At 36.4% G+C, this 60,077-nt stretch overlaps 3 protein-coding genes, 1 long non-coding RNA gene and 1 other non-coding gene across 5 annotated transcripts; 3 read left to right on the forward strand and 2 right to left on the reverse strand.

Annotated features, from left to right (window-relative positions):
- Window positions 1-39,271: 39,271 nt before the first annotated feature.
- On the reverse strand, window positions 39,272-40,199 carry LOC113329287. Its single transcript, XR_003349807.1, has 3 exons — window positions 40,131-40,199; window positions 39,826-39,918; window positions 39,272-39,332 (listed from the first exon to the last, which is right to left on the reverse strand). It is a non-coding gene; the product is annotated as an uncharacterized LOC113329287 (long non-coding RNA).
- Window positions 40,200-40,648: 449 nt separating this feature from the next.
- On the forward strand, window positions 40,649-40,722 carry TRNAN-GUU. Its single transcript has one exon. It is a non-coding gene; the product is annotated as a tRNA-Asn (tRNA).
- Window positions 40,723-40,756: 34 nt separating this feature from the next.
- LOC113329298 (anaphase-promoting complex subunit 10-like) lies at window positions 40,757-43,291 on the forward strand. The gene is made up of 6 exons (XM_026576244.1): window positions 40,757-41,059; window positions 41,206-41,266; window positions 41,372-41,464; window positions 41,567-41,637; window positions 42,698-42,802; window positions 42,932-43,291. The coding sequence occupies exons 1-6, from the start codon at window positions 40,884-40,886 to the stop codon at window positions 42,999-43,001; spliced, it is 576 nt and encodes a 191-aa protein (XP_026432029.1). The 5' UTR covers window positions 40,757-40,883; the 3' UTR covers window positions 43,002-43,291.
- Window positions 43,292-44,101: 810 nt separating this feature from the next.
- LOC113288102 (proteoglycan 4-like) lies at window positions 44,102-47,118 on the forward strand. The gene has a single exon (XM_026537049.1). The coding sequence runs from the start codon at window positions 44,466-44,468 to the stop codon at window positions 46,929-46,931; it is 2,466 nt and encodes an 821-aa protein (XP_026392834.1). The 5' UTR covers window positions 44,102-44,465; the 3' UTR covers window positions 46,932-47,118.
- An 82-nt stretch (window positions 47,119-47,200) lies between these two features.
- LOC113288110 (tubby-like F-box protein 5) lies at window positions 47,201-50,012 on the reverse strand. Its single transcript, XM_026537062.1, has 4 exons — window positions 48,702-50,012; window positions 48,510-48,597; window positions 48,191-48,323; window positions 47,201-48,080 (listed from the first exon to the last, which is right to left on the reverse strand). Exons 1-4 carry the CDS (start codon window positions 49,101-49,103, stop codon window positions 47,411-47,413), a joined length of 1,293 nt encoding a protein of 430 aa, XP_026392847.1. The 5' UTR covers window positions 49,104-50,012; the 3' UTR covers window positions 47,201-47,410.
- Between the last annotated feature and the right edge of the window lie 10,065 nt (window positions 50,013-60,077).

Here is a 60,077-nt window from a genome sequence, read left to right on the forward strand (position 1 = left end):
TGAAAGGGGAAGAGACTCAGGTAGAGAACTGTCAATGATAGAAGGTTGAGAAACGTTCTCAATAGGAAGAGAAGAAGTTTCATTCATTGAAGGATCAACAAGGGGGGTTTTAATCATTGAAAGATCAGTTGAAGAAATGAAGTTTGAGGTAGCTTTTTCGCGAATTGGAGATAATGGTTTATCTTGCGAAGATGTCGCAGGAGATTTATAAGAGATAAGTAAGTGGAATGTAACAAAAGTTTGAACAGTTTTAAGGTGGCGAGATTTCTTGAGAGGTTTATTGACATCCTTATCACCCTGCGAATTACAATCCAGATAAGAAACAGAGGCAACAATATTGTTATTAGAAAAGGATAGTGTTTCTTACTACCTTCTCATTCGCAGACTTTCTTTTATAAGCAACAACCTTATGCTGCGGTTTGGGAATATTAGGGTTCTGAACTGTAAATTTAGTGTTGGAGGCGCTTTTGCTGAAATAATAAGAGTATGGGAATCACATAAACAACATCAAATAAGGCAATAAACAAGATCAATTTCAGCAAAACCCATAAAGAAGAAAAAAGAAAACTAACCTTGATGAATCCATGGAAAACAGTAGCAGGAAGATTATTTCGAAGAAAATTACGAATGATGAAGATCTGCAGAAGAAATAGTATGAAGATGAAGAAGAACTTAAAAAGATTGAAGAAGAAAGAAGAAAGGTTGCAATAACGGAATTTGCAGAAGAACGATGAAGTTGCAGAGAAAATAAAAAGAAAGAAAAAGAGAGTGAGAAAGAATATATATAGAGGGAATTTTTCCTCGAGAAGATAAACACGATTAATACGGAAAAATATAAACGGTTAAAAAGCAGCGGTTGCAAAAGACGTGTCAAGAAACGGATGGGAAAAGGATACGTATGATAAATGCAGAATATGAAACGATGGATAACTGCGACATTTCTCACATCATTCTCTACTTCGCAGAAAAGATATGATAAGAGGCAAGATGTAGGATCAGAATCTCGTAACAATAATATCTTAGCGAAATCATGAGATAAACGACATCAGCTAAAATCAACACAACAACATCGTAGAACAATTTTAGAAATGATGTAATAAACGACATCAGCTAAAATCATGAGAAAGATATGATGATTCTGCGAAAATTAGAGAGTTTGCGAGATTAAGATTTGTAAGGTTGCGAGAATGTCGCAAGCCATATCCGAAAATAAAGGACATATTAGCTGTCATCCACTATGTATTTCCTTATAAATAGTCGTTCAACTGTGAGGAAAGAGAGAGATATTTTTGAGTAAGAAACAAGTAAATAGGAGAGAGAAATTCTAGAGCAGAGGTCATTCTTTATTCTTTTATCTTTTCTTGTAAGAATATTCAAATATTGATCAATAAAATTAAGAGTGTAAATCTAAAAATGAGTTGAGTAATAATGAAATCATACGAGGGGTATAGTGTAGGATTTCCTGCAACTACATGTTGTCGAACGAAAAAGTTGTTGGTGTACTCGGTACCTCCTTCATTTCAATAGTCATTATCTCCTAATGACTGAACCAATTATCTATGTTGATATTATCCCAATCCCCATTGTCAGGGATAAGATGCTTTACTGGGATAAGATCGGTTCAGTAGTTTATTGGTTTTGTAAGATAAATATTATGATTATTAATCCAATTATCCTCCCAGATATTAACATGGTGATCATTTTCAATCTTCCACATATTGCTCTCCTAAATATTGCCAATCCCTCCCAAAATTCCTTTCCAAATCCATCAATCACTTTTAATTTAGTGTTCATTCTCTGATAATATTTTTTGTATCCTTGATGTATTTTTTTTTTATGATGTCAAACCAAATAGAGTTTTTGTCCTACACAAGCCTCCAATATTTGTGATAATAGCCATATTGAACAAATCCATGTTCATGAACCCAAGTTCCCTTCCTTGGGTAAATTCCCCTAGGATTCTACATATTCTTTCCCTCAAAAAAATTCATTTAAATATTATTTAAATTCTGATGGTTTTTTTAGGTAGTTCGAAGCAGTTCATCCGATAAATGCTACAAGTATAAATAACAATACCAATATGAGAGTGACTCTATCTACAGGGGAAATATTTTATATCTTCCAACCAGCAAGCCATGTTTCAGTTTTTCCACATAATGCTTGAAAAAGTTTATCTTGCTTATGTTCGTGAAGAGAGAGGAACTTATATATTTATCATCAGTTGCAATCATTAAGAATCCCATGAAGTTGCTGATGCTAATTCCCAAATTTTCATCAGTATTTATTTTGAAGAAAATACCTGAATTGTTGAGGTTAATTAATTGTCCAGAATAGAGCTGGCAAACGGGCGGGTCGGGGCTGGCTTGTTACGAGTTATACGGGTTCGGGTTAACATGGTCTAAAACCTGCGGGTTGATATTCTTCATGGGTGGTCATTTCTTCAACCAGCGCCCGTAACGGGTAAAGCTTGCGGGTTCACGGGTTGGCTGGTTTCTGGTGAGTCAAATCGCCAGAAACCGATTTGACAGAGTTTCCTCTGAATTCTGGTATATATCCTGCCACATTCAGGCCATCTAAATCTCCTTCTATGCAACCTAACATCCATCTAATTCATTTGATATTTCGATTCAATTCAACCAACAAATTTAACGGTCACCGTGTCACTGTCACACCAAAATTTAAAAATATAATGAAAGGGTCAAGAAAATTGCAAAACTTAACAATAAATTGAAGATGATATCCATTTATCCACCATACACATTATTATCTTGAATACATGAAACTAGCTTGAAGCATGCAGTACATCAACATTTTATGCTCCATTGTTGAATTTAATATACACAATTTAAATCTTAACAACCGGATTCCCAGAACTCAGTCATGGATAGTACTCAACAAAGAAACAGCAAGCAAGGAATTTCACTAAATAAACCCCCACTTTGTTCTTTCAAGGTAACACTAGTCACTCGGTGTTGCCAAACAAAGCATACAATCAGTAAAGATGAATGGAAATGTAAAGAACCAACTGTAGCCAAGCGCAAATTAAAATAAAACCTAACATTTTCATGGAATCATGGCTACTGGCTTTGAGACAATTGCTTGCAATAAACACAATCACATAAATAAACAAATCCCTAGTTAAAACTACATAGTTTGAGCCTGCTGCGTATAATCTCAACACAATCACATAAATCAGTCAAGTGCTAATCAAAACATCCATCCAAATCAAAACCCATCCTTTAATTCCTTTATTCATAATCAATTTTACAATAATTAGTTATGAAATCAAAGAACCCTAAATTACTTTTTTCTTTGCGTCTGAACTCTGAATCACCTCGTTGATCAGCTTGTGAAGGAAACTTAGCAGCAGCAGCAATAAAAACTTAATCAACAACAGGAGTGATAGAGGTGGTGAGGACTGAGAACTGAGAAGGGAGGCGCAGCCGCGGCCGCAGGAGAAGACGGTGGGGAGAAAAAAGAAAAGAAAGAGGAAGAAGAAGAAGGAGAATGAAACGATCTGTCTAGGGTTTTAGTGTTTTATAGGTTTAACGTAGGGATAGGATTAAGTATTAACCCATTCCTACATAATCCAACGGTGAAAATTAAATGTAATTTATTAATTATTATTGTAATGGGTTTACGGGTTTACCTGCGGGTTTACAGGTCGGGCACGGGTTAGCCTGTTTACTAACAAGCTGCCATTTCTCTAACCCTAACCCGGCTTGTTTATAACACAGCCAAGCCGTGTTAGGGTTTTCACGGGCCGGGTACGGTTTTATCCGCGGCTTTCGGCTTGTTTGCCAGCTCTAGTCCAGAAGTACTACTAAAGATTTTGAATATGTGTCAGATATGCAGAAGATCATGCAATCATCATCCAATAGCAAATGGCTGGTAGAAGGTGCCTCCTTGCAGATTTTGATGCCAGAAATTAAGTCAATCATTTCAGCATGAATTTTAGTCCTGGAAAGAGCCTCCATGCATAAGAGGAAGATATAGTGTGATAGAGGGTCACATTGTCTCAAACCTCTAGAAGGGTGAAAGTAATCTCCAAGAACTCTATGTACAAGCACTGTCAGGTTGATCGTGGAGATGTATTGGTGAATCATATTGCACTTTTTGTCGTTGAATCTCGGTCTCATAATACTACTTTTTTATTACCTCATTTGTTTTTCATGTTGTGGATTATCTCATGAGCAGTAGCCAAATTATCAATATTAATCTTCTGGGAGTAAAGGCATACTGATAAGGAGATATTAGTTCAGCTAATAAAGACTTCATCCTTTGAGTATATAAATTTGGAAATGATTTTGTAAGCGGTATTGCACAGATTGATGGGTCTATAATGAGCAGGAGAAGTTGGACTATCAATTATTGAGAGTATAGATATTAGAGTTGAGTTTATTTTCTTGAGAATGAAGCCATAGTTGAAGAAATTTTGGACCATCTTGACAATATCCTCTCAAAAAATATTGTCTCAATTAGATTGAATGAAATATGGGGGGAGGACGTTAGGACCAGGAGTTTTATCACCAACCATATTGAAGAGATTATTCTTGATTTTTAGGGTTTCAGGTGTAATAATGAGGTTGTTGTTGTTGTGATGTTGATTGATAGTGATTGGAGTCGGGTTTATAATTTCATGTTTTAGGTGATTGGTTACAACGGTGGCTATGATTAAAGCGTTTGGTGTCAATTAGACAGACACCCTCGGGATTCTAATAGTTTCAATTTTATTTCTTCCAGTTTTATTTTGGTTGGTTCGTAAATAACTTAGCGTTTCCATCACCCAGTTGGATTTTCAAATCATGCTTCTAATTTTCCAGAATAGTTTTTTCAATATCATGCCAATACTTGACTTATCTTCTTACATTCTTGATGACTTGACCTCTATTTACATTTAAATAATATTTGTATAACTGAAAAAATGGGGGTCTAATAACCACACCAAATATTTAGTTCAGAAATCTATATAGACTAACTCCAATATAATTCCAAGAGAATCAACTAGACAGTCAGACTCAATCAAGGAAAAACATCCAAGAGTTATATCTTTGTTTCTCAATGTAATTAGCAAATAAAACAGATAGAATCCGTGAGCCTGATTATTATGAGAAACAACTTGAACAGTACCAAAGACCAATGTTTAAGAGTCAATCAATTTTAATCAACAACCAAAGGTTGGATTTACCAATTGATTGAACTACGCACAACCTGTGATATTTCAATTATATAAACAAATATAATGCGAAAAGAATTAACACAGACACCAGAAATTTTGTTAACGAGGAAGCCGCAAATGCATAAAAACCCGGGACCTAGTCCAGATTTGAAAACTACACTGTATTAAGCTGCTACAGACACTAGCCTACTACAAGTTAACTTCAGACTGGAATGTAGTTGAGGCCTAACCAAGTATCACACTGATTAAGGTACAGTCGCATTCCTTACGTCTTTGAATCCCATAAGGACTCTACGCACTTGAGTCCCTTAGCTGATCTCACCCACAAGTGAGAGTTGCTACGACCTAAAGTCTAAGACTTGATAAACAAATTTGTCTTCCACAGAAAAGTCTATTCTGATAGACAAATCTGTCTCCCACATAAATACCTATGAAGTTTTTGTTCTGTCTTTGGATAAATCAAGGTGAAAATGAACCAATTGATAATGCGGTCATATATTCCCGAAGAACAACCTAGAAATATCAATCACCTCACAATCACTTAACTATATGGTAGTAGAACAAGTTATTGCGGAATCACAAAGAATGAGAGGAAGAGCTTTGTGATTACTTTTTATATCTTACCTATCGGAGATAAATCTCGAGCCAATCTTAAAGAAGATAGTACTCAATACGATAGAACAAGTAAGATCAGATCATGCAACTACAGAGAAAATAGTTGGGTCTGGCTTCAGAATCCCAATGAAGTCTTTAATTCGTTAACTTATAATGGTTTTAGGAAAAACCTAGGTTAAAGAAGAATCGACTCTAGTACGCAACTAGTATCACACAGGAGGTGTGGGGATTAGGTTTACCAGTTTCTAGAGTTATCCCTTATATAATCTTCAAATCAGGGTTTGATAACTTTGAAACAAAGCAATCAATATTCACCGTTAGGTTTCCCAGTCGATTTAATTTTCAAGCTAAGTTTGCTTAAAACCAAAGCAATATCTCTCCACCGTTATATGTCTTAGCTTGTTACACACAAATAAAATATACCTTTATTTAGATATGGGTAGTCGTACCTAAACGTGTATATCGAGTTGGCTCAACAATAGTTAACCGAAGTTAGCCATATGAATATTTTCTACTAACCATATTCATCTTAACACTTCTGGATCAAATGATAATCAAATGAATCTAATTTTGTTACTCATAGAGTTGTTCAATTGTTTATATTCTCGCAGAAGTATACAAGACACAATCGAAACAAAACCGGATTGATTCAAGAGAATCAATTCGTGAAACTTTAGCCACGGTTTGCAAAGATTGCATTCCTTAATATATAAATGTATTTGTTCATGAGTATTAAATCATACTTAACCGATTTTAGAACATAAACCAACTTAGTTTGCAAACAGGCACGCAAACTTAAGTTTCGGACATTGATCTTGTCCGACAGTTCGCAAACGGGTATGCATACTGTCGTACTGGACCGCAACTCAGGTGAAAACGATTGCAAACGGGTATGCAAACTTGGTTCCCGTACTTTGACAGTAAAAACCGTTCGTATACTGGTATGCATACTTGGTTCCCGGACTTGGATCTCACTACAACAATTTGCATACTGGTATGCATACTGTGCTATATCCAGACAATGGTTATTTGTTCTAAACTCCCATTTCAATCATTAAAACATCCTTAGAAGACGACAATAGCTGTCTCACACAAATTATTAGCTTATAAGTAATTTTCAAGTGATTGAATAATCAATACGAATACTCCGAGTCTACATCAAATGATTGTCTCGCACAAATCGTGTAAGATATTTCAAGGGAATTTTCACATGATCATCTTTTGCTCATTGTTTAGTTTCCAACAAATAAATCGTTTCCAACTAAACTCTCCAATGATAATGATGAACGTAGTTAAATCAAAAAGCTTTCCAACACATATTTCGAGAAAGATATAAGCGAGTTAAACTCAGCTCGAAATATCAAATGTGTATAATGTAAAGTCTATATAGATATATAACTTAGTCTCAATATGGGATAGGATATAATAGAATAGACTTCTGAGTGATAGATAAGTTTTAGTCTCCATATACCTTTTGTTGATGAAGTTCCTCCAAGCTCTCCTCATTAGATCTTCGTCTTCAATCGATGAACGTCGTGAAGTCTAAATCTCAACTACACATCATATCCTAGTCCGAGACATAGCTATAAGTAGACTAGAAATCAAGACTTATAGTTTTGATCACCTAAACTTGACAAACATGCTTGAGATAGCAACCCTTGCGAGTTCGACCGAGTGCTCTAACAATAACTAATCCAATTATTTATTGCACTCCTCAAGATTAGTCTTGACGTTTCCATAGATTTCTTTGTTCCATACTTGTTAGAGCATTGCTCGCTCGAACTCGCATGCGTTTCTATCTCAAGCATGTTTGTCAAGTTTAGTTGTCAAAACTATATGTCTTGATTTCTAGACTACTTATAGCTAAGTCTCGGTTTAGGACAGTTTAGTGTAGTTGAGTTCCAGACTCCATGGAGATCATCTTACCAAGATGAAGAACTACTCAAGGAACCATACTAAAAAGTATGTGGAGACTTTAACTTATCTATCACTCAAAAGTCTATCTACTCTATCTCCTACTCTTGAGACAAATTCGTATAAGTATGATAGTTTTCATACATAAGCATTTGCTATTTCGAGCCGAGTTTACTCGCCTATCTTTTTCTCGAAATATGTGTTGGTAAGCTTTCGCTTTAACCACTTTTCATCTTAACCCGTGACGAAAGTCATGATGACGTTTCAATCTTGAAAATAGCTTTGATGACGATAATTGTGAATAACGAATGTTATAACATTATCGAAGAATGTTTCAATGATTGAAATGTAGAGTTGAGATTACGTAACCAACTATGGATATAAGCATATATAGTGTGTTCGCACATTTGTGTATAAATCCATGTGCCGGAAACCAAGTGTGTGCATACGGTATTGGTAAAGGAGACAGGTTGGGTACGCGTACCAGCGGAAGTTTTCGAACCGAAAATTTCTGCTGAGTTTGTAAGTTTGCAAACTGTTAAACCAATCACCTTAGGTACGCATACCCGTACGCGTACCCACAGAAGTTCTCGAACCGAAAATTTCTGGTGAGTTTCTAAACTCAAATCCGGTAGTTGTGGTACACGTACCCGTACGCGTACCCAAGCTGGTTATATTTCTCAAATCGGAACATCATGAACTTAAAAAATAAATCAATAAGGAATGCAATCTTTGCAAACCGTGGCTATATTTTTCATGAATAGATTCAAGTGAATCAAACCGATTTTGTTTCAATTGTGTCTATTCATAAAGACCTAAGCAATTGAACAACTCTTCAACTAATTCTTATGAGTCATTTGAACTAGTTATGTGAAGAAGATGAATACGGTTAATATGGAAGTGCTCATCTGGCTAACCATTGGTTAACTATTTGTGAACCAACTAAGTGTACATGTTTAGGTACGGTTACTCAAACCTAAATGAAATACATTTCACTTTTGCGTGACAAGCTAAGTTTCGATCTAACGGTTGAAAGATATTAGCTTGGTTAAATCAGGTATTTCATCTAACGGTGAATATTGAATGCTTTGTTACCAAGGTAACTTGGATTGCAAACCCTGATTTGAAAACTATATAAACAAGACATCTAGCAACTGGAAAAACTAATCCCCACACCTCCTGTGTGATACTAGTTGGTTTTGCTAGAGTCGATTCTCCTTTAACCTTAGGTTTCTTCTCGAGACCCTGTAGGTTAATGACTGAAAGACTTCGTTGGGATTGTGAAGCCAAGCGAAACTAATTCTCTTGTAGTTGAGCAATCTGATCTTGCCATTTTCAATCGTACGAGTTCAATTGAATAATTGACTTGAGATTATATCTCCGATAGGGCAAGATAAAAAGAAATCACAAACATCTTCGTCTCATCGTTTGTGATTCAACAATATCTAGTTTCGCTACCATGCGATTTAGATTATTGTGAGGTGATTGATAATTCTAGGCTGTTATTCGGGAACATAAGTCTGGTTTATCAATTGATTTCTGTTCACCTTGATTTTATCAAAAGACGGAATAAAACTCTTAGGTTTATCTGTGGGAGACAAATTTATCTATCATCGTAGACTTTTCTGTGTGATACAAATTTGCTTATTAAAGTCTTCGACTTTGGGTCGTAGCAACTATTGGTTGTGGGTGAGATCAGCTAAGGGAATCTAGTGCGTAGTATCCTGCTGGGATCAAAGACGTAAGGAGCGCAACTGTACCTTGAATCAGTGTGATATTGATTAGGGTTCAACTACAGTCCAGACCGAAGTTAGTTTGTAGTAGGCTAGTGTCTGTAGCGGCTTAATACAGTGTGGTGTTCAATCTGGACTAGGTCCCGGGGTTTATCTGCATTTGCGGTTTCCTCGTTAACAAAATTTCTGGTGTATGTGTTATTTCTATTACGCATTATATTTTGTTATATAATTGAAATATCACAGGTTGTGCGTTAAGATCAATCAATTAGAATATCCAACCTTTGGTTGTTGATTTAAATTGATTGACACTTGGATATTGGTCTTAGGTACCATCCAAGTTTATCTCTCTAGTATTTGATAATGACTCGCAAATTTCCATTTGCTTGAGTAAAGATCAAATCGAGAGACTAAGATATTAACTCTTTGATATACTTTTATCTAGATTGAGTCTGACTGTCTAGTTGATTCTCTAGAAAGTATATTGGAGTTAGTCCATACAGATTTCTAATCGAAATATTGGGTGAGGTTGTTAGACCCCCGTTTTTCAATTGGTATCATAGCAGGAAAACACGTTTAAGACCTCAAAAGTCTGTGTTTGTAGCGATTTGACTCTATGGACAGAGGTGCTATCTCTATTAACATACCACCAGTCTTTGATGGCTCGAACTACTTATGGTGGAAAATTGTTATGCGAGCTTTTCTTCAAGCACGTGATTTTCAATCATGGGTATATGTAGTTAATGGCTATGATGCTCCCGTTGTCGCAATAGGTAACGCTACTGTTCCAAAGAATATTGGCGGATACGATGCTTCCGAGATACTTGCTGCAAAGCAAAACTTCAACAGTTTGAATTCCATCATACATGCCATTACCCCAAATCTTCAGCACCATGTGTCAAATTGCACTAGGTCTAAAGATGTGTGGGATATCTTAGAAACCATATTCGAAGGAAATACTAGTGAAAAGGAAGACATGCTTTAAAACCTAAATTCCGATTGGGAAAACCTTCGTATGGAAGATGAAGATTCATTTGATGATTTTAATCACAAAGTGTCTGAAATTGTTAATGCATCTTTTGCATTGGGTAAGACTATTCCTGAAAAGGACATTGTGATGAAAATAACCTTGATAATCTTTCCAAAAATACTCTGGTTGGAAAGTTAAAGATTTTTGATCTTGAAATGCAACAGCGAGAGAAAAATCATTTGGTAGTAAACGTTGTTACCATATCTGATAAGAAATCTCGCTGCCCAAAAGTGATTGAAAAAAATGAGAATAGCTTTAATTCATCTCTTTCATTGTTCATAGAACAGTTGAAAAAGATACTCAGACAGAGTAAAAGAAAGTCTCAAAAGAAAAATATTTCAATCAAAAAGGGGAATAATAAAGATCAAAAGAATCATGAAAATAAGTCTTGTTTAAAGTGCTACAGAAGTTTTGATACTTCAAAAAACTCTGATAAGCAGGTTAATGAGTTAACAAAGGCTTGGGTGGCTACTCTTGACTACTGTCCGGAGGAAGAAATCTGCGTAAGTTCTTTTAACTTCTTTGCTGACAATCACATGTGTCCTCCAAACAGCCCAGTCCACTCCGAATTACTCGATCATGTCCCTTCAAAAGAAGAAAGTCTAATAAAAAGGATTGAATATTTGGAAGATCAACTGGATGTTATGAGACATGAAATTGCAAGCATTCGCAATAGTGATTCCCATAAGAAATACCATCCCTCGATTATTTTTTCTTCTCAGCAAATCATGCCAGAATCTATATCTAATGAAAAGGATAATATAGAAAATCACAAGATTGTCTCAATTGATTCAAATTCTGATATCTTGTGTGTTGATCAGGATCATCAAGATAATATAAGCACAAAAAATCAAGAGATTATCTCCTCATTCAAAAAATGCTTGCAAAAGAGGAGAAAGAAATCTTCCATATGTACTATTAAAAGTTCGAAAGAGATTTCTAAGGCCACTCATAGCGTTCAAAGACCAACAAACAGATTTCTCAATACTGGTCTAAGACAAATAAGCAAAACTCTCAATTTTGTTCACACAAGGGGAGAACGGGATCAAGAGATCAGTACACCCTTAAGATGGAGACCTCCCAATCCTGTTCTAGATTGGGATAAACTTATTCTGTAGTAAGAATATAAGATTGTTCTTGTGCCCTCTGTTTTCTACAAGAACCATATCCTAATAAGAGGGTTTTATTTCTGTACTTAGTCTGGTTCTTATCTGTTTGGTTTGGTTAATAGCATTCACAAACGGTTTCTCCCAAAAAATCGTTTCCTTGCACCTACCCTTGACTTAGGGTTTTAGTCGAAAGATCTTCTTAGAATATCTTCTTTCTTTTAAAAAGAAGTCTCTTCCCTTGAAGGATGAGCATTTCATTTCTCTCTTCCGCCATGTCTTCTTCCAGTCTCTCAAGCAAAGAGAGTGATGTGTGGACTGTTTTGTTTCCATCTAAGAAGATTCGTTTCGACTCATCAGATAATGAGTTATGCTCAGACAAGCGTGATGTATCTTTTGATGGAAATCCATTTGTATCCCAGTTTGAGAACCTCTCCTTAACCATGAATCTCGTTTTGGAACAAGTGAGTACTCTGAAGAACGAATTGGTTTTATCATCCAAGAAACTGGAAGAAAAGATTGAAAATCTTGAATCAAGGATTGATCTAATTGAAGATGATCTTGATGAATATAGGGAATACGAGAAGAATTCTGAAAGTAAGTGAAATATTCTTGTCTAGTAAAACTTCTTAAGAGAATTTTTATTCTTGTTTTTGTTTAAGAAGGATAACTAGGGTTTGGAATAGCCATTATTGTGAGTACAAATAGTTATGTCCAACATTTTCATCTTGCAATGTTTTTAGATTTATTTATTTAAATTCTAAAGTGATTTGGAAGATGATGTTTGCAGTATTAATCTTTATGGTTTTATATATTTCAATATGTTATGAGATATGTGTGTTTGCGTCCGTAAACTATTATTGTCCCATACGATGTCAAAAGTTATCTCTTTCATATGTCGATATGCATGTATTGATACAAGATCGATGAACTTTTGACAAACAAAAGTTAAGCCTATTATGTCAATTATTTGATGGAAGATAGGTTAAAATCTTTTGTTTACAAAGATTATGTCTATATATGTCGTTATGCAAATAATGATGAAGATAGAATGAATCTTCGTATATTCCGCAGTATTGATCTTCCCTGATCCATAGTTTATGTATATACTGTGCGGCTCCATAAGTTCTCTTATGTGAGCATTTCTAACTAAACAAATCATAGATTCTTTTGTGATTAATTTGGTTGTGTATTCCGATTAAATTAATCATGGGTTCTCTTGTGATTAGTTTAATTGAGAATTTTTGGATACAAAATCATTTCCTTATGGTTTTTGGTGTCCAAAGAAATCCTTCTTTTCTCATAAAAGTAAGGTCGCTCTTGTTTTTCTTTCGGGAATGACATAAAATGGGGGAGAGTTCTTTTGAACTTGCGCTTAATTTCCATATCTTTGTGGGGAGTGCGGCTGTGGAATATTTTAGGTGTTATCTTTATAATTAAACTCCTTGATGAAAGCATTTAGCTTCGGCTTTATGATTGCATCTAAACAAGTTGATATGTAATTTTCTTTGGTCTTGAAGCATCTCCGTGAAAATTTCATTAGGATCCGTCTTTGTACCTTTTCCAATTTTATTGACAAAAAAGGGGGGGAATTAATATGTAGTCCACACTACAAATACATATGGTTTACGTGTTTTACGGATCATTATGTAAGGGGGAGTGGTTTTCATGTTGAGATGAAAGTATTGACTAAGTGGGAGTCATACATATCACCATAGTATTGTTGTCGAAGTTGTGATATAAGAACTTTGATACTGTGTAATAATACTATGACATTGTATAACAATGATCGAGAGTTTTTGTTTTCTCATTGTTATGGCTACGGATCTTCAATAACTATGATGTTGAATTGAACATCTATGGAATCATGGGAGTACTTGGAAAAGACGAAGTTTTTGGGTAATGTTGAAGCACCAAGGAGATCAAGCATGTGGACGAGAAGCTACAATGTTTTATTTATTTTGTAATCCTTATGTATTGATAGTTTTGCCACTAAAATTGAAAAAGGGAGAGATTGTTAGAGCACTGCTCGGTCGAACTCGCATGCTGTTGCTAGCTTAAGCATGTTTGTCAAGTTTAGTTGTCAAAACTCTATGTCTTGATTTCTAGACTACTTATAGCTAAGTCTCGGTTTAGGACAGTTTAGTGTAGTTGAGCTCCAGACTCCATGGCGATCATCTTACGAAGATGAAGAACTACTCAAGGAACCAGTGGAACTTCATTCGACTAAAAGGTATGTGGAGACTTGAACTTATCTATCACTCAAAAGTCTATCTACTCTATGTCCTACTCTTGAGACAAAGTCGTATAAGTATGATAGTTTTCATACATACACATTTGCTATTTCGAGCCGAGTTTACTCGCCTATCTTTTCTCGAAATATGTGTTGGTAAGCTTTCGCTTTAACCACTTTTCATTTAACCCGTGACGAAATTCATGATGACGTTTCAATCTTGAAAATAGCTTTGATGACAATAGTTGTGAATAACGACTGTTATAACATTATAGAAGAATGTTTCAATGATTGAAATGTAGAGTTGAGATTACGTAACCAACTATGGATATAAGCATATATAGTGTGTTCGCACATTAGTGTATAAATCCATGTGCCGGAAACCAAGTGTTTACATATGTGTGCATACAGTATTGGTGAAGGAGACAGGTTGGGTACGCGTACCAGCGGAAGTTTTCGAACCAAAAATTTCTGCTGAGTTTGTAAGTTTGCAAAATGTTAAACCAGTCACCTTAGGTACGCATACCCGTACGCGTACCCACGGTATTTTTCGAACCAAAAAATTCTGCTGAGTTTCTAAACTCAAATCTGGTAGCTATGGTACACGTACCCGTACCCGTACCCGTACGCGTACCCAAGCTGGTTATATTTCTCAAATCGGAAAATCATGAACTTAAACAATAAATCAATAAGGAATGCAATCTTTGCAAACCGTGGTTATATTGTTCATGAATTGATTCAAGTGAATCAAACCGATTTTGTTTCAATTGTGTCTATTCATAAAGACCTAAGCAATTGAAAAACTCTTCTACTAGTTCTTATCAGTCATTTGAACTAGTTATGTGAAGAAGATGAATACGGTTAATATGGAAGTGCTCATATGGCTAACCATTGGTTAATTATTTGTGAACCAAATAAGTGTACATGTTTAGGTACAGTTACTCAAACCTAAATGAAATACATTTCATTTGTGTGTGACAAGCTAAGTTTCGATCTAACGGTTGAAAGATATTAGCTTGGTTAAATCAGTTTTTTCATATAACGGTGAATATTGAATGCTTTGTTACCAAGGTAACTTGGATTGCAAACCCTGATTTGAAAACTATACAAATGAGACATCTAGCAACTGGAAAAACTAATCCCCACACCTCCTGTGTGATACTAGTTGGTTTTGCTAGAGTAGATTCTCCTTTAACCTTAGGTTTCTTCTCGAGACCCTGTAGGTTAACGACTGAAAGACTTCATTGGGATTGTGAAGCCAGACGAAACTACTTCTCTTGTAGTTGAGCGATCTGATCTTGTCATTTTCTATCGTACGAGTTTAATTGAATAATTGACTTGAGATTATATCTCCGATAGGGCAAGATAAAAAGAAATCACAAACATCTTCGTCTCATTGTTTGTGATTCAACAATATCTAGTTTCGCTTTCATACGATTTAGATTATTGTGAGGTGATTGATAATTCTAGGTTGTTCTTCGGGAATATAAGTCCGGGTTATCAATTGGTTTCTGTTCACCTTGATTTTATCAAAAGACGGAATAAAACTCTTAGGTTTATCTGTGGGAGACAGATTTATATATCATCGTAGACTTTTCTGTGTGATACAAATTTGCTTATTAAAGTCTTCGACTTTGGGTCGTAGAAACTATTGGTTGTGGGTGAGATCAGCTAAGGGAATCCAGTGCGTAGTATCCTGCTGGGATCAAAGACGTAAGGAGCGTAACTGTACCTTGAATCAGTGTGATATTAATTAGGGTTCAACTACAGTCCAGACTGAAGATAGTTTGTAGTAGGCTAGTGTCTGTAGCGGCTTAATACAATGTGGTGTTCAATCTGGAGTAGGTCCCGGGGTTTTTCTGCATTTGTGGTTTCCTCGTTAACAAAATTTCTGGTGTCTCTGTTGCTTCTATTCCACATTATATTTTGTTATATAATTGAAATATCACAGGTTGTGCGTTAAGATCAATCAATTAGAATATCCAACCTTTGGTTGTTGATTTAAATTGATTGACACTTGGATATTGGTCTTAGGTACCATCCAAGTTTATCTCTCTAGTATTTGATAAAGACTCGTACATTTCCATTTTCTTGAGTAAAGATCAAATCGAGAGATTGAGATATTAACTCTTTGATATACTTTTATCTAGATTGAGTCTGACTGTCTAGTTTATTCTCTAGAAAGTATATTGGAGTTGGTCCATACAGATTGATAACCGAAATATTGGGTGAGGTTGTTAGACCCCCGCTTTTTCAATACTTTAAATTTTACATTCATATCTTTGAGTTTCAAGTCAACGATAAAAACAAATCTTGATAGATTTGTACTCCCGTATCCATTCATAATGGACTTGCAGTTGAAAAAGAGAGGGTACCAAGTACACCACCAACTATTTCGTTCGGCAACTTGTATGGACACAACCTCATACAATTGCAAGTAAACCGATTTAATGATCCTTGAAAATATGTATATAGAGTTCATATCTCCGTTTCTTCTCAATCAGAAAGTATATACTCAAGGGTCCATGAACATGATTATAAAGAATAGTACTTTAACGATCTCAAAAATCAATATCCAAGATCAATCTAGTCGTATCCAAATAATAAAATTGGAATTATTCCAAGTATTAAACTTGTTATCTATCTTTCAAGATACGAATTCTATAATAACGAGTATCGTAATTGATAACAATTAATATAGATTTATCTACTAGAATTGAATACATATTAATTGTGTTATTCCTATTATAAATATAAACTATATAATGCAGAAAAGGAATACACACAAGACACCATAATTTTTGTTATCGAGGAAACCGCAAATGATGAAAAACCTCGAGAACTCGTCCAAATTTGAACATCAAATTGTATTAAGAAGCTACAGATACTAGCCTACTATCAGACTTCGGATTGGAATGTAGTTAAGACCAAATTCACCATATAAGCAATTCAGCTTCTGTCGTGCTCCTGACGTCTCTCAAACCTCGCAACACTCAATGAAATTGATTCTCTTAGCTGACGTCCTATATATACAGACTAAGAGTTGCTTCAGCCTAAGTGAATAATTTTGATACAAATCCTCCTCTAGCATAAGCCTATTTCATTTCTCTTTGGATCGAATAGATCAAGGATTGAAAATCTATTTGCAATAGACAAAGTATTCAAACCTCACAAATCTGAAATACTTACACTCAGTTAATTGAGAAGCCTGGATTCTTAACCACCTCTCAAGAACAATCATGAATTAATTAATTAAGAATAAATTTCAGATATCTATCTTGACAAATCACAAAGTCTAAGAAGAAGAGAACTTTGCGATTTCTTTCTATCTCGTTCCTGAAATAGATTAAAGCCTAGTAGATAACATAAAGAACAAGATTATGATACACGAACTATCAAGGTAAAGATAGTCATACATGGATTTTGTATCCCTACATGATGTCTTTCAGTCATAGACCTAATTATGTTTCTCAGAGGAACCTAGGTCAATAAAGGACGACTGTAGCAATCAATTAAGACACAAAAATTTCAGGGATTGAATTTCCCAGTTGAATGAGTCTCTCTATTTATAGATTTTCCAAGACTAGGGTTGCTTAGAATTACAGCTAAGATAACTTGAGATTCAAGCAAGCACTTCCTCTGTTTAGATGAAACTCTTGTTAGGGGTCATGTAAGTATGTGAGAAACTTTTCTTGAAATCACATAAAAGAATATACACTATGGTCTAGGGTACTGGAACCGCGTATAATTATAGTTCTTGGCATATATGCCTTTTGAACTTGTGAGCAATATTGTGTTTATTTAAACACTTAAAACTTGAATCATGATGCACATACACAAGGTGATTTAGTGATCGTAGATGTCTTACAGGTGTTTATGATAGTCATAGAAATGCTAAACATTTCTATGAAAATGGCATTGAGCATCTACTAATACATAATGGCATTGTTTGTGAAACGGTTCGTGAACTGCATGTTAGCCAGTTCATGAATTTAGAGTGCTACAGTTCGTAAACTGTTCATCTATTCCCGAATTCAGATATTTATAGTTCGTGAACTGGATTCGTGAACCGTTGGCTAATTCACAAATTCAGATCACTACTGTACCACTCAAAACTCTATGGTTCGCGTATTGGGTTCGTGAACCTACTTAAATTCCGGAACTTCAGATTCTCATGGTTTGCGAGATGGTCCGCCAACCTAGCCCGAGTCCATATTTCAATAGTTCTGATACACTGTCTTTTGATGTCGAAACATTCCTAGTTTCCATAGATTTAAAATATCATTGCTTGACAATATTCAAATGATCCATATGATACAAAAATAGTTCTTGAACAATAAATTGTTCTGAACTAATATTGTTAAGGACCAATGAACATCCATTACTTAGATCATATTTCGATATGTTTAACAAGACAAGCTTTACTCGAAAAAAATTCTTTGCAACATTAAATCTACTAGAAGACCTACGACATAGTCTCATAAAAACATAATGGTAATGCATGTGAGTAAATCGAATGGTTCAATTTTCATATACCTCTTTGTTGATAAAGTTCTCCAAATATATTCGTCGATCTTCAGTCTTCGATTAACTGATGTCTGATACTCAACTACCAATCTATATACGTAGTATGAAACTTGACTTAAGTGGACTAAAAATCAAGATATAGTTTTGTTCATCTAATATTGACAATAAGATTGATATAGAAAAACTTCCGAGTTCGACCGAGCAGTGCTATAATAGCAATTCTTGTGATCCATCCAAGGCCAAAGAATTTAAAAGGAATATGACCACTTTTCCAGTTTGGAATGAAGTAGAGGAGAATTGGATTGTGATCAAAGCCATGTAACCAACATAGTTATGATAGTTGTATTCGAGAACATAATTAGCTAGAAGTCGAAGCAAGATATTTGTTAAGTCTATCAAGATAAAGCATTTTCACTGCTTCTATTTGACTAAATGAAGAATTCAATGTAAGGATATTTAAACATAAGTATTCTATAATTTTAACTGTCAAGCAAAGTATTCCGACTAATAAACAAGCGGTAAACATAGTTATCATGGAGCTTATTAGACTAATAAATTTCCAATAAGAATGTAAACCATGCATGAATTTTATAAAAAAATGGATAACAGTTACATCATTGTTTTTTGAAACCTTCTCCAAGATATTGTGAGAGTTGTAGATATGATCATCCTCTTCACCACCAACAGAAACAACATTTTTTTTACCATATTTGTGTGGACCATCTTTTTTGTTCTTATGGATTTCCAGTTCATTAGGATCGTGTTGCTTATATCTGGGGTCAAGATAACAAGATTGTCTATTTGGTTTAAAAGGTTCAGTTGGTGGAGAGTTAAGAGTATCAGAGTGTACATGAGAAATTATTGGGTCTTGGCTCCTCTAGCTTCAACTTTTGGATTAACACTTCTATGAAACTAAATCCTTGTGCATATTTTGGCGTGTCTTGTTTCTCAGTGGATAGATTTTCTAGAGCTAGTTTCATTCCATTCCGTATTGACTTCTCCATCTTAAAATTGAATTATATTTCCATCATTAGTTCATGGAGTTCTAAGTCTAATGGAAATGTTTTGTGTTATTTATATTTCCATAGAAACTTTCATCTCAGATGAAAATTCCATAAAAACATCTGTTTCAAAATAAGGTTTGTACATAAGATCTTTGTATTTAAAAATTTGGAGGTGGTTCTGGTGTAGTAGCAATAAAAGTTGATTAAAAGAGCTATAAGAAGAGGAAAAAAAGAGCCACGATGATTGTGGAGCCATTCTATATCTAACCTTTTTTTTATTAGACTACCTCATTCAAATTGAGGTTTGAAGAAATACAACTAGGAAGTGAGGAAACACTCTACCTCACCTGAATGTTATTATGTACATCATATTGACAAAGTGTTAGAGCATTGCTCGGTCGAACTCGCATGCATTGATATCTCAAGCATGTTTGTCAATGTTAGTGATAAAAACTATAAGTCTTGATTTCTAGTCTACTATAGCTAAGTCTTGGACTAGGATATATAGAAAGTGTAGTTGAGCTCAATAACTCCATGGCAATCATCATACAAGACGAAGGACTACTCAAGGAACTGGTGGATATTTATCGACTAAAAGGTATGTGGAGACTTGAACTTATCTATCACTCAAAAGTATATCTACTCTATCTCCTATCTTGAGACAAAAGTCGTTTTGCTATATAGACTTTGATTATACACATTTGCTATTTCGAGCCGAGTTTATCTCGCCTATCTATTTCTCAAAATATGTGTTGGTAAGCTTTTGCTTTGGCCAAGTTAATCTTTACTTTGACGAAATGTCCTCTAAGAATGTCTCAATGGTTAAAATGAGAGTTTAGATTAAATAACCAATGATGAATATAAGCATTGTGTGGCAACACATATATGTATAAGTCCTTTTTCCTTGAACCGATGTTTGCAAACTTTGTTGATCAAGAAAATCGGAACAAGAGCCGTGAACTCAGTCCGCGAACTGGCAGAAGTTATCGACCCGAGAAAATATGTTGGAGTTTGAGAACTCCTTCCGGGAACTTAAGTCCGCGAACTAAGTCTGCGAACTTAAGCTGGTTATATCTAAAGACGATTGTTTATGAACTTATTTATATTAACTAAGGAATGCTAAATGCACACCATGGCTATATAGTTCATGAACCGATTCGAGTGAATCAAATTGTTTTTGCTTCGATTATGTATTGTGTAGTACAAGATTTCCTTGCAATTGAACAACTCTCTAACTAGTTCATTTGAGTCATTTGAACTAGTTATGGTGAAGAAGAACATGGTTGATATGAAAGTCCTCATATGGCTAACCATTGGTTAACTATTTTTGAACCAACAAATGTTCATGTTTGGTTATGGTTACATAAACCCGAAATAGTACATTTCATTTGTGTATAACAAGTTAAGTTTTCGATCCAACGGTTGAAAGATATTAGCTTGAATCTAATCAGGTTTTCATCTAACGGTGAATATTGAATGCTTTGTTACCAAGCTAACATTGATTGCAAACCCTGATTCGAAAGACTATATAAGGGAGAACTCTAGCAACTGGGAAACCTAATCCCCACACCTCCTGTGTGATACTAGTTGTATTAGCTAGAGTCGATTCTCCTTTAACCTTAGGTTTCTTCTTGTAAACCAGGTTAACGACTTAAAGACTTCATTGGGATTGTGAAGCCATACCGATACTACTTTCTCGTAGTTGTGTGATCTGATCTTGCATCTTCTATCATTTTGAGTACAATCGTAACGAATGGCTTGAGATTTATATCTCTGATAGGCAAGATATAAAAGTAGTCACAAACATCTTCGTCTCATCGTTTGTAATTCCACAATATCTTCTTTCGCCGTGTCGATTAAGATTATTGTGAGGTGATTGATAATACTAGGTTGTTCTTCGGGAATATAAGTCCGGGTTATCAATTGGTTCCTGTTCACCTTGATTTATCAAAAGACGAAACAAAAATCGTATGTATTTCCGTGGGAGACAGATTTATCTATTATGTAGACTTTTCTGTGTGATACAAATTTGTTTATTAAAGTCTTCGACTTTGGGTCGTAGCAACTCTTAGTTGTGGGTGAGATCAGCTAAGGGAATCAAGTGCGTAGTATCCTGCTGGGATCAGAGATGTAAGGAGCGCAACTGTACCTTGAATCAGTGTGAGATTGATTGGGTTTTAACTACAGTCCAGGCCAAAGTTAGTTTGTAGTAGGCTAGTGTCTGTAGCGGCTTAATGCAGTGTGGTGTTCAATCTGGACTAGGTCCCGGGGGTATTCTGCATTTGCGGTTTCCTCATTAACAAAATTCTGGTGTCTGTGTTATTTCTTTTCCGCATTATATTGTTTATCTTTATAATTGAAATATCACAGGTTGTGCATTTGAATCAATCAATTGGGAAATCCAACCTTTGGTTGTTGATTGAAATTGATTGATACTTGAACATTGGTCTTTGGTACCGTTCAAGTGATTTCTCTTGTATTCAATTAGACTCGCAGATTTCTATTTGCTTGAGTAAATATTGAACCGAGAAAGAGAAATATAACTCTTTGATATATTTTATTAAGATTGAGTCTAGTTGATTCTCTTGAAAGTATATTGGAGTTAGTCCATACAGATTGCTAACCGAAATATTGGGTGTGGTTGTTTGACCCCCGCTTTTTCAATTGGTATCAGATCAGGAAAACACGTTTAAGACCTCATAAGTCTGTGTTTGTAGCGATCTGATTATGGACGAGTCTATATATAAAAACGTACCTGTTCATAAATTACCAGATGATTTTCAATGTTTGGATTCACCGGAGAGGACTGTCACATCTTGGTCAGTATCTAAACATTCTCTTAATGTAAAACCTGTTGAAGTCTGGGAAACACACCTAGAAGAACAGTTGGATGAACTTTCTGATGAAGGTGATTCAGATATTGATAGAGATGTTGATGAGGAAGTCTCTGAGTATGTGAAGTTTTTGAATTCGTTAGAAAAGAAGAAGATGACAACTTCTCATGTCACTCCTCTTCTGACTCCTCTTTGTAGAGAAAACAAAAAATTGAGAAGATGTTACGCAGGTGTTTATGTTTCGAATCGTTCTAGCAAATCGATCCTCAAGGATTCTGAGGAAAACCTACGTATGAAGTCACTTGAATGTGATAATCTCTCTCAAAAGTATTTTTTGTTGGAAGAGAAACTTGCAGAATCTGAAGCAAGGATTAACTCACAGCAAACAAGTTTTGATGACAGAGAAAACGCTTATCTCGCTCGAGAAAAATGCCTTGAGTCTAATTTAGCTGCTGCTCTTGATAAAATCAAGATGTTGGAAGATGACTTGAAAAAGTTCAATACTAGTTCAAGCAAATTAACCACAATGCTAGGAGCAAGTAAAAATCATCGTGATACACGAGGATTGGGCTATACGGGAATAGATGCTCCAAGTATTAGCAAAGAGGTAAAATTTGTCAAGGCTAGTGATTCTTCTCAACAAAAGGTTTCCACTGATGGCAAAAGTGAAATACCTTCACCGGCAGTTAAGGTTCGAAAGAGAAAAGAATATCAACCTCCAAAGTCAGCACACACAAATCGAAGCAAGAACATATTCCTTATGTTTGCCACTATTGCGGAAATAAAGGTCACCTGGAAAGGAGATGTCATTTCCGTATAAGGAATGATAAACTTAATGATGTTCTTGATTGGGCATCACAAGAATTTGTTAAACCAAGATCATATGTTAAGACTAATCCCCTTAACGTTACAGGTTGTAACTGTCCAACCTTTAGGCAAAGGAATCAGTGTTGTGTAGAGCTGTCAATTTCTAACCCGGCCCGCGGGTTGGACCTAGCTTGGCTTGTTTTAACCCGGCTCGGCTTGGCTTGTTGTCTAAACAAGCCGGGTTAGGGTTGTCATATCTAGCCCTAGTAAAAACAAGCCGGTCTAGGGGTTAACCCGCGGGTTACCCGCCAACCCGTCAATTTCATGTGAGTTACTAATTTAGGAATTTTAAGTTACTAATTTAAGAATTTTAGGGTTTTGTGCTAGAAATCAAAGTTCATATTTCCTTAAATGATTTAATACAATCCAAATTTCATTTGATTTAGGGTTACGGAGTAGTGATTCCTCTGCCCACTAAAGTTTTTATACATTTAAGTGATTTTACGTTTCAACCACCCCATTTAACAAGCCAACCCGCAACCCTTTAGAGCCAACCCGTCTAGGGATAGGGTTGGGGTTTTTGGCTTTTACATGAATAGTACTAGGTCTAGGGATGACCCTAACCCGTCCATGGCTTGTCAAGCTAGGGTCGGGTTGACCCTAGCTTGCCCCGTTGACAGCTTTAGTGTTGTGATAAACCAAGATTCGCCTATAAACGTTATAAGAAGCCTTTTCAAAATCGTAAAGATTATCAAAAAGATAACTTTGTAATGAAAAAGACAAGATCCGATGCTCCCAATTGGAGAAAGACTAACTTGCAAAATAATATAAATCCAATTCTCTTCCGGGAATTCTAGAAGAGAGTAATGGGAAGAAGGATCAGGTTGTTCCTAAACACACTTAGAAGTGGATACCAAAGAAAGGTAATAATGCTTTGAGTATGAAAATGAATGATCTCCCAGAGAATTCCATGACTATTGAGAAGGCAGTATCCATGATGTTGAAACTTAAAGAGTTCTTTGGAAAGATGGATTTGGATGTGAAAGGTTCTAAAAGCGATCTCTTTCATGATAATCCAAAAGTTACTTGTGGTGAGCAATACATTGTTCACCTCAACACAACTTGAGTGTGTTGTAAGTGCATCCTCACCAAGGAATGCCCTGTTATGTATACGGTGAGGGAAGCACGAAAATTGGGGCACACAGATTATGTTCGGTAAGGCTGTAGAATTCGATAGGATTCTTCTAAAAAGGTATGTCTATAAACTTGACCAATATTTGTGTTTTTATTTGCTTAGAGTACTTATAATGATCCATGTACCTTTCTTATCGTTCATTTCTACCTAACTTGATCCGTTTTCAAGGTTCTTAAATGTTTAGGTTTGAAAATAGTAGTCCAAGATGTTTGGACTTCATGGTACACATACCAGGTATGCTTACCATCATTTAAAATCAAAATCCAGGCATATAAGTACGCATACCCATTTGCATACTGCCCCAGGTCATGAAAATTCGTTTGCAAACCCGTATGCATACTTGCCTGTAGACGTCGATATTCGGTTAACATGTTTTGGCCGTAACTTCTTCGTCTGAACTCGGATGACCTCATTCTTTTTGCATTCTCTTCCTCTTTGAATTCTCTTCAAAATGGAGATGATAATCCTTGAATTTGGATGAGTTAAGATTGGTCCTTGTCATGTCTCTTGTTTTTGAGTGTTTTGCTCCGTCTCGTTGCACTTGTTTCACTTCTCTTGGAATTGGGCACTTGGATTCTTGGAGTACTACTCTTTTAAGCTCATTTGAAGCTTTTACAAGAATGTTGTTGGTGAATCACAAAGAAGGAAGTTCAAGAATGAGAAGTAACACGCATTACTATGGGATTCTTGAATGTTCACAATCATTTTATGTGAACTATGGTGCATGGTCGTTAATGACTTTGTATGTTCTTCTTTGTTAAGAAAATCTTTTTATACGCCTTTGGAAGCTATTCTTGGTGTAAATCCGGGCGGAAAAGATTGATTCTACCCTCTAAGGACAAATCATCTTATATGTGCATTACGAGTTTGTCTTGATGCCTAAGAAACTTCTTATGAGAATTTATTCTTGTTTTTGAGAAGGATTACTAGAGTTTGGAATATAAATTATTGTGTTTACACATAGCTATTGCCAACGTCTTCATCTTCATGTTTTTTTTGTTTGGAAGATGATTCTTGCAGTATTAATCTTTATGGTTTTATATATTGCAATTTGTTATGGGATAAGTGTGTTTGCGTCCGTGAACTATGATTGTCTTATACCTTGTCAAAAGTTAAGTCTTTCATATGTCGATATGCATGTATTGATAAAAGAGTGAATGAACTTTTGACAATACCAAAGTTAAGCCTATTATGTCAATTATTGATGGAAGATAGGTTAAAATCTTTTGTTTACAAGGATTATGTCTATTGTATGTCATTGTGCAAATGGTGATGGAAAATAGAATGAATCCTTGCTTATTCCACGTATAAGGTCGACCTCGGATCCACAATTTTTGTGTACATACTGTGTTGTTCCATAAGGTGTCTTATGTTGAGCACAATCGACTGAGTTATTCTTAGCTTAGTTATTGCTCCGTGAGGTACTTTATGTCGAGCATGTTCAACTAAATTAATCATCCTCGTTTGGTTATTTAGTTATTGCTCCATAAGTTCTCTTATGTCGAGCATGACCAATTAAATTGATTACTTTTTGTGGTTAATTTGATTGTGTATTTTAATTGGAGTAATTATGGGTTCTCTTGTGATTAATCTAATTGAGTATTTTTGAGTCTCCATAAGTTCACTTATGTTGAGCATTTCCGATTAAATTAATCATGGGTTCTCTTGTGGTTAATTTTATTGAGTATTTTGGATTTAAATTCATACTTGTATGTGATTTGTTATGTCCAAAGAAATCCTTCTTTTCTTTTGAAATTAAGGTCGCTCTTGTTGTTCCTTCGGGAATGACATATTATGGGGGAGAGTTCTTAATTGAATTTGTGCTTAATTGCCAAATCTTTGTGGGGAGTGCAGCTGTGGAATATTATAGGGGTTATCTTGTATCTTTATAAACTCCTTGATGAATGCATTTAGCTTCGGCTTTATGATTGCATCTAAACAAGTTGATATATGCTTTCTTTTGGTCATGAAATGTCTCTTTTGGAAATTTCATTAGGATCCCATCTTCGTACCTTTGCCAATTTTATTGACAAAAAGGGGGAGAATTAATATGTAGTTCACACTACAAATACATATGGTTTTCAGATCATTATGTAAGGGGGAGTGGTTTCCATGTGAGATGGAGTATTGACTAGGGGGAGTGATACATATCACCATAGTATTGTTGTCGAAGTTGTGATACAATTGAACTTTGATGTTATATAATGATACTATGACATTGTATAACAATGATTGAGAACTCTTGTTTTCTTGTTGTTATAGCTACGGATTTTCAACAACGATGATGTTGAACTTACAACCTTTGGGATCATTGGAGTACTTGGAAGTGACGAATATTTCGAGTAATGTTGAAGGTTAGGCATGTGGAATAGGATCTACACAAGTTAATTCATTTATTTTTGTATTCCATATGTAATGATAGTTTTGTCACTAAAATTGACAAAGGGGGAGATTGTTAGAGCATTGCTCGGTCGAACTCGCATGCGTTGCTATCTCAAGCATGTTTGTCAATGTTAGTGATCAAAACTATAAGTCTTTATTTCTAGTCTACAATAGCTAAGTCTTGGACTAGGATCGAAAGTGTAGTTGAGCTCAAGAACTCGATGGCAATCATCATACAAGACGAAGGACTACTCAAGGAACTGGTGGATATTTATCGACTAAAATGTATGTGGAGACTTGAACTTATCTATCACTCAAAAGTATATCTACTCTATCTCCTATCTTGAGACAAAAGTCGTTTTGCTATATAGACTTTGATTATACACATTTGCTATTTCGAGCCAAGTTTATCTCGCCTATCTATTTATCAAAATATGTGTTGGTAAGCTTTTGCTTTAGCCAAGTTCATCTTTACCTAATGACGAAAGTCATGACACGTTTCAATCACCTTGAAAATTGCTTACTTTGACGAAATGTCCTCTAAGAATGTTTCAATGGTTGAAATGAGAGTTTAGATTAAATAACCAATGATGGATATAAGCATTGTGTGGAAACACATATATGTATAAGTCCTTTTTCCTTGAACCGAATTTTGCGAACTTTGTTGATCAAGAGAACCGGAACAAGAGCCGCGAACCCAGTCCGCGAACTGGCGGAAGTTCTCGACCCGAGAAAATATGTTGGAGTTTGAGAACTCCTTCCGGGAACTTAAGTCCGTGAACTAAGTCTGCGAACTTAAGATGGTTATATCTAAAGACAATTGTTTGTGAACTTATTTATATTAACTAAGGAATGCTAAATGCAAACTGCGGTTATATAGTTCATGAACCGATTCGAGTTAATCAAATCGTTTTTTGCTTCGATTGTGTCTTGTGTAGTTACATAAGATTTCCTTGCAATTGAACAACTCTCTAACTAGTTCATTTGAGTCATTTGAACTAGTTATGGTGAAGAAGAACATGGTTGATATGAAAGTGCTCATATGGCTAACCATAATGTTCATGTTTGGGTACGGTACATAAACCCAAAATAGTACATTTTATTTGTGTATAACAAGCTAAGTTTTCGATCCAACGGTTGAAAGATATTAGCTTGAATATAATCAGGTTTTCATCTAATGGTGAATATTGAATGCTTTGTTACCAAGCTAACATTGATTGCAAACCCTGATTTGAAAGACCATATAAGGGAGAACTCTAGCAACTGGGAAACCAAATCCCACACCTCCTGTGATACTAGTTGTATTAGCTAGATTCGATTCTCCTTTAGCCTTAGGTTTCTTCTTGTAAACCAGGTTAACGACTTAAAGACTTCATTGGGATTGTGAAGCCAGACCGATACTACTTTCTCTTAGTTGTGTGATCTGATCTTGCATCTTCTATCGTTTTGAGTACAATCGTAACGATTAGCTTGAGATTTATATCTCCGATAGGCAAGATATAAAAGTAGTCACAAACATCTTCGTCTCATCGTTTGTAATTCCACAATATCTTCTTTCGCCGCGTCGATTAAGATTATTATGAGGTGATTGATAATACTAGGTTTCTCTTCGGGAATATAAGTCTGGGTTATCAATTGGTTCCTGTCCACCTTGATTTTTCAAAAGAAGGAACAAAACTCGTAGGTATTTCTGTGGGAGACAGATTTATCTATTTTGTAGACTTTTCTGTGTGATACAGATTTGTTTATTAAAGTCTTCGACTTGGGGTCGTAGCAACTCTTAGTTGTGGGTGATATCAGCTAAGGAAATCAAGTGCGTAGTATCCTGCTGGGATCAGAGATGTAAGAAGCGCAACTGTACCTTGAATCAGTGTGAGATTAATTGGGGTTTAACTACAGTTCAGGCCGAAGTTAGTTTGTAGTAGGCTAGTGTCTGTAACGGCTTAATGCAGTTTGGTGTTCAATCTGGACTAGGTCCCGGGGTTTTTCTGCATTTGCGGTTTCCTCGTTAACAAAATTCTGGTGTCTGTGTTATTTCTTTTCCGCATTATATTGTTTATCTTTATAATTGAAATATCACAGGTTGTACATTTTAATCAATCAATTGGGAAATCCAACCTTTGGTTGTTGATTGAAATTGATGGATACTTGAACATTGGTCTTTGGTACCGTTCAAGTGATTTCTCTTGTATTCAATTAGACTCGCAGATTTCTATTTGCTTGAGTAAATATTGAATCGAGAAAGAGAGATATAACTCTTTGATATAATTTATTAAGATTGAGCCTAGTTGATTCTCTTGAAAGTATATTGGAGTTAGTCCATACATATTGCTAATCGAAATATTGGGTGTGGTTGTTTGACCCCCGCTTTTTCACAAAGGGAATGCGATAAAGCATTTACAGTTTTCATAACAAAAAATTTTTAACATCTTCAAAGTAAATGAAGATTTATTTTATTTTGAAAACCAAAGACCTTATACTCCATAGAATGTCTCTGCTATCTGCTATCACTTATTATTGCTTTTGTCAACTAGAAACATCACCTTCAATTATAACTTTCAAAAAACTACGTATTCAACTAAATCATTACCTAATTAAGTAATTTTAATTTGTCTCTGCAATTAATGGAGAAATAGCATCAAAATTCATTGTTCCACAACACAAAATAGTTACAAAAATGACCTTGAGCAACAACCTAGCAATATCTTATTTGAGACAAATCCAACACCTACATTGATTTTGATAAAGTCAAGATCAGGGGGAATCCCATTGTTGAATCTTGGTACTTATAGTATCATACTAACAAAAATACAATGACTATATTTTATATTATATTTTTTTTCCGATGCATTAGAAAAACTATGTCATTTCTCATCTAAAAGGCTAAATAAACATGATTTATAAAGGGGATACTAGTACTATTGGGGCTGATACCATTTCATATAGGATAAAAAATATTAAGCGATCTTGATTGTTGGATCGATTAAATGGTATCCCCTGCTGGTATTATAAAGTGGAAACTACTACCACACCCATTTTTAAGATTTTCTTCACTGTAAAACCCACGGGCGGAAATCTGCACACGCACACCCATTTCTTCGGTCAATTTTTTCCCAAACCCAGAATTTTTAGAATTTTGTTTACGTTTTTTAACAGTCCAATCTCCTCTTATCTGTATCTCTCTTTGTGTCTCTCGAGATCCAGAGCAAGGAAGGAGTAAGAAACTAATCAGAAGAAGGAATCAAGAAGAATAAAATCTTAGTAATTTCTAGGGTTTAACTAATCTTTTTTAGGGTTTTTTCAAAATACACAGGATTGCAGCTTCACTCTTAACCCAATCAAGGTTAGTGTCAAAAATAACTTATTAATTTCTTTATAGATCGTTATCATATGGTTTCAAAATACACAGGATTGTAAACGATATTTCAATTTCAATTTTAGGATAAGAATCACAAGATCGACGAGAGGGGACCAAAATTTGATGCAAATAAATGAGGAATTGACACAAGGATTTATGGGATCAAGGTAGATGGATGATCGGGCCTTTGTGGGAAGTTAACCATTAGATCTTACCAAGCATCATTTTGGAATCCTACCTATGCTACAGTAAGCTAACCAAATTCTACAGTAAGTTTAGTTCTGTTGCAATTACCAGTTGTTGAGCAATTGAGAAGAAATAAAGCTTGGGTACGATTCCATTCATGGGATTTAGAACTGATATTTGTTGTTGTTGGGTCAGTTAGCTGATACTAGAGAAGGTGATTATGGAACTGACAATATTGAAGTTAAGATGGAATTGCAAGTCAGGATTGAAGGGAGTAGATGAGGCTGTTGAACCTGACTTGTAGGTGTTTGTTCTGCGAAATGATACAGTGACTTGAGAAAGTGAAGGACTGAGATTGTAATGGTGTTGGTGTTGCAGTGTCTAGGTCAAGAAGATGGAAGTGAAGAATTGAGCTGAGAAAGAGTTAGTGTTGCAAGACATAACATGTGTAGGGTTTGGTTGCTGCAATCAAGTGGTGGTTTATGGCTCAGATTGCGGTGATGTGTTTGTGACAGGAAAGTTAAGGTAATATTTGTGGTTGCAGGTAAATAGAAGCCAGAGGAAGTTATGTTGTAGTTGTAGAGAATGGGTGTGTGGTGTTGCTGAGTTGCTGTGTGGCGCAGTATTGGATTTGGTGGTTTGCAATGAAATTGGTTGTAATGATACAGGTGCATGAAATGAGATTGAATGATAGATGTATGATTAGGTTGTTACAGGAAAAATCGGCCTGGATTTGTCGGAGAAACAGAGGAGACTCTGTCAGATTTTTTTAGAGGGGGAGAATGAGTTTGAATGCTAGATGCATTTGGTCATATTGGTGTTGGTGTTTGGTCATAATGATTAAATAATCTTTGATGTAGCTATGAAAATGGTTGCGCAATTTTTGTTACATAACTTGTTATGCAATCCCGAATATAGGATCAGAATCTCGCAACAATTATGTCTCAGCGAAATTATCAATGGTACAACACAATAGCGTCGCAGAACAATTTCAGAAACGACGTCAGCAAAGATCATGAGAAAGATGTGATAGTCCTGCGAAAATATGAGAGCTTGCGAAATTAACATTTTTAAGGTTGCGAGAATGTCGCAAACCATATCCGAAAATAAAGGATAGATTAGTTGTCATCCACTATGTATTTCCTTATAAATAGTCATTCGAGTTGTAAAGGGGGGAGATCTTTTTGAGTAAGAAACAAGTAAATAGGAGAGAGAAAGTTCAGAGCAGAGATCATTCTTGACTTCTTTATCTTTCTTGTAAGAACATTCAAAAATTAATCAATAAAATTAAGAGTGTAAACCTAAAAATGAGTTGATCAACAATGAAATCATATGAGGGGTGTAGTGTAGGATTTCCTGCAACTACATAATTGCGCTAGAACGGAACCACCCCCAAACCACAGAAGTCATGAATTTTGTTCTAATCATCATTTTCATGGACATACCACAAATGATTTTAGAAATGTAAAGAGAATTATTTTGAGAATGATAGATCAAGGAAAACTAAACGAATTTCTGGTAGGGCATCCGAAATCTCAACCATTACCACCACCGCCAGAACATCACAAAGTGAATACGATGAAAAAGAAAGAAACATTCTTCATAGAAGTTGGTGCAAAAGCAAAAAAATTATTCTGTCACTCTATCGTACATTCATATAAGACAATTGAAGATTTTCATGATAATGTTTTGAGTAGAGTGTTCGCAAGAGATAATAATGGAAGAGAAATTATGAATATTGCGAAAATCTCGCAACTAGAGGAATGGCAAAAACAGATCATTTCTTTTACCGCGGAAGAAATTCCTGAAGGATAAGAGGTGCATGACAATCCATTGGTAATAAAATTAGAAATTAATCCAAAATCGAAAGAAGATGAGGATGAGGATGATGAAGCTGAAGATTCATGGGCAATCAATAAAATTCTAGTCGATACTGGAAGCTCTGTGAACATCTTATTTTATCATACTTATAAAACCATGGGTGGGAGAGATGATGATCTTATACCATCAACATATAAGATATATGGTTTTAATGGTACTGCTAACAAGCCTAAAGGAGAGGTTACTATGCAAACTCCATTGAAGAGAATATCGTCTGAAATCTCATTATGTGTCGTTGATGTAGAATCACCCTACAATGCATTAATCGGTCGACCTTGGTTACATGGGATTCTAGGTGTAGCTTCAACTTTCCACCAATGTATCAAATTCCCTCACCCCAATTGTGTAGGAATCATAAATTGGTTTGAAGGAAAGAGATGTTATGAAACTGAGATAGAATCTTGCGAAGGAAGAGCAAACAAGAAGGAAAACTGGCGACACAAAATCAAAGATGTACAAAGAAGTGAAAGGTTGATGGTGGATACAATCGAAAAGCAAAGAGAAGAGATGTTGCGAATTAATGCTAGCTCAGAATAAAAAGGATGAACATACCACTACCAAGGAAGCAGTAGCAGAAAATAATAAAGAAGCAGAGGATGGCAAAGGTAATAAAAACAAGAAATGTATGAATGATTAAGTTGTTGCGATAATCTCGCAATAAGTAAAATTCTCAAAAATACATTTGATTGAACAACAAAATTGAGATTGCGAAATTCAGATACAATATAATGATTCGCGAGACTCTCGTAGAGACAATGAATTTTACAGAAAATAATCAGAGAAGAATGACAAAAGAGAAAGAGGCGAACCTTTATGGCGTACACCCTAGTTCGTGAATACAATTTCGCAAGAGGCAAATGTAAGACCTAAAGTATGTCATATAAGGGGGTACCTATTGCATGACTCAGGGAAAGGCTACACCGCCACCGGAACCTGAATCATGGAGATTTGGGGTCAATGAAGCCCATCCGGGAGAGGCACCTTGGATTCTCAACTTAAGCATATGACTTAGGTTGGGCGACTAAGGTAATAAGGACTCTCCCAAAGAATGCAGATCTGATCAAGGCGTCGAGGTACACGGTTGAGTCAAGAGTGTCGGGGGCGTTTGAAGCGTCCTTGCCATTCTTGACAAGTCTTGGCTCATACTGCACTCGGCCTGAAGAAAACCCCATTTAGGGTGCAGTCTCGTAACCATAAACCCTATAGGTAAAAGGGATAAGAGGCTGCGAAAACAACTGGTTGTTGTTAAGACTGGATGGGAGGAGCTAACCTTGTACGGTAGAAGTACGCCTCCTTGAAGGGGCAACCAGGGGGGAGATAAGGGCGGCACCCTCCATTAGGGAGCTGATAAGTGTCTTAAGATGTAAATGTCATAAGGATTTTTATTCGCAAGGATATTAAGGCTTGTCATATTTGTGCAACAATCCTGAAGAGGCAATAATACAAAAGAAAAAGATAAGACGAGATCAATGGGTTTTCGCATGAAAGTGCGAAGACGTCCTGCGATTTCGTCGCAAGACGGCAATGTCATGGGGCTTTATTTTCGCAAGAATATTTAGGTATGTCATATTGTCGCAACATTCCTGAAGAGGCCACAATACAAAAGAAAAAGTTAAGGCAAGATCAATGAGTTTTTGCATGAAAATGCAAGGACGTCCTGCGATTTTGTCGCAATGACAAGAGGTGGCATAATAAGACCTTTAATTAGGAAGGAAAAATAAGACCACACAGGAATGAGATTTTGAAAAGAAATAAAATTCACTTTGCAAAAGGTTGCGAAATTATACAATAAGAAATTTTTTATGAAATCTTTCATTCTGATTCAAATAACATAGGCAAGTATGGGAATGTATGAAATTAGAAAATGTTATTTATCTCCATATGAGAGATTTACTCAAAAATTCAATAATTAATGATTATATTGATTAACTGTATTGCAAAGAAGAATTGTTTTCATTTACGCAGGTCAAAATGAAAGAAACACAAATATACAGAAAGAAGAAATAAATGTACAAGTATTACAAAGAATCAAAGAAAGAAGTAAAGACTATTTCTTGGTTAATTCTTCATTATCTTCATCATACTTGTTTCCTTCTTCATCACCATCAGAACTTCCATCACTATCAGATTCTTCATCGTCAGCTTCGCTATCAGAGATAATCAAACTGGGAGTATTCTGTGGGATTTCTTCTAAAAGACAAGGATAATCATAATGTGGGATATTATGATCATCACAAACCATTTGGATGGTTTGGTTGCGAAAATGCATAGCGTCATTCTTAAAATCCGCAACGGTGATCTTGATTTGATTCTTCAATCTAGAATACTGGTCGTTGCGAGAAGAAAGATTCTTTGCGAGTTCCTCCTTTTCATCTTCAAGTTATTCAGTCTTTTCACGATATTTATTTTCAGAATCTGCGAACAAAAGACAACCAATTATTAACTTGATGAAAATTCATAAGAAGCAAAAGATTAGTAAAGAAGAGCAATTAGCAACCTTCTCTGTCAGAAATCATGTCTCTAATCAAGGCTGTATGTTCAACTTGGAGACTAACATTTACGCCTAAATCTTTTCTAGCATCATCTAAAATTTTCGCAGCCCAGACAAATTCATCCTCACTACTTATGAGAAGACGAGAACGAATTTGATTTTCCCTTTCGCGGAGTTCAATATTTTTGCGGTTAGCTTCATCTCGCTCAAGCTGAACTTCAAGGAGAGCCTCTTGGAATTTCACCAAAGCCTTGGCACCTTGATCAGAGATACGATCCTTATCATCTATGAGACCGCTAATTTTGGTTCTTAACTCATTGGTTTTCTCTTTGGAATCAATAAGGAGACGCTTAAATCTGTTGGCTAAGCCTAAACTGGATCTATGATCAATTTCTAATAGGCGAAATTTCGATCTAAGTTCATTTAGAGAAAGAGATGAAATTCTATCGTTTGAGAAGCTATTTGAGGAATTGTTAAGACGTTCAAGAAGGGTATCATTATCCAAGGCATTAGGAAATGAGCGAAGAAGGGTAGCTTCATCAGAAAGACCATAAATGTCTGCAAAAAGGATCATTTAAATAAGATAAAACAACATGATGAATGAATAAAGAGAAAATAGAAAAAGTAACATATCGTAAAGCTGATTATTAGCTTGTTGAAGACTAGAAATTTTGTTCTTATGCGAGGAAGAATCAATTTCTAATTGTCTATTTTTCTCGCGAAGACCTTTAACTTCAGCTTCCAATTCTTCATTCTTTTTGCAAAATTGAAGATTCTTCTTTTCAAGATTTTCGCGTCTTCTCTCTAGATCTGAGGCAACAGCAAAAGAAGATTTTCCATCCTGCGAAAAGAAATAAAAAATATTAATATAGAAAGAGATTTTGAGTTATAACAATGAAGAAGTAAAAAGATAAAAGTATACCAGACTATTGAGAGAATGCAAGAAGTCGGGAGTCACTGATCTAGAAACTCCACGAAGAGAGCTATCACCATCTAGTAAAGGGACATTACAAAGGGTGGCGAGAGATTTACAGGTATTTGCGAATTGGCTATCTCTCGTTCCTTGTAGAGAATCATAAAAGAGGCCAGAAAGCTTAGCCATAGAAGATTCAGGTGGAGAATCTTCAGTTGCAGCAAGATCATCATTATCCTCATCACCCTTGTCACTTTCGCAATTTTTGTTAGGAAGAACATTTGAAGGAGAAGAAGAACGAACTTTTCTTTTCTTTGGAGGAGGACCAATTGATTTTTCCCTGCGAAGAGCACTTTTACCTTTATCACCAATCTTCGCAGCATCAACAGATTCTTCTACTTCAGTAATAATATTCAAACACATATAGAAATAAGAAATGGAAGCATGGAAGTAACAATACTATTTAAAGTCATAAGAGAAAATTTCTTACCTCATCTGTGTATGGGCGAAGAGCTAACAGAGTACTAGATTTCCCAGTCCTGTTATAACTATCCTTTAGTTTTTGGATCTGCAGAATGTCGCAAGAGTTAGCGAACAGAATAGCAAAAATCAATAAAGAAATATAAAATGAGTTAAAGGGGAGAAACATACCTCTTTCTCCTTCTCGGGCCAAGAGAAAACCCAAGGTTGATATGCAGCGAGATTCGCAGGAAGAACGTTTGATCTAGCAATGCAGGGTCCCTTTAGCATTAAAGGAAAAACACACCATTTATCATCTTTGGATTGGCGAGGAGTTGTGTTTTTACCAGAAATGCCATTCAATATCTTTCATAAGAATTTTGGCTTCATCAATGTTATCTTTCCTTCTTAATCGAATACCCCAGCGAGTATTCTCTTTCTTCATGGAGATAAGTTCGTAGTTTCCGAAGAAATTCGCCACTGTATACTTCTCAGCAACTATCTCTAGGTTTGCAAATTTTGGATCCCTAAATTCTTTGGAGTAAAGAGATCCTCTACCAGCACCACGATTAGCGAACTCTAACATCACACGGATGCAGTCCCCACTTAGTTGGAAGATGGCTTGCGAAAATCCCGAATGAGCGAGAATTTCATAAAATAAAGGAAGATCTGGGTTATAAAGAGGAATAGGGAGACCTGTGAGAATCTGACCTAGCGAAATTATGATTGATTGATCATCACAATTTTGATTAGAGAAAAGCTTGACATAAAGAATTGGTTTGGCATTCTCACCAGGAATGGTGGAGAGTGTAAAACCTTTATCAGCAAGATCTTTTTGGACATCTTTTAAACTCTTCTCATGTCTATGACTACTTGGAGCCATATTTGAATATAGAGTATGGGAATGAATAAAAAGTAAGAGGATTGAAGGGGGGAAAATTACAGCAGCAGAACTTGCAGAAGAATAACAAAGTTGCAGAGATGAGAAAATAAAAATAGAAGAGAAAGTAAAAAAGAAAAGTGGAAAGAAGAGTAAGAAGAGTATATAAAGAAAAAAATTTACTCGAAGAAATAAACACCATTAAGACGAAGAGACGTGAGCGGTTCAAAAGTAGCGGTTACAGAAGACGTGTCAAGAAATAAATGGAAAAGAGAGTACGTGTGATAAATGTGGAATATGAAAAGATAAGCAGCTGCGGCATTTCTCACATCATTCTCTACTTTGTAGAGAAAATATGAGAAGAGGCAAGATGTAGGATCAGAATCTCGCAACAATTATGTCTCAGCGAAATTATCAATGGTACAGCACAATAGCGTCGCTGAACAATTTCTGAAACGACGTCAGCAAGGATCATGAGAAAGATGTGATAGTCCTGCGAAAATATGAGAGCTTGCGAAATTAACATTTGTAAGGTTGCGAGAATGTCGCAAACCATATCCGAAAATAAAAGATAGATTAGCTGTCATCCACTATGTATTTCCTTATAAATAGTCATTCGAGTTGTAAAGGGGGAGATCTTTTTGAGTAAGAAACAAGTAAATAGGAGAGAGAAAGTTCAGAGCAGAGATCATTCTTGACTTCTTTATCTTTCTTGTAAGAACATTCAAAAATTAATCAATAAAATTAAGAGTATAAACCTAAAAATGAGTTGATCAACAATGAAATCATATGAGGGGTGTAGTGTAGGATTTCCTGCAACTACACCGAAAATGGTTGCATAACACGTTACGCAGCAACATTTTTGTTAGTATTGAAACCAACAAAAAAAGGGTTGTATAACATGTTATGCACCTACAATAATAACTGCATAATTGTTGCATGTTGTTATGCAGTCCAGAGAATGGTTGCATAACACGTTATGCAGCTAGTTTTCTGTTAGTATTGATACTAATAAAAAAAAAGGTAAGGCTACATAAGTTGTCATGCACCTACAATAATATCTTCGAAACATGTTATGCAGTCGAGAAAATGGATGCATAAAGCATTATGCAACCATATTTTTGTAAGCACTGAATTAAAAAATGGATGCATAACATGTTATGCATAAATTAATAGATGCATGAACCAAAATATGGTTGCACAACGTTTTATGCATCTTTTATTGTGTCAAAATAATGTGTTATGCATCATTTTTGGTGGTTGCATAATGGTTATGTACCAGTTTTCGAAAATTTACTTAAAAGAACAATCTCCTCAGATCTTTTTCGCAAAAAACTTAAATTTGGTATTGTTGTTTGTGCTCGCTTTGTAGCTCTCTTAAAAAGCTTTCCAACGATATAAAATTTGTAAAATTCAAAGGCACAGTTTTTTAGATATGTTATGTCCAAGTTGCGTTGCCAATTATACCCCTGAAAAATGTTCAAAATTTCATATAATTATGGGTGTCACGGAAACTAAAAATAATCTTGCGCCTGACAATAAGAATATTACTCCCTCTGCCCCACTATTAAGTGACCTAGTTCAAGTTTGCACAATTATTAAGACAAGTAAGAGAAAAGAGTATATTTAAGCATTTTTTACAATTATACCTTTATGGATAAAAACTAGTGAAATTTTGAAATGATTTATCTCTCAAACTACACCATGGATGTTCGCAAACTTCATACCATTGAAAAGCATTTTAAAACACCTACGTAACGAATATAAACATGCCTATCAAATCATGCATATTTCTTATAATCAATTAAAAAGATAATTTTAGAAATATCTCTTATTTAGTGATATAGGTTACTTAATGATGGGACAAAATCTAAAAGTAAATAGGTCACTTAATGGTAGGGCTGCACACGGTTCGGTTCGGTGCGGTTATAGGTAAAACCGTTCAACTAACCGTGTTCGGTGCGGTTATCACAATTGAAACCGTAGCCGAATTGTTCAGTATTCGGTTCGGTTTTTAACCGCACCGATACTGTTCGGTTACGGTTCGGTTCGGTTCGGTTTTCACCTATACCCTGCACCTGTATATAAATATATTCTGAAATTCTTAATAAACTGATACTACATGCCATACTTAAATCTTGATAATATAACCATAGTTTACAGATAACCAAAGTTGAAGTTCACAAACAAGTTAGCCAAAGTCTTAAGTCTAAAAGATAACCAAAGTCTGATGAAACGAAAGTTAAAAGAAAACGATGTTGCCAATAACATAAAAAGACTGCAGTCATTCATGCTGGAAGTGCCATTTCCTCTGCTATGTGCTTGCAATTTCTTCTTACAATGCTTACACTGAGCTTGTTCTTCACTGAGCCTTACAAAGTCATTCCAAACTTTTGATCTAGTTTTCCCCTTCTTCTTCGGTACAACCTCAGGTGCAGGGTCCTGTGTAGCCTGCTCTATAGCTTGTGTTTCTTGTTTTGTAGCATCAACTTGAGGTGTTATTGACAGTGTCACATCAGTAGACCCAGCTGCAGGGGATGGAAAGGGAGATGCACTTGCCATCTTGCAGCTTGATAATGAAACTGAACTTGATCCAATCATTACCCTGCCAAACAACCAAAGGTAAACAAGTTAGTTCTTACTTCTTAATACAAGCATTCATATTTCTTAAAACAATCAAGTTAGTTCTGAACTTGATAATGAAACTAAACTTCATTTGACACTGTCGTGTTACTCAGTTTAAATTAGAAATACATTTCAGAGTGCTAGCTCAGAGTGACCCTGAGTTTCAGAGTGCTAGCTAGCTAGCACTTGCAATTTCAGTTTGAATTACACTGCCACTGCACAGCAATTTCAGAGTGCTCAACCATATCAACATTCGACACCCATTAAAAATTTAAACCCCTTTTTCGAAATAATTTACATCATTCAACATTAAACCATATCAGTACTCAACCATATCAAATCACAGATCCTAAATCACTTCATTTTACATCAACTGACCTTTTTCAAAACATTTTCACAATAACAAACCCTAAGTTCAAAACATCAATCAAACAGAACAAGTCAAAATGAAGATTGAACTAGTTAGTAGTTACCTGTAATCAGACTCCTTCCTTCCCTTAACTCAAACTGAATGATAATAGCTTTCAGACTCCTTCTTGAGTTCCTCCCCTCAACTCAACCAAAACCTAAAATAAAAAACCCATGACTGTAATCAGAAAAATAAGATTTGACAAAAGAAATTGATTGATAAACACAAAACAACAAGCAAACCATTTCGAAGAAAGAAACTCTAAGTCCTAACAGAAGAATAATTAAAAAAAAAAAACCTAGAAATTGAAAAACAAACAAATCAATCGAAACGAGAATGAGAAATAGAACAGGGGATCTATTTACTTACTAGATAGAGCCAAGGAGGTGGTGGTGCTCTTGATGGAGGTGGTTTAAAAGATCAAAGTGGTGGTTCTACTGGTGGTGGAGGCGACTTGGGTTTCAGACTGAAGAGCGAGAGCCGAGAAGAAGAGAAACGAGATGAAAACTTCTGAAAAAATTAGGGTTCCGAAATATATATGGTGTAGGATTTAATCTAGACGGCTAGGATTAATCAAGATAAAAACTAATCGACGGTCCCTATTAATCGGTTTTTCGGTGCGGTTATCTTGCGGTTATGGGTAAAACCGTACACCGAACCGTAGATCTAACGGTTATTAAAATGAAAACCGTCACCGACCGTTGGATTATCGGTTTGGTGCGGTTACGGTTCGGTTATGCGGTTATCGGTGCGGTTACGGTTATCGGTTCGGTTTCTGTTCAGCACTACTTAATGGTGGGACGGGGGAGTATATTTTTTGGGTCTGCGCCTAATTTTTCCTATTATAAATCCTGTAAAAACTAATCTTTAATGAAACTTGGCAAGTAGCTGGAATAGCTCAGTTGGTTAGAGCGTGTGGCTGTTAACCACAAGGTCGGAGGTTCGACCCCTCCTTCTAGCGCCTATATTTTTTTTTTTACGTTTGGCTTTTAAGTTCAACATTTTCGAATTGAAAAACCCCCTTCCGGTTCACTCTGCGATTAATGATGTAAATTCATTCTCTCCGCATTTTTTTTTGGTATACTCCTGGTAGAATATTGTGACTTACTGAGGCTGTGAGAAATGGCGACTGAATCAGACGGAGAAGAAGAAGGAAAGCTTATCGGTGGAAATCAACATCTAGTTGTAGATGATGACCTTCGTGAGATGGCTAAGAAAGCTGCTTGGAGTGTCAGTTCTTGCAAGTCTGGTAATGGTGTTCAATCCATTCGCGACGAAAATCTCGATACCTACTGGCAGTAATCTCTCTCTCCCTCGATCCCTCTATCTTTCTTCCTCTATTCGAGTTAGGGTTTCTTCAAAGTTTTATTTTTATTTTTTTTATCTCTGTATAATTATCATCCACCATTGATTTCATTCTTTTGTTGTTATTGTTATGATTCAGATCAGACGGTGCTCAACCTCACTTAGTAAACATCCAATTCCAGAAAAAAGTCAAATTACAAGTAAGAAATTGGAGCATTTAAGCTTACTTCTAGTTAACTTTGTTCTTACTTATCAGAGTACGATGAATTAATGAAAAGTGAATATTTTTTATTTGTGTGTTTTAGTTAGTTGTCATGTATGTTGATTTCAAGCTTGATGAAAGTTACACACCTAGCAAGGTATCTATTCGGGCGGGGGATGGTTTTCATAATTTGAAGGTTAGCGCTTTAGTAAATCTGAGTTGATTTTTCATTTAGTTTTTGGAACACCATGATCTTAACAATTTATATGTGTATCTGTGTTTTGATTGTTTGTATCAGGAGATAAAAACTGTGGAACTCGTGAAGCCGGTTGGTTGGATGTATATACCCTTGTCTGGTACTGAGCCTCGGTGAGTTCCCATTTTGTTTACTTGTGTTGCAGATTACATATATTGCAAACATAGTTATATTCAGGCTGTATAATTGTCTTGTTTGTATTGAAAACTATAAAAAAAAAGCTCAATTGGAAATGTTACATTAGACCCTTGTTGATTTCATATGTGACTTCAGAATGTGAGAACTATATTAGACTAGTATGCAATGCACGCAAGACAGAAATGCTACAGTTGAGCCTTGTTGATTTCATATGTGATTTCAGAAGGTTGGAACCACATTAAAGTGGTATGCGCGTAAGACGGAAATGTCTTAAGTAATAAACTTAATGAGTACTTATGTGTTACTGTCTAAGAAGGGATGAATTAGTATATCCATAAATATTTTAGGCGTGCAATTTCTTAGAATAAGCTCCCTAGCGTTCTTCTTCTTCTTCCAAGTCTTTAGTCGCAAACAAGTTGGGGTAGGCTAGAAAGGAAACACGACTTCCCCCCATCTTGGTGCTGCTCTCGTCCTTTCATAAGGAAATGGCTGGTTTTCAACCAAACAAAGGTACACGAGGACTTCCCAAGCGGTCACCCATCTTGGTACTGCTCTCGCCCTCTTTTGGTCTATTGCTGGCTCGTCTTGTCAATCATGACCCTATTTTCATAGGGGAATGGCTGTGTTTTTTACCGTTTGAAATTTCTTAGAATAAGCTCCCTAGGCTTTCTGGTAAGTAAATTGTAGTTAGTCCTGTAAGATACTTATTCTGGCTTTTATCTCATTGGTACGACTTTGGGTGGAGAATTCAGTTGACGTTTAAGTAAACCTCCTAAAGGATGCATAGTCCAAAACGGATTTGCAGCTTGTGGGACATAAGATTCTTATTCTGCTTGTGCACTCTTTGTGGTGTCAACTTATAATTTCTTCCATGAAATGTGTAGTATGGGTGAGTTAACTGCGTATTTGAGTATCCTTGTTCTGTGTTTGGTACCAGTAAGTCGATTGCCGCTAATGAGCAATTTCAAGTTACAAAAATGTCAAAACTTAGTGTTTCCCCTGAATTATTGTTAACCAACATTGTTTATATTACAGGGATGCCTTTCTCAACACTTTCATGTTACAAATTGCTATCATCTCCAATCACCTGAACGGAAGGGATACCCATGTACGCCAGATAAAGGTTTATGGACCTCGACCGTATGTTACCAGGACCCTCCTAATATTTTCTTGCAAAAATTCTTTAGATTTTTCAGTTGTTGTCAAGGAAGGACGTCTTAACTGATCATAGTTTTTCATGTTCTCCTTTGTCAATTTTCAATTTTGCAGGAATCCTATTCCCCACCAACCCTTTCAGTTCACTTCAAGGGAGTTTATCACTTACTCTACTATCAGATAAGGAACTTCGTAAATCATCTTTTAGCGGGGTGCAAGACTAAGAGCAGAAAAGAGCCTTTTCAGTTCAGAATAGGGGTAACATGAAACTTTTTGAAGGTATCTGTTGTTGATAAAAAAAAATTTGATCTTTCTAAACTATTTGCTTTGTTGGTTTTTGATAAACCATGGAGCTTCTTTGGCTGAGCACTTGTCTCTCCTCCTCCGGACCATTCTCATGTGGTCCTGTAACTAACATTTGAAAATTATATTTTGCGAAAGCTTGCTATTTGCTCAAACTCCAAATTTGCCCAACCTTTAGCTCAGTCCTGACTCCTAAGTTGATGCTTTTGCGATCCAAAAGAAATTTGTTGCTCTTTTGGTCTTTGTCCTTCATAATTGTATATAAAACATCATACACGAACTGCAAGTGCTTAAGTAGGTTTACTAGCTTGCGTCTCCCTGAAGTATGTTTCACCCCTGAGCCAAAAAAAATCTAGGAAAAATAAAATGAAATAGCAGGGTCAAGATAAATCTGGGAGAAAAGAAACATGAAATGTGACTGCTGCTTTTAGTATTTCTGTGTTGCTATAGGGATTCTAAAGAACAGATTCGAAAGACAAGGGAATGCTTATCACAGCGTTGCCAGAAACACGTGCATCACAAGAAGAGTTATTTGTAAAAGAAGCCTTGAAACGGCCCCCCATAGTGTTCCAAATTGCAATAGGCCAAAAGCTTACATGAAAAGAACAAAAGAGGGTCTCTTTCTTGAAACCTTTTCTCATAGATAAACATAAAGATCATAAAAAGATTTGCCTGGATTTATACGTAAAGTGCTCGAAACCATAATCCTTCGTTTAAAAAGTAAAATACTTTAGTTGGAGAATGCTATGTCCTTGATTATATCCTGAATCTAGAATTGGATTTCCTTGTCTGGAGTTGCCATCATTAGTTCTTTTCTCAATTTCTCTACCCAAAGTTTTTTGTCTTCAAGATGTTTTTGGTTTTGGTGGGAAATATCATCTAAAAATGAGGTTCATTTCATGAAGAAAGTGTTTTTTGAGTTCAAGGAATATTTATCTGATAATTACTGTCTGTTGACAAGGACAATGTCTTACATCCACCACCCTCCTTGGGACACACCTGACCTAGTTGTGCAAAACAAGTAAGCAGAGCAGATCCCAAACATTGTAAACAGGAATTATGCTAAGACAAACCTGAGAAGGCAAGAAGCTTACTGTTTGTTGTTAAAGGTTTAGAGGGGGTGGCAAGCAATGTTGTGTATAACACCAAAGGTTTAATGAAAAGATTCCAATCCCCCTCTGTGCCATGACCTCTGAAGATTTTAAAGTATCTTCTTTGCCAAAAAGCCTATTAATACTACCTCCTCATTATTTTACTTGTTTTGTATTTGATATATGAATGTACATACATCCAAACCAGAGTTAATCAAATCAACATCGTTTTGAATTATCTTTGTTTTCCAGTCATGACAGAACCATCATATTCATATGGCCGACAAATTTTCCGCTTCAGACTTCCTTGGATGTACAACCCAACACAGGCTGCTATCCGTGCTCCTTCTGAACCCCAAACAACAGCACCGTTGGAACCACTACCACGAACGAACACCACTACAATCCCCATTCAGCAACGTCCTTCTGGAACTCCAGTTCCCACGCCATCACTACCACCGACTCGATCCCAACTTAATCCTCCAGCAGCTTCGCCAATGAGGAGTGTGTCTCAGCCTCCACCACCATCACCAGTGAGGAGAGTACCCCAGCCTCCACCACCATCACCAATGAGGACTGCGCCTCAGCCTCCACCACCATCACCAATGAGGACTGCGCCTCAGCCTCCACCACCATCAGCAACCCCATCCCAATCCAGAGCAACACAAATGCCTTCTCAATCAGGTGTCCAACCTCAGACCGCCTCATCATCATCATCCCAGTCACAATCAGAATTACAGACTCAAACAACCCCTCCTCGACTACAAGCAGCCGCATCTCAGCCACCAACCTCATCTAGGACTCCAGTTTCCGCGCCTTCACTACCTCCACCTCAACCCCAAGTTAAACCTCCAGCAGCTTCACCAATGTGGACTCAGATTCAGCCTCCAACACCAGCACCATCCACGACCCCATCTCGAACAACACAAATGTCTCCTCAATCACTCGGCCAACCTCAGACCGCCTCATCATCATTATCCCAGTCACGATCAGATTTACAATCTCAAACAACCCCTCCTCGACCACAAGCAGCTGCATCTCAGCCAGCAACCACATCTAGAACAACAATTCAACTACGAATACCTCCATCTAAAGCAACAGCACTCACTTCTCAGCAACCTTCTTCACCAAAAACAAATGCCAAGCCTTCATCACCTTCTCCAACTACCAGCCCTCCTAAAACACCCAAAACCCCACCTAGGACAGAGTGTTCTACATCGAAAGTGGTTTCTCAGCCTCCACCCTCTCAAACAACCACAACTAAGACACAATCCTCATTAACATCTCCAACACCTGCCCAGCGCTCAACACCACCAACTCGAGTAGCCTTGAAACCTCAGTCTCCTGCAAAGTTAGCCTCTCAACCACCTGCAAAGACATCTTCACCTCCAACAACTTCTCAAGGAGCAACTCTTCAAGCCTCCTCCCGCGTCTCACCATCTCCAGTGAAGCAAAAAAACCTTCAGTCACAAGCTCAAGTCTCCTCTCAGTCCCCGCCACTATCCAAATCATCATCCAGCAAGGCCGCTAAATATGAACCAGCACTCTCTGTTCCGCTTGCAATGAAATCTCAGCCTCTGGCAGAAGTTTCTTCGGTTCCTGCCTCTCAAACCCATAAACAAGCAAGCTCTGGACAGAATAAGACACAATCTCCACGATTTTCAACTATGCCTGCTGTAGTTGCACCCACGCCTCCAGAGAAACCTGCCACACAACTACCAAAGTCTTCTCTTATTCCAGCTGATCTTAAAGAGCAACCAAATTTTAAAACAGAAACTGAAGAAGAGAAACAAAAGACAGAATCATCCACAGGTGAAAAGAAAACCATCACTGGGGATGTAGAGGAACCAAAGGTAAAGAGCAGTATTGAGTTTCCCAACACGGCAACAGATTATGAACATCGTGGCTTACCCAGAGCTGCTGCATCTCAAGTAAGCTCAAACCAGTTAAGTAAACAAGCACATGTAGATGAAAATGGAAAGACACAGTCTAGCAAAATGTCATCGGTTATCCCAGGAAAGGGCTTGAACACAACTAATGAACCTCACCCAAGGCCTTCAGTATCCCAAGGAGAAAAAACTTCGCTGCAGAAAGAGATCAAGGACGACATTTCAAGGTTTGTCCACAAGCTTGGCTCTGGTCATGAAATGCAACCTACGGAGCCTGTAAGTGTTATAACCTTAACTGGTGAAAATAAAGGAGCTTCAATGCAGGTAGGTGCTGAATCGGAAAGAAAAGAAAGCTCTGTCCCCATTAACAGGGGATACAAGCTGAACCATGATGACAGCACCGATTTGACCACTGATGGGGAGGGCAGCTCCAAAGGAAGAAAAACAAGTAATTCAAAAGAAAATACTGAGAGTTTAGCATATATCAACAGCAATGTTCAGAGTATCAACAACTCGCTCATTTTTAACAGTTCAATTAGTGAGAGGAACCCTGGAGTTAAGTTTGCCTCCGAAAGCAGCAATATTGATCCCGTCAAAACAAATGGTAAAGAGAAGTCAGTTGAAGCACACAAAGCAGATTTTAGTGTAACACAGTCTCAGAAGCTCACATATGAGCCTACAATAAGAAGAAGATGTCTAAGAGGCCTCTTTTTGGAACCAGAGTCTGATCCAGACAACCCTGACAAACCTCGGCGTCATGGTTGTCGTTACAACTGCAAAGAGAACGAAAAGTGCAATGACAACAAGAATGGAGGTTCTGAGATTTGGTAAAAAACAGGCTACAGCTGAACTTTGCAGTCTACTATCTGCACGAGTACTAGAAACATAAATTTGTACCTAATAATATTCTTAATAAATTACAATAATCTAAACATGATGAATGCCTAACCAAATCTATTCAAGCATGTGATATTTGGTGTCTGGCAAATGCCAAGGATTAGAGAAGCATATTTTGGCACCCAACTTGTAACATTTCAGTTAAACATTAGCAATGGTAAACCAAGAAGAAAAAGTCACGACAGTAAATAAAGATGAGAGGATTTCGGATAAGAGAAAGAAACCACATCTTCTAATAAAGAGAAATGTAACTTACAGGACACTTTGTGGATAAGACTGCTCAAACAAATAAACGCCTGCGCAGCTAAGAAACTTAGTGATGATAAATAACATACATGGAAGAGCTTCTGCTGAAATGTATATCTACAATAAACTATCTTGTAGAAGAAAATGTGTATGCTGAGCTATGACTCTCATTCGCAGGCAGGTTTGGTGTCGAAACTGCTCAAGCAGATTGCAAAAGCTTGAAATGCAGAAAGTGGGTAACGGTAATCCATGGTGAAGATGTCTTTCCCTATCTTCCCAAACTGTAGTATAACTTTTTCTTGCTCTGCCGCTGAAACCTGATGGGAAGCCTCCACAGCAGCCACTAGCTGGAAATTCTTAACTGATGCCACGGTTACACGTCCTCTAAAGTTAAGGCACCAACACTGTAGCTGCTCATGCCATCTAGGGGCTTTGTTCTTTAACACCAGCGGGTCTCCTGCGCCTGGTAGTGTTGGGGTCTCTGATAGGCTGGTGGAGCTGAATGGGATGAGAGGCTCCTTGGGTTTTGAAGTTGATGGGACAGAAAATTGATCTTCGAGTGAGTGAGGGAATGAGGTTGGTGTTGGGGCAGTACCCCCTTCCTGAATTGCAGAGATGGGAATCGAATGCATTGTGCATTGCATTCGACGGGGTCCTCTGGAGCGGAGAACATTAAGCTCATAAGAGATGGTAGCTACATTGTAATTCCCAGCTGGAACTCTGGGAGATACTTGCTTGGCATGGATTCTTCGATTTGGTCGACAATTCGATTGGACTGCTGCGTCACAGGGGGGTTGACTGTCATAAACCGTAAACTTGGTTCCGAGAAAATTGGACCTGGTGAAAGTTTATCAAGAAAATCTCTAATTGAACATCATGATCTGAAATAAGAAAACCTTTAATCCAAACATATAAACTATGAATCCTAGGTAAAAACTATATCTTACCTCAGTTTTCCAATGTACGTGTTGCTTGCCCGAGAGAAATCATCAGATACCAAAGATATCACAAAATCAGTGCTGGTTGCTCTTCTAACTTTTCTAGCAGCAAACAACAATTTCCCATTCTCCCCCAACAATGCTGCAATTCGAGAAACATAATTAGGATCATACATCTCTTTCCTTATCACTTAACAAAGGATTAAGATTACACTCTAGTCTCTTACTCATACGCTACACTTCAGCAATCAATTTCAGCCAAACACAAGTCATCTCAAGTCCTCAGACTCCTTAACAGTATGAATATTCTGAAAACTACACAACTTACCAGGGGTTAAACCCAGATACAGATGATAAGTAGAAGTTGCTCTTTCCCTTTTGATGAAGCATTGTATTGGCGATTCCCGAGGACCCGGCTACACAAATGAAAATCAAGTTCAACCCTTTAGAGTCTCACAAAAATCAACCAGAGAAACTTAATTTGTCACTTTAATGAGATAGGGAAAGTGAAGAATCAAACCTGTTTTAATGAGATAGGGAAAGTGAGTCTACCAGACTGTTCAGGTGTCTTAACAACTTCTTTAGCAATATCTCTCCAAGACCTACAAACTGAACCACAAGCAACAACATGTTGTCTCGCAGGCCATGAAGTTTCACTTGCTTCTAATCTCTGAATCACATCAAGTAACAATTCTGGTGGTAGATTTGCCCATCTACCCTGTTGAATAACATCAGTTGATCTTAACAATGATGATGATGATCCAGATTGTTGTTGTTCTGTATTTCCATCCACCATTAAATGATGAACATGAGATTTATTTGTATTCTTATGAACATTTCTTTTCCCTTCTCCCCCACTTCTTTTAGAACCTATCCCATCTCTAATTTCCTTCAACTCTCTCACAATACTCTTGAATGACATTGAAAACAAAGAAGAAAAAATTCAAACTGTTGCAAAAAAAAAAAAATGAGAGCTTTTTGGAGAAGAAGGAACTTTTAGAATTAAGAGAGAGAGGAAAGTGAGAAATTATGGATCTGGGGTTAGCTGGGCAGATGTATTTTTGTAAAATTTAGGTTCAGAAAATGTGACAGAAGCTATTCTGATAAACTTTTTTGGAAATGAAATTGGATAAGGTTTTTTTTTCCTTTTTAATTAGATCTAAAAGAGTACGGTTCAAATTCAGCCGTTAGATTCTAATCAAGGAAATCTCTCTGAATCTTCTCACGAGATAACAAATTGCATTAAAAACTCTGAACCTGAGAAAACGTTGATGGTGGTGGGAGAAGGAAGGAAGAAGAGAAAATTGAATGAGTTTGAATAAAACGATAAAAAAAAGTTTCAAACTTTGTTTTCTGGATTCATTCATTCATTCAACAGGAGGCACCTTGAAACAGTAGAAAGAAACCATTTATCCATAACTCCAAAAACCCATTACGATTTATCGAGAAAAATTGAAAAAATGAACCTTGAGATCCTCAAATTTCTTCAGATGATAATATTAGTAATTTCCTCTTTTTTACTGATAAAATTAAAATATATCAAATTACGGAACCAATATTGATCTTCTTCCTTCTTGAACTTAATAATCCTCGAAAACAAACCTCCAAAACTCCAAAATTTTGATAAGAAATCAAAAAGATTTTATCTTTGAAACATAAAAAATTAATGTATGTTCTTCTTCACCACCAACCCTAAACTCTGTTTTTGTTTTTCGCTGTTAGACGGCGAGTACAACCCACCACCAACTGTCTCTTCCTCCGCCAACAAATTTCAGCTACATTCACTCACTCAATATATCATTTCCTTTCGTTTCTTTCCCACCCTCCAACTTTTTAAGGCGGATTTTAAATTTCCTTTTATTTCTCATTTCCTTATTTCTTTAAATAAATAAATAAATTACTGTTATTTATTAAATATTAAATTTTGCATTTTGGTGGTTTTTGATTTCACCCCAGACCAGAAATAATGGTTTCAGTCGGCTTTTCATGAGCGTGGTATTTTGGCGCGCGGGAGGGATGGCCTCGGGATTCCCTCCCTCTTTCTTCTTTTTAAAAGACTCTTTACTTTTTACGATGATGATATCCTACAACTGTTTGTAATTTAAGGGCAGTGGTGAATTTTGAGATTTACCCTCGGATACTTTTATTTGTCATCATCTCGTTTACAGCATGCGCCGTTCTAGGGTTTATTTCCGAGGTGGGGCCCACCATGTAAAGGATCACCGCCTTTTTTTTTTACTTGCTTTAATATAGACGACTGAGATCTCATCTCACCTGTGGAAGAAAACCCATCATGGGGTGTACCATTTACAGTTTATGCCACTCGGTTTTGTTACGTTACCCTTTGGCCTTTGCGAATTTTGGGAGATCATTTTCTGTTTTCATGCATATGCAAATGTCGGTTAAACTAATCAGATCACTAGAAAGAGTACTGACCAAGCTCAAACACTGGTTGTATGCAGGGGGAGCCAGAAACTTTACTATGAGGAAGCAGAGTATTGTTAGCAGTGCAAGATAGCGTAAATGGGGTTAAAAACTCAAAATATTTGAAATACTAGGCTAGGAAGCCCGTTTGGCAGGGTGTGCAGCCTTGCTTTAAACTAACTCCCCCCCTTGCCCTTGTGTAGAAGCTTAACTTTTTAATTTTTAAAAGTCGAAAGGTCATAAATTGGTTTGGCTGTCAGATTGTAAAACAACTTCTGGAAACCGAAAAGTTAACTTTTTGAAAAATAAAAAAAAAAATTGTATTTGACTTTTTTTTTTGGGGAAGTAGAAGTCTGAAACAGATTTGTATCCAAACACATTATTAATATGTATGATCAATCTTCTCGGGGGTAGAAGCTCAATTAGTTATGTTCATGAAACAGCCGGTTATGCATGAGTAATGGTTTTAGGAGGATCTAGCAAACTTGCTATAGACATAAATTTGGTAGGACCTTTAGGACTTGACCAAATTTTGAACGTTTGATAGTTGATATAGACATTGATATTTCCCCGTAGGGTGTTAAGTTATTAAGCATAATGTAAGGCACCTTTGTAGTTTCTTTGTTGGCAATTAGCTTTTGTAACCAGAGGTTTTCTTTCTAGTACACGATAAAACTCATACCCGCATCATGTTTTGCGGATTAAATTATAGCTGGCTATAGCTTACTTAATTTCCCATCACTTCTTTTCTATCATACGCCCACCCAACTTATATGGAGACAGACACTTAATTATAAATCTGATTTGGACGAGGCAACAAAATAACTCCACATATCGTCACCTAGCTCACTGATCATAATGGATAACATGGCAGTCAATCAAAGAAAAACAAGGAAGTATGATATGTACAAATAGCTAGATACACCTCGTTGTATATTATTCTTGTTTATGATTTGTATAATAATGTATAGATTTGGAACCCATATGATCTGTTCTGGATTATTTATTGGCCATGCATGTATATTGTTGTTTGTTTTCTGGTCTTTAAATTTTAATATAAGATCACTATATATTCGATCTGGAATGCAGATATATGATTAATTATTACTCGGGGATTGTGTGCTCAAAGTTGTGGGTGTACAGTGTACTTATTGATGGGAGCGGGAGGAATTGGGTATGGCATAAAGATAGATATGACTTCATAAAAATAGTAAAAGAAAAAGAGAAAGAGAAAGAGGAGTTTGAAAGAGACTTCGATCATGTTAAGTCTGGAAAAGGTCGGATACTAAGTCCCATGTCGTGGTTGAAGTTGAACTCTATTCTTAACATCACATTGTTTTGGAGACATCTAGTTGTCTGATACTTGGAGGGGATATATGCCCCTGCCAGCCTTATATGTCCTACCTATACACCTACGACCAACAACTAAAGGGTACATATCCCATCCATATGGGAGCTACTCTTTGGCCCTCGGTTTTACGGACTTCATACAAGTAGGGGCCGGTTTCGAGGATTCTCGGTTTTTTTCTTTTTTCTTTTTTCTTTTTTAAGGATTCTAGGATTTGATGCAAACTGATAAAGCACATAAAGATGATTCAATTTCATGCACAAACGGAGGTCACTCTTAGGATGGAAAGCATCGATGTGGACAATTTTTCAAAAAAAATGGAAGGCACGGATACATTGTGAAATGATTGATTTCTTACCATAGTGAATATTTTTCAATGTGATTTCAAGACAAGTTTTTCGCATGCCTACTCTAAATCCTAATTAGAGCTTCATCTAAACGTAGAAAGTGTTTGCTTGATTCTCAAGTTATCTTATCTTGAATTATAAGCAACCCTCGGTCTTGAATATTTATAAGTAAAAAACTCATTCAACTAAATAAACTAAATTCCTGACACTTTTCTGTCTAAGTTGATTGCTAGAGTCATCCTCTATTGACCTAGGTTTCCTCTAAGAAACATAATTAGGTCTAAAACTAAAAGACTTCACTTAGGGATTCGTGAGGCCAAGTCCGTTTATCTTTACCTTGATAGTTCGTGTATCCTGATCTTGTTATTTCTTTTATCAAGGTTTTATTATTCTCTTTCAGGAACGAGATAGATAGAAATCACAAAGTTATCTTATCTTGAATTATAAGCAACCCTCGGTCTTGAATATTTATAAGTAAAAAAACTCATTCAACTAAATAAATTAAATTCCTGACACTTTTCTGTCTAAGTTGATTGCTAGAGTCATCCTCTATTGACCTAGGTTTCCTTTGAGAAACATAATTAGGTCTACAACTAAAAGACTTCACTTAGGGATTCGTAAGGCCATGTCCGTCTATCTTTACCTTGATAGTTTGTGTATCCTGATCTTGTTCTTTCTGTTATCGAGGTTTTATTATTCTCTTTCATGAACGAGATAGATAGAAATCACAAAGTTATCTTATCTTGAATTCTAAGCAACCCTCAATCTTGAATATCTATAAGTAAATAGACTCATTCAACTAAAGAAATTAAATTCCTGATACTTTTATGTCTAAGTTGGTTGCTAGAGTCATCCTCTATTGACCTAGGTTCCTTTGAGAAACATAATTAGGTCTAAAACTAAAAGACTTCACTTAGGGATTCGTGAGGCCAGGTTCGTCTATCTTTACCTTGATAGTCCGTGTATCCTGATCTTGTTCTTTCTGTTATCGATGTTTTAGTATTCTCTTTCAGGAACGAGATAGATAGAAATCACAAAGTTCTATTTGTTTCAGACTTTGAGATTCCCCAGGATAGATATGTGAAAACTATTCTTAATTGATTAGTTCATGATTGTTTTTGGGAGGTGGTTAAGAATCCAGGATTCTTAGCTAACTGAGTGTAAGTGTTTTGTATTTGTGAGATTTGCTTGATTTATTCGATTAAAATAAAATCAAATAGGCTTATCTGTTAGAGGCAGATTGGTATCGAAAGTATTCACTTACGCTGAAGAAACTCTTAGATTGTAAAGGACGTGAGCTAAGGCAATCAATTGTGTGGAGCCTTACGTGGATCAAAAGACGTATGGAGCACGACTTAAGCTGAATTGCTTGGAGTGTGAATCCGGTCTTAATTGCATTCTAATCTGAATTCGGATAGTAGGCTAGTGTCTGTATCGGCTTGATGCAGTTAGATGTTCAAATCTGGACGAGGTCTCATGGTTTTTCTGCAGTTACGGTTTTCTCGTTAACAAAACTTCGGGTGTCTTGTCTGTTTTCCTTTTCCGCATTATATCATTTTATCTTTATAATAGGAAAAACACAAGTAGTACGTAATCATCTACACCAAATTCTGGGATTAGCAACTCAGATTAGCAGATGTTGCGAATTTTGAGTTGCTAATTTTAGTTGCAAAAAATTCGCAACAGTTTTGAACAGTTACGAAACTAGCAACTGTTTGATTCAGTTGCGATTCACAACTAAACCCACTTGTACGCGCACGAAAAAACTAATGTGGCTTCCTACACTTTAAACTGATTCAATATTCATCTCATTCAGATACTCGGGATTCTGACTCAGTTCTCTTATCTCTATTATTATCGATCATTCATTCATAATATTATCTACCTCATTCTCTGTTTCTGGTTCCCCCTGTGAAACTCTTTCTGGTTCCCCCTTTGAAACCCTAATGAAATCCTACCATTGAAGTTCATTCTTCCCCTTTCTGCTATCACTAACATCATTATCATCAACATCATAACCCCCTAAATACTTTTCCCTCTTTTCTTTCGAAGCCCTAGAAATATATTTATGTCCGCAGATTCCCCAAACCCAAAACCTAATGGCCGTCGTCGGGAAGATTGGGTTCAAATCGAGTTTGAAATCGACAGCAATGTGGATGAGTCAGATGGGGTTTTGGATCGAAAATGAAATCCAAGATTTGTTCTGGTTCGATTTTGGAGAAGGGGGAAATTAGAAGGAGTTGTTGTGATGGAATCGTAGATGGGTTTGTTGTGATGTCAAGAAATCAAGATGAGAAGATGACATCGGTGATGGAGAAGAAGAAATTGAAGATAGGGTTTGAATTAAGTCAACAGGTAATTGGGGATTGTGTTGATGATAAAGATTTTGGTAGCAGGATGGTGGTACGAGTTATGTGGCAAAGTTCTGATGCAAACAGAGAAGAATACAACCTTGATAGTGTTGAATTTGTAGATCACTGGAGGTGATTAAAGCGTGAAGGGTAGTTCTAATGGGTTTAGGAGATTTTGAGTCCGCCAATCAGGGTTACAGGGATGTGAAGATGAAGGAGTTGATCTGAAGTTAACAGGAGCAGAAAATTGGTAGTATCCGATGATGATAGTGATGTATGAAGCTGTTTATGGTGCTCCTTGATGTTGATGGAGAAAGGTCATAGAAGATTTCCAGTTTTTTGTGAGTAGTCTACAAACATAATTGGACTTATTCTGGTAATCTTTCTAACCTTTGTAGTGTTCTCTCGCAACTTTATCAGCAAATATTACATTTTAATTGAGTCTTTTGATTCTTTTCATCTTCTTTGTCTTTAGCCAAGGAAATTAGCTAGCTTTATTCGGATTTATGGGTAGTTGAAGTTACTTTATTTAGAATAATCGTGGTAGTTGAAGTTACTTTATTTAGAATGAGACTTATCTAGTTTTATTCGGATTTACGTACAGGTAGTACCTATGAAGATCGTGCTAGGTCCGCTAGTGCACGAAGATCATCAAGAATGCAGCTCCTGGGTGTATCTGGTCTGTCGCAATACCATCTAGTTACGGTTTTACTATCTTAAACTTGGTAGAATTATCTGATGGTTTCACTATATTGCTTAGGTTACACTACTTTACAAAGATAAGGATCATGCAGAAGTTGAGTTCAACGTGAGTCTCTTTGTAGCTCTTATCAATTTATCACTCAAAAAACCAAGTTACATTATTGATCTATTCGAGTTAATGAATCCAGTTCTGATTAATACCTTGAATCAAGATTAGTCCGATACCAGCATACGATGGCAGGGAAGTCATTACTCGAATGACAACCAGTATGGCTACAAAAAATATGTTTTATACAGATTCTAATAGAAGAGATTTCCTACGAAGGGTATATCTCTAGTTCTCTAACGTACATAGTATTGTTCTTTACTTATTATATATTGCTAAAGTTAATAATTTTACTTATGGTTATGTACATTGTGTGAAGAACTTGGAGGCAGTGACTAAACTATCACTACTTGAAGGTGAAGGACGACCCAAGGACATATATAGCTTGGTCGTAGTTATTTTGCTCAAGATTGATTTAAAATGATTTAGCTATATTTGGGATGTTGAACATCTTATCTTTGGACAAACTGGCCCCTTGCAGATATGCTTGATGGTGACATGCAGTCATACATCTTTCATTTAAACAAGGTCACTTGTTTGGGAACTTCTTACGTTTCTGAATTCTGACCTTTATTGTTATCTGAATTTTTTGTACGCATTTCATTTTCTTCTATTGATGCTTATTTTTGTTGTTCGTGTGGAAGATAGCGCCAAAATGACAAGAAATGGAAAGACGATCTTTTTGATGACGAAGACAAACCTCGAGTTTTAAGTATGGTCTAGTTTTGATATTATTATATGCAAATAAATAATCTTTTCCATATTTTTGGTTTTCATTACTGATGGATTTTTTTTATGGTTGGCGTTTGAAGCTCTCCGAGTTGCTGCTAATGACCTGCATCCAACAGAAGGGTTTGAAAAAAATATATCAAAAGGGAAAGGGCTCTCTTGCAGAAGGTGTCCAGGACTACGAGTAAAGCTGTCAGGTATTGCGCATGAACAACATGCTAATACTGACTGAAAAAGCGGGGGTCTAAGAACCACACCCAATATTTCGTTCGGAAATTTGTATGGACTAACTCCAATATAAATCCGAGAGAATCAACTAGACAGTCAGACTCAATCCAGAAAATATATCCAAGAGTTATATCTCTTTTTCTCAATGTAATCAGCAAATCAAACAGATAGGAATCCGTGAGCCTGATTACTGTGAGAAACAACTTGAACGGTACCAAAGACCGATGTTCAAGTGTCAATCAATTTATATAAACAACCAAAGGTTGGATTTACCAATTGATTGAACTACGCACAACCTGTGATATTTCAATTATATAAACAGATATAATGCGGAAAAGAAATAACACAGACGCCAGAAGTTTTGTTAACGAGGAAACCGAAAATGCAGAAAAACCCCTAGGACCTAGTCCAGTTTTGAACACCACACTATATTAAGCCGTTACAGACACTAGCTTACTACAAGTTAACTTCGGAGTGGAATGTAGTTGATCCCTAACGAATCTCACATTGATCAAGGTACAGTCGCGTTCCTTACGCCTCTGAATCCCAGCAAGACTCTACGCACTTGATTCCCTTAGCTGATCTCACCCACAACTAAGAGTTGCTACAACCTAAATTCGAAGACTTTATAAACAAATCCGTCCCCACTACACCATACGGCCTAATTTGAGACATATTCATTTTTGGGTTGGAGACACATATAAAGGTCTTTGGTGCTTCCACTCTTATAAGAGTCTCAAACCAAATATATGACTTGATTTAATTCTGATTTTTCAACTACTCTTATATGTGTCTCGAAATATTGCATACGTGTCTCGAATTATTACACACTTGTAAATTTATAAATTTATAGGTTTAGTATATATATATATATAATTTATTTTTCTTCTTCTTATTATTAGTTTAAAATTTCTATTTTATTTCCCTCCAAAACCAAACTTTCCCACCAAAAATTCCCTCTCTCGCATTAATTCCCTCTCAATTATCCATTCACATTTATCTCACACCAAAATCATTTGAATTAAAGTTCAATCATCAATCATTCACTTTCCCCCATTTATTTCTAGTTTCCCACCATTTATATCCAATTCCCTCCCATCCTTAAGACCAAAACAAAAATATCTCCCTACTTAAATATTTTTTTAATACAAAAGAAAAAGAACGTTTTTTTTCCCTCGCGTTTTTAGGGGCCACCCGAAAGGATTTAGGGGCCATCAAATTATACCCAGCCAAAGACTCTAGTTAAGGGGTACCCTATATAATATTGAAGTTACATAAATGCCCTTCTGGTAAAACTGTATAAAAACCAAATAAAAAAAAATTCTACTCATTTCAAATCTTCTTCTTCCAGTTTCATATTATCATCCGATTGTGGAAGAAAAAAAAACTTTCCCTCGTTCTTGTGTTCAACCGAAACATCGTCGCGAATCGTAAAATCAAAACATCGTCGATTCGTTTATAAAACAATGGATAAGGGAAATGAAACCCACAGACCTAGAACCAAAAACGTTGCTCGGGGTATCGATCCAAAGATTGGGATTTTAGCAAGAAATAAAGAAATTGTTGCTGCAAATGAAGAAGAACGCGAAGAAGAAGTACCCGTCGATGTAGTCGGTGGTGGAGATTCCGATAGTCAAACACTTCGTCAACTTCAAATGGCCCCAATTAGGTAAGAATCTATCATTTTTGGGGTTTATTTCGCTTTAATTCGACGAATCGAGAAAAAAAATTTCAAGGGTTTTCGGTTATTTATCCAGATTCGGGCGATATTCATGCTTATTTACTTCCGAATGTAGTCGTGTTCTTCATTTCTCAAGAACATCGACAGTATTCGGGAGAAATATTTGATGGTTATCGGCCGAATATTGTTGGCCATATCTTCCTGGATACAAACTGGTAATAATCGGTAGTTTAATGAATTTTTTGGCTCCCGAATATATTTAAGTAGACACACAGTATTCGGAAGTACACTCACTACCGAATATATATATATATATATTGAAAAAATCTCGAAATTTCTGATATAGGAAAAATCCCATTTTGGGGCCAGTATTTATTCGGAAGACAATATAATGTTTTATACCTCCGATTGTGTAGGATAAAATTTTAGAGTTTCTGAACTCCAGTTGATGAATATTCGGTTGTAAACATGTTTAGTTATATTACGATTTTTTTTCATTCGGGAAAAATATGTGTCTTCTTACTTCCAAATTTGTTCATTCGGGTTATAGTTGTGTACTTTGTCTTCCGATTGTGTAGGATGAAAAATTTAGAGCTTATGAACTCCAATTGATGCATATTCGGTTGTAAATATGTTTAGTTAGCTTTCGATTGTTTTGTATTGGGGAACAGTATGTGTCTTCTTACGTCTGAATGTGTACATTCGGGTTATATTTCCATACTTTGTCTTCTGATTGTATAGTTTGTAAATATTGTTCCTTTCTTTGTTGTTTAGACAAAGTCGAGAAAGGAGGAAGAAAGTGACATCTAGTGCTAGGAGGGAAAGGAGTGCCAAAGATAATTCAAGTGCTCAACAAAGCTTACAAGAACAAAGCAGTCAATAAGGAGTGCAACCAAGTGCTGAACAAAGTGTAGAACAACAAGGAAGTGAACAAGGGGTGCAACCAAGTGTTGAACAAGTCGTTCAACAAAGTGTAGAACCAACCGCTCCACAAGTTACACCCCACCATGAAATTGAACCAGTTGATCCAGTGCCAAGATTAGAAGAAGAAGGACAACCAAGTGGTACCCAAAAATCCAAAAAAGGAAAAGATGGTGTAAAGAAGGATATTGCTAAGAAAGCATCACATCTTGTCCCTCAGCACTTGAAGAAGAAGGGTATTCCAGCAGGCACAATCCTTGGGCTACCGGCGGATGGAGGAAAATTTCTATTTGGATACAAAGACTCATGGGACAGAGAAATATACGAAACCGAGGTAATAAAATTACTATTTTTTATTAATGTATTGTCTATGTGTTATATCGTAATATTTGTATTAAGGATTTTTTATGTACTTTAACAGGATCATCAAGATGCGGTCCGTCTACTCAAACCTACCGCCGCACCAAAAAAAATGCTTGCGTGGCGTTTATCCGGTGAATGTGAAAGGTTCAAGTCAATTGTTGCCAACTCGGGGTTATCTAATGCCGCCGAGAATTCATTGTTGGAACATGATTGTGTGGCCATATCGGCGTTCGTGGAGAGAATGTATCCTGAGACCGATACTTTCCATATGTCGTTTGGGGAGATGACGATTACCCCGGATGATGTTGTGCAGATTCTTAACCTTCCCGACCAAGGCACAGCTGTGAAGTTTAACTACACAAAGCAGTTAAGTTGGGCACAACTTTATGCTCTAACTAAAAAGTGCTTAGGTTGGGATGAAGAGACAACAACAATAGAGTTTAGGAGGCATGCAAGTTACAAAACAAGATAGATCAACATTACAACTTTGATGAATATGTTCCGAGGCACCTTGGAGAAGGAAAAGAATGGAACGTTAACTGATGAGCAAGTGAACCACACTGCCACCGCATATCTCCTTTGTGTATTGGGATGTGTCATATTCCCCAATACTTCTGGCAACCGGATCGACGCCAACCTTATACAACTTTTGGATCCTCTCCATGAAGTCGGTGACTATTCTTGGGGCACGGCATG

Source organism: Papaver somniferum, chromosome 1, assembly GCF_003573695.1.
Source record: "Papaver somniferum cultivar HN1 chromosome 1, ASM357369v1, whole genome shotgun sequence".
Taxonomy (NCBI): domain Eukaryota; kingdom Viridiplantae; phylum Streptophyta; class Magnoliopsida; order Ranunculales; family Papaveraceae; genus Papaver; species Papaver somniferum.

Bases quoted from the DNA above. Each gene is read 5' to 3' on its own strand.
- LOC113329298 (XM_026576244.1), top strand. From the start codon at position 40,884: ATGGCGACTGAATCAGACGGAGAAGAAGAAGGAAAGCTTATCGGTGGA. The intron at 41,060-41,205 runs GTAATCTCTCTC...GTTATGATTCAG, and splicing joins AATCTCGATACCTACTGGCA to ATCAGACGGTGCTCAACCTC. The intron at 41,638-42,697 runs GTGAGTTCCCAT...TTTATATTACAG, and splicing joins TTGTCTGGTACTGAGCCTCG to GGATGCCTTTCTCAACACTT.
- LOC113288102 (XM_026537049.1), top strand. From the start codon at position 44,466: ATGACAGAACCATCATATTCATATGGCCGACAAATTTTCCGCTTCAGA.
- LOC113288110 (XM_026537062.1), bottom strand. From the start codon at position 49,103: ATGTCATTCAAGAGTATTGTGAGAGAGTTGAAGGAAATTAGAGATGGG. The intron at 48,598-48,701 runs GTTTGATTCTTC...TCATTTGTGTAG, and splicing joins TCCCTATCTCATTAAAACAG to CCGGGTCCTCGGGAATCGCC. The intron at 48,081-48,190 runs GTAAGATATAGT...AACTTTCACCAG, and splicing joins ACGTACATTGGAAAACTGAG to GTCCAATTTTCTCGGAACCA.